At 40.2% G+C, this 65,265-nt stretch overlaps 1 protein-coding gene across 2 annotated transcripts; it reads left to right on the forward strand.

The window, feature by feature from the left end:
* Positions 1-734: 734 nt before the first annotated feature.
* LOC145439464 (krev interaction trapped protein 1-like) lies at positions 735-36,435 on the forward strand. 2 transcript variants are annotated; one of them, XM_080316951.1, is made up of 17 exons: positions 736-1,011; positions 2,159-2,270; positions 2,371-2,448; positions 3,553-3,649; positions 4,461-4,557; positions 5,168-5,284; positions 5,391-5,517; positions 8,910-9,025; positions 10,183-10,329; positions 11,470-11,626; positions 14,508-14,638; positions 15,803-15,936; positions 16,944-17,104; positions 18,163-18,329; positions 23,080-23,223; positions 28,649-28,805; positions 35,736-36,435. In XM_080316951.1, exons 1-17 carry the CDS (start codon positions 875-877, stop codon positions 35,901-35,903), a joined length of 2,247 nt encoding a protein of 748 aa, XP_080173077.1. In that variant the 5' UTR covers positions 736-874; the 3' UTR covers positions 35,904-36,435. The 2 variants fall into 2 exon arrangements, with proteins under 2 accessions (XP_080173078.1, XP_080173077.1); XM_080316952.1 differs by lacking the exons at positions 23,080-23,223; positions 28,649-28,805; positions 35,736-36,435 and adding an exon at positions 20,877-21,144 and having other exon boundaries at positions 735-1,011.
* Positions 36,436-65,265: the final 28,830 nt, after the last annotated feature.

The following is a 65,265-nucleotide window of genomic DNA, read 5'->3' on the forward strand; positions in this document are numbered from 1 at the left end:
TTCGATTGGCGCCGTCGGAGGTTGTTCTTGGATCGTTGTTCTTACAGCGACAAAAAAAATCCAAAAAAGACCCGAGAAAGAGAGCACGAAATACCCTCTAAAAAGGACCGACGAGAAAGTATAACACTGGCACTAGGTCAAGGTGGATGCCAGTTCAAGAGACTCCAACTGGTTGGTCGTTCCTCATATCACCTATCTGTTCATTACCTCGCATTCTGTGTCTTGTATATCACATTGTACATTGTGTGTGCGTCTTTGGCAGATGATAATATAATCTGATGACGATTGATTGACCTACAGTGTGAACATAGCATCTCAACTGCTATCCGACAGTCGACGAGCACATGTCCATATTCAAGTCGAAATTAAAACAATTTATACAGAATCAATACCAGTCAGACCGGACTACGACCTGACATATCGATCTTGTCTTCAGACACACGCCACCTCTTTCTGTCACATGTCCTTTTATACTATCTTCATTTAGTCTACTTTTTATTCAGTGTGCATGCCTCCTTTTTACATCACCTAGACCAGGTGGGTGACTGATTTCAAAGTTTACTCCAAGTCGTTTCGACGCCTTCATGTCTATTGATTGCATCGCAGTCAGTGCATCGAAATCATTAAATTTAATCCTTGATGAATAAATTTTTATCTCTCTATTTCTCTCTCTGAACGCATTGTTGCATAAATTGTATCAATACAGGGGAATACCCGTGTAGTGACGCCCACCTCTCGTTCGTTCTGTGCCTTCAATCTGAATCCGTGCTATTTTAGTATTTTTAGAAGCAATATCCAATACTGGGATACTTATCTTCCCAATATGTAGGCTCGCGAGGTTTTAGTCTTCACATTGAAAGTGCTGGAGAATACGATGTCGGAAAATACAGCAAACGTGTTCATAGCATTGCTGAGACCAGTTTCACTTACGAAACCGCAGACAAGGACATTCAAGTCAAAGGATTACGAAATATTTGTAATTAAAGGAGAGTACGCTGTTGGGAAAGACAGGTACGGTTATGGCCCTTGCTCACACATATTTCACGTAACACAGAGACGGTTTGTGTGATTTAGAGCACAATAAGTATGCGGTACAGTAGAGATATCAATAAGATCAGTTCACAGTTGCATGCTCAATAATCTCAGTCCACGTACAAAATCCAAGTTTTCATGTTGTTTTCTATCATCCATATCGTATCAAAATATTAATTGAATGTTTCAATATTGCAGCAAACAATACTATATTGAAGTTCTGTACTGGTAAAAACCTGTTCAACTGAATTTTTGAATATTTTACGGCACGATCCCAAGAGAGAAATCAGGATTGGAAGTCATCATATTTTTTCATCGAAACACAATACTGTAGCGCGCTAAAAATTGCCCAATTGCAAATAAGCTATGAAATGTTTGAGATAGCATCTGAGTGGGTGTCGGTTGTGAAAAATGAAAGGGTTTCAATCACCAAAATCCCCCTCTGGTTGCTTGACCCAGCATTCCATTGGATATAATTATGGACCCAAATATTTAAAATTGTGTGACACCTGATGATATCAACGACCGTGTCCAATACATGGATTAGGCCTACCTTTTTTCTAAGTATATAATACGAACTTGGAGTCTGTGTCTGATGATAAACTAGCCTGTTGCTATGACTACATTATTGTTATTTATTTATGTTTTTTTGCAATCCTACAATTGTAGAGTATCCACTGTTATATTCTTTAAATTACCGTTACCGTAATACACTGGTTCACTGTCGTGGAGGTGACGAGTGTCAAGACCTTTCCAAGTCATATCGTCACCTCCAGTCAAATTTTATCTTTGACAAAGCAATAAATGTCTGTCTATCTGTACAATTATTAAGCAGCCATCTATTGATTCCCAGACCTCGCCTACCGACTCATTTTCATCCAAACTACTTTCATGATACATTTTATTACATCTCATTCAGTGTGCATGCCACTTTTTAAATGTTCTAGGTCAAATTGTCTTATTATAAGACTACAGTATGGTACCTCAAGCCGTTTCGGCACCCTCCAATCTTTTCGTTATATCGCAATCTTGTGGTGCTTTGATCTGATAAAAAATTCAATAAAATGACTAACTAACTAACTAACATTCTGTATTTTCACTCACTGACAATTTCTGCATGTTTCAGCTCCAAAGATATAAAAGATGGAGGAAGAAGGTGGGGCTTGCCTCGAGTACACATTCCGCCAGTAACACAAAAACACAAAGTCACTCATGCCGTTACCGATCATATTTTCAAGGTAATTTGGTTTGAAGCGTAGTTCAAAAGCAACCCCTTTCCTAAAATTAGTGTTTGATCATCCATAACTATAGGTCACTTGATAAACGAATTATGTTCAGGTCACAAAAGAAGCGAGCCTTACTGGTTCTGGGATAAAGGTACGGAGAGTCGTTAAGGCCAAAAAACTCAAAGTCCAAGTGAGTATTTGAAACACGCAAACTTTTTTAGTCCATAACCTTGCATGTTTTCATATATAATTGTTACATTGATAAGGCACGAACGTATTATTTGCTGGTTCGACCTAGTAGGCTATTTGACTTTTAAAAATGATTGATATCGGCACTCTGCTATTATTATCATCGATTACTCCCCCATATTCTACTATGCCATATATGTAGGGTATATAATTATATTCATCTACCATTCATCAACACACTTATTCCTATGTGAGTTTGGACTAAAGGTTTTATAAACCACATCCTCAATCTGTTGATTTTTAAAAATTTCAACTGTCACATTTGTGCATTTCATATCTAGTAGGTTGTTTGAAGAAGCTAAACAACGTTGCACCATCCTTCACATTCGAAAATTGCTAAAGTTTCATGAACATATCTAACATACTTGTATGATTTCATTTACTTCGAGTTCATTACCTTCGAGTTTTCGTGAACACCAACGAATTCAGTTGCCACGCGAGGTTCAAGACGCGAATCGGCAGCATTATAATTAAGAACATATTGCTCGGAATTATTGTTTTCAAAACAATACCTATCCCGTTCTCAATATTTCTCCAAATGTGTGCTGTATGCACATTGAGTAGGCTATTGCTTTTACGACCACATTCATTGCAGTGAAGAATTTATCAACTCGAAGATTTTTGTGTGCCCCTTATCAAGAATTAACGGCACAATAACAAGCGCATAGAAATATATTCAAACGATAACCAAATTGGCAAAGTATGACATAACAATGCGATAATAATAGCTGTCTTTTTACCTAGTCTGCCTTTTTATTATTGCATTGTCACGTTATACTTTGCCAATTTGGTTTTCGTTTGAATCTCTTTCTATGTGCTTGTTATTGTGCAGTTGACTCTTGATAAGGGGCACACGAAAAGCCTTTGAGGTAATAAATCCTTTACTGCAATGAATGTGGTGTTGACAATACAATAGGCCTACTCAAGTTCAGTACCTCCAGCCATATATTCATGTATGCACAATGCACATTGTACAATGTAGCCTACATGTATATGTTAATTTTTAAGCACACTAAGTTTTTTGTATCGATTTTTGTTTTAATAGCTTGCTGGAAATACACACCAAGCGACACTCTATGTTGCTCCAACGAATGCAAAACATGATCCAATCCACGACATGGTCAATTTAACAGTTAGACCAGGTATGGCTCTTTTTTGAATATCAGACGAGCAATCATTTATGTCTAACATAATATGTATATAACGTATTATTTATATACCTACTTATAGTCACTGCATCTGTGTGGTAGCTGCCGTGATATCTGAAAGAAGAATGCAATCCACTGATGCTGCTTTTATCGAATGATTTCTGGCCATAACCACTTCCTTTCAAAAATGTTGTCTTCGGTGACATTCACTAGGCCTACCTAATGCTTGAATTTTTGAGAGATTTTTGGCATTGCATACAAAACTGGCGAATGTCAGGGACAATTCACAGCTGAAATTTTTCTACTTTGTCAAGGTTGTAAATTTGTTTTAGTGGTTCTTAACCGGTCCTAACCAGACGAACCTTTACTCTACAAGCCTTCGGCGAACCCTGCATTTTTGCCTAGTGACAAAAACACAATACACCATATTTCACATCCAATAAATTACCATTAAATACTGGTAAACAAAATGTGAGTGCATCAACAGCAGTGATAAAAGTACAAAACCATTGAAACTTGATTTTCACACGAAACAAAAATATTTTATTGAATATTTACTGCAAATTAGTATGACCTTTACGAGTGGATGTGTGTCTGATCCCTCCAGCGAACCTCAGCGAATCTTCTTTTGAAACCTAGCTACTTGCTGTTGTACTGGTATTTCAGCAACGCAAATTGTCTTGAACACATGCAATCCAGTCTGGGTGCATAGAAATTTGGATTTGCTGACAATCGTTCCCTTGTATATCAAACGGTTTGCATTTTGTTAGCCTGTAATATGATGATAAATGTTTGTATTTTCAAGATGGATTTCGCTGCTTGCACGACGTACAGAAGGAATGCAATGATCATCCGGTTCGGTATGAAGACAGTACGAGGCAAATTTTGGAGTCGTTAGACAGGTTTGTACTTTCTTTGCACCTAATATGGACATTGCCAAACTCCAAATGGTTTCATCAACGTTCGTCAATTAATATCACAACATTATAGCGTTTAATGCAATTTATTCGTGGATTTAGACACTTACCAATGATTGACACCATATGTTGTACAGCAACATTGCTGAATATTGTTGGTAGTTGGTACTTGAATTGTTTGATAGTGTGAGATTAGTCTTCATAAGAAACAACTCTTATATCATTGGTATATTCTCATTGGTTTTGGAAGAGAATAGGCATCAAAATCGTGACAAGAACCATAGTAACATTATCTATTGCAAACATGGCAATAATAACAATATTTTGGCACATGTAGAAAAAATTATTCCTATTACAACTTTGAAAGCGCTTGTATACCATGGGTTGAGAACAATCATGTGAGCACTTATCATTATATTTCTTTTCACTTTACCTTCAATCAAATCCCAGACATAATATTTACATCATATCCTTTACTGATGATGGATTAGGTCTGGCCCTAGTAATTAATTGGTCTGTATGTAACTGTAATCATTACTTATACCTCTTCAATGATTTTAATTTTGTGCTTGTGATGGCTAATCAATATTTACAGATGGGTGAAGCGGCAGCAATCAAGACCCATGGCTCTGCAAGCATTGTTTCGTCCCAGCGCACTCGACAGGATACAGGAGAACATAACAAATCCAGCTTATGTATCAGACGAATCTAAGTATGTAAAAGTGATTTTCAATGCAAATGTTCACACATGTTGTGGATAACATCTGTCATTCATATTCATTCTATAATGTTAAATGTCTTCTATGCATATCCAACAGGGATTGGAGACTTCTTGCCAACAAAATCACCCCCGAACAAGCAATGTTGCGCATGTTCCAGTTGAACAAGTGTGATGTTGTCGTGTTCAATCCTATGTTCGGATCAGACGTGAATCCCCATAATAAGGTAAGATAATCTTTGTACCATGGATTGCGATTTTTGACTATGGGCCGTAGGCTATGACAGAAATATTGCGAAAGCATCTGTGGTTGTATTTATTAGCCTTATTATTGAGATTATACAATACATATTAATTGCTGATAACAATATGTACACTGTACAGCAAGTAACATATGCTAATGGTAACGTGTAGGCTAAATTCGGCACTTGGTGAATTTGGAATTATAAATGTTTGAAGAGCTTCTTGGGGGTACAGAACTTTAATATACAATTGAATGGTATATTCATATTGAAATGAGCCCGAATATTTTCGTCTGACACTCGTCAGGGGTAATCGTCAGCAACTAATAGTCGAGAATTGGAAAGAGCATTGTATATCAACAATCTTGTCTCGAAATATGACGTCACCAGCATGAAATAAGATCTCAAATAAGACAGCGTTCAATGTACAATTTTAAGATGGTTCACGAACTCCTTTTGTTGACAAAGCTTGGCTAGTAACTCGGGATTTAATCTTTGACTAGAATTTACTCGGCCTTATCATTGTTCAAAGCAGAGGTCTCAAACACGCGGCCCGCGGGAGACCATTTTGTGCGGCCCGCGACGGCATTTTGGATTTCGAAGTATTCTACAATATTTTACTACCAATTTTTGAGAACTTAAAATTCGCTCTAAAAGTACTCCAGAAGCCTGAAACTACCCATCAAACTTCACTAATACATCAGTTTCCACTCAGTTATACAGTGGAAGATCAACTATTACGTGACATTACTTGTTTAATATGGTAAAACATGACCCATTGATAATTCGTGACTGAAAATTGTGATTTGGACTTGACCGCGACCCTCTGTTGAATTCCTCGTACTCGTCACGTCAAACGTTACAATCAGGGAAGGACTTTTGTGACTCGGAATGCCGTGACTTGGTACAACCACGGACGCAACAAACCATGGTGTCCTATATGGTGTGGACACGAACAAATCTCACGGCTTAGTGAAATTGGTGAACGTCACATTTTCCATTTGGTCAAAGGCAATTTGACGGTAATTTTTGTCCAGCTTGTCCTGCATTAGCCTAAATTTTATAAAACGGGTATCCATCGAAAGCTACCGCGGCACTGATTGCGAAAATATAAATTTATTCTGTTCGTGGTCCTGGAACTCCCCAAAAAGAGTTTGGTATTGTGATGCTGCAATAACGTCTGGGAGCAGGCGAGGAGCACTGCATGATGCAAGCGTATTGGCCATTGTTGCGCGGGCGATTGAGCACTCTCACTCTTGTGCGCATTTGCTCCTGAGCTGCTCAGACGGCATCGTTGCGTCACAATACCAAACTCACTTACAATATAACATTTGAGGCTTATTTTGGCGAGTTCCTGGGCCACGAACAGAATAAAATTGATATTTTCGCAATCAGTACCGTGGTAGCATTCCATTAATACCCGGTTTATCAAATTTAGGCTAATGCAGGACAAGCCGGTCAAAAATTACCGTCAAATTGCCTTTGACCAAATGGAAATTGTGACAATAAAGATCAATTTCACTGAGCGTGGTGGCCCTACGAACGAGGGGGGGGGGGACTGGGCGAGACTTACCGGGGGGCCCTATAACCATCTAACCCCAGACCCCCCCTTTGGCATATCTTATTGCATGTGTGCAAGGATAGACTACATCAAAACTAAGTAATTCTACCGCATGTAGAGACGTGATGATTATATCGGGATACGGGACTTTTCGAACAAATGCAGAGATTTGATGATGATTGACACACCTGTACCGAATCATATTCTTGCTTGGTACACGGATTTCCATGTTTATTCGTTATTATCCTTGAAAAAAGCACTTCATCCAAATAGGGGGGGGATTCGACCAGGGGGGGCGGGCGACCGCCCACCTCGCCCACCCCAAAAGCCACCACTGGGCCCGTGAGGTTTGCTTGTGTCCACACCATATAGGACACTATGAACAAACTATCAAACTGGTAGGAGAAATAGTAAAATATCAAAAAGCCGTAGCATGCGTTGCGTAGCATATTTAGATATCTAAGCATATAGGCAGGGTTGCCATACCGTCCTTATTTCTAAGATTTGTCCTCATTTTCAAGGGTCACGTCTTAGAAAACTCAACTGTCCTTATTTCTGAGAAATGTCCTTCTTTTCGACTTGCGTCCTTATTTTGTCTTATTTTCAATAACGACAGAAATTCGATTGTTTTCCTTTGATATCTGTGTTGCATAATAATCTAAAATTATGCTTTTGCGGCGATATTTTATGACATCATGAATGAAAGGAAATCCCGTGGCGTACACACCATAGGATTTGACTTCTAAGTGGTGAGATAGCTAGGGCAGTGATTAGTATAGTAGTTTCGGCTGTACCAAGCTATCGCAGCAGACGTGTTTTTAGTAGTAAAGCACCAGGTGTCTTCCGTCTGGTCAGCAGAATAAGCTGTGGGGAAGGCAGCATTTACTGCGTACTGGAGATGGGCGCAGTGCAGTCGACACTTGAGCTAAAAAGTAGTAAAGCTATTACCCATTGATAAATTTATCTGAATTATATTGCACTTTCAGCTGCTAATAAGGCTAAATCTGTTAAGTTAAAATGAGCAGGCGTAAAAAAGTTTTTCGTGATGATTGTGAGAGATATTTCAAAGGTATTAACGGAAGCTTGAAGGGCGAGTGTTCCGCACATTGCAACGTATGTAATGTGATATGCCACGGCTCGGATAAATACAAAGCATGTACAAAATCGCATTTAAATTTTTCGACTGTCCTTATTTTTGGGGCCATGTCGATGGTAACCCTGCATATAGGTATGGCAACCGACATTGGCATTATGTTGCCCCTTTGATATAGTTGGTTACATCCCGTGTAATCTTGGGTATCTATGTTATTGTCGCCAATTTAATGTGGCGAGTATTAACTAGTCGTAGCCTACGCTTCACAGCTGTAACGAACGGATTCTTCGGCGATTGCACATTTCTATTGTTATGGCACAGATCCATTATGTTCAAGTTGTTATTGATCTGTTCCAACATTCGAAGGTAAAATCAAACGCTGATTCTATTTGACTTCCGTAATGACATGATTAATATAGCCTAGTTATCAGGAGTAGACCTATGCTCGAAACCAGGAAATAAGGCCTACTTTGAAATACATTGAATTCCCCTATTATTGGTGGTGCGGCCCGCGGCGCCATCAAAAATAGGAAATTGGCCCGCGAGCACATTTGAGTTTGAGACCTCTGGCTCAAAGACTAGTCCATCAAACTGATTTGGTGCTAAAACTTGCTAAATAAATCTTTTTGACCTGCAACACCCCTTGAGAACACCGTAGTATGTATTAGGAAGTTTTTAACACAGCACTTTGGCGGCAAAATTACTTTCGAAATTACGTGGCAGGTCGACCTCCTTGTCAGCAACCCCTTCTTTGGACAAGAACCTCCGGATTACAGCAACATCAAAATACCTGATCGGGAAGACTGGTTCAAGGGAAAGGAATTAAATGAAGAAAACAGGTTGGAAGAGAATTTAAAAGGGGGATGTCGGACTAGGCCTAACGTATATGCTTATATCTTGCCATGTGTGACATCCACAAAGATATCGGTGGACGCAATGTTACTCACTTCATTAGTAGCATTGATCGTTGCAAACCCGTCACAAATCCTAATTGATGTACACAAGGGTCTAATACAGTTTATATCATGTTGCCATCTATTATGAATAACTGGAACTAGGTAGCTATTGACCCGCTAATATGACTGGACCCTTAAGTCTTACAGTAGATTCTAAGGTGTTCTTATACCAAATCATGAAATTCATACCGCTTCTCATTCTTCTTCAAGCTAAATTTTTAGATACAAGTTTGTCAGTGAATTGATTTTTGCCATATTTTACAAAGCGATCAGTAACTACAAAAGCAATTGTAATATAGTGAATATAGTCCACCAAAATCTGCAAGTAGACTACAGTATTACACAGAATGAATTGCAATCAGTTTTTACGGACCCACTCTGACTGTTCCAATTGATTTGAAAGGTGTAGATCTGTAGTGCTGTGATTCGGATGTGCTCTTCTGTCACAACGGCTGATATTAAGACTGCTGTAGCAGCTAAAACTACACGATCATCCATATGCGGGGAAATCAAGATTCAAGTTTATGAAATTTAATCAAGCTTCATTTTAGACAGTAGAAAACATTGTGCATTATACAGACCTGCCACTTTTAACTCAGCACGGTTGGGTGCAATGCGTCAAAAGTGATGTAAGAAAAAATTTATGACATAAAATATTATTTTAAACGCAGGCCAGTATAAAAATCCCAAGTCACTATATTGTGCTCAATTTGGCTTGGCAAATTACACCGGCGTACATCGCTAACCTTGATATACCCATCATTCGATCGCACCTTTTGCATCTATCAATCATTCTTTTAGCATATATCCATTTTTGTTGTCTCCATTCAATATTTTTAATAAGTACACACTCATCTTGAAACTTGAAAATACAGTGTTCACCTCTGTTAGTGAGAAACACCAACTACTAATGCTTGGCCCCACCATGATGCATACCGGTATGACATATTTTGTACCTCCATTTTTCCATGATCACAAACACCGATCCTGATATACACTTCGTTGCTTGTTCTTTATCGAAAGTCATTGCTTTGTCACAGAGAACTGAGCTGGGTCGACGAGTTTCCACTGCATCGTGCCGCAGCCGATGGCGATCTTCCCAGGATTCAGGAACTGATCAAATCCGACCCTTCCGCTGCCACAATTTGGGATCACGATGGATGGTCTCCGATACATTATGCATGCTGGTAATTGATTTTAAGCTGTGAAAAGTCTAGTAGCTATGATGCAGAGACAATCAAACCAGCGACTGATGCATTCCATGCCGTTGTTGAGATAACGTAAAAATATTCCCACTTTGGCACAACTGGAAATAGTGATTTTAATGACAGGCCAGAACTACATTGAGTAAAACTAAAGAATAAAAGGTGTGAAAAGCACTGGAGTAGGTAGCTTTGAACACACTGTTTGAGGCAATGTGCTCCTCACTTTATGGCTCACGTTCAAAATAGCAACTGCGAAAACCATGTGTGCCATAATGGCAAGGTATTTAAAATAGTGATTCATTCAAAACAGCGAATGTCATGATAACGAGACATTGAAAATAACCCAAAACCGAGCTATACTTAACCCGAGCCTTGCACGAACCCGAACACAAGCTAACACTTGTCACTAAATCTTATCCTTAACGTCCAGCTCCAACCTTGACTAGGGGCTGGCAAACGCAGAGTACCTGTGTGATTCAATTCTGAATCGAGAGCTAGGCTTGAGTCGAGTCGCGTATTCAAGTATCTCTCATTATGAAATCATAACAGCATCAATGATGTGGAAAGTTCAAATATCTACCTTCTACACTACCAATAAGAATACAATACCAGTTCTGTATCCAGTTAAAGATGCTCTACTATTTTTCGACCATACCTATTTCTTTTTACTTTGTGATAGTGGTGTGGGTTGATTACGAATTCACAGGTATGCCATTTCCACTAACGTAGCTAGCTTTGTACACATGTTTATCCCCAAGCCCAACTGTAACCCCTAATTCACTCGTTGTTTTGACACTCGCTATCAGTCTAAATGCCCATTGATACTTGTAAACCAACAAAATGGCAGGAAGGATCTCCTTCTTGACCCAAGAAGAATTGCTAAAGGTGATGGCAATGATGCAATTTTAATAATATATCAATTGGGCTGTATTGCTCAATGACTAAAACGATTTCTCTGTAAAACTGAGGCTAATCTATTCGATACTTCCTCTCACTTTACTTCAGAATCCAACTAGAAGTAGCCAAGCTGTTTGACTTACAAAGGAAAAGGAACAGTGGTAGTCCAGCACTACTTGTGCACATAGAAGGGTAGCTCTTACTTACTGATCACTACTTTTGCAGGTATGGGCGGATAGAAGCTTTCAAACTTTTGATGTTGAACGATAAATGCGATCCGAATCTGCGAAACAGGAATCAGACAAGCTTACTGCATCTGGCTGTTGGGTGCGGCCATCCCGATATTGTCAAAATCTTACTCGAACACCCATTCATCGATCGGGTATACCTTCTTGGCAGTATTTCTCCAATTACTAGGAATAAGGACACTTCAATTCAACTGTTGCCTCTTCAAGTCGTTTTATGTGACTCATTTTGCATAGATTAACATTCCCAATCAAAATTTATTGGTGGCCTTAGTAAATGTAGGACGAAATGGACTGCATAATCTAGAGCAGCATTTCTTAACCAGGGGTCCATAGAGCCCGTGGAGGTACGAGATACAGTGTGAAATTATTCACTATTTAAATCTCAAAATTATTTCGCAAATCATCATAAAGTATGAATAATTCGTTCAACTCGAAACTTCTCTTTGCGCTTCCCATCTGACGAAATAATAGTAGGATAATAATAAAAAATAAACATAAGTTACAGAAATGGGTCTATTTTTTCGCAACTATGAGAGAATGGTGGCATGAGACCTTTAGGATTCTTTAGTTTCCGATCAAGACGCTAACGTCTCTACTATTGAATATGATCACACTGGGTGACAGCGTATAAAAATCATTACCAGTAGCCTAAATGTAATTGCAAGTAATATTGTCAAAATATTTGTTATGTAACCATGTTTGTAAACAGTAATGATGAAATGAGGTGTATAAGACGAGGGTCTGGTAAGCGGGGCTTCTAAGAAGTTGTTTCGAAAACCCTACAATCAAAAAATAAAAAAGGTAATTTTCCTGAGATGGTGCTTGCTAAGCCGGTTTTGCGACTACTTTCCATTGAGTTGAATTTTTGTAAGAACGTTTTCGTGCCGTATGCAGAATACGGATAATTATGTGCATTTTTTGGCCATATTAATTAAATTTATCTATCTGAACGTTCCTTGTTTCTCAAAATCGCTCACATTGGGAACCGCTGGTCTAGACACTCTACATTTCGTACACATCGTTGTCGCCAAACTCAATATCTTCTAGTCTCGCCTAGAGAAATAGAGCGATTCTTGTGGTTGCCCTTAGTTCAATGATTTCAAAGATATCTCTGAGCCATAAACCATGAACGCTGATATTTTTATATGCAAAAGACATGCAATGTACCATGTCCTACACAAGACGCAATACAATGAATAGGTTGGAGGATGTCCAATATCGTCCTTGACCTACTAGTGGATAGAATAAATGTGCAGCATAACTGTCTCGTTGAAACTTTTCATGAAGACCGTTGGTACAGTCTTTCTTACAACCTGGGCTTTGGAGCCCTTGAGCCATGTACTTTCGATGGACCTCAAGCTCTACGTGAAATTCAAATTGAGCTGAAGCAGGAGCTGGAGCCTGTTGTTTGAAAAGTAGCCCCGGCTTCGATGTATTTCTTATCATGCGACGCTTCTACTACTGCCTGAATTTGCATAATTTTACAGCAACCCTCCACAAAATTAAGAATTGTTGCCTCTTTGAGCTGCTTTTTTTCAAGTAACCATGTTTGCTGAGGATTTGACAGCAAAGCAATTAGCACATGTTTATAGCTGCTACAGACCGTACTGACTGGCCCAGTTGATGGTTTTTATTCCTGTATTTTTTAATCATCAACTTCTCAAGTTTTGTGGTTAGGAATCCACGCATCCAACCAAAGAAAAATAGATTACTGATATATAAGGAGAGAGATATCGGTCTGGATCTATTCCTGCTGTCAGTGACCCTTAAATCTTCCCCTAAAGCTTGATTCAGAACAGACAAATGCCATGAATTTGGCCATTGGCACACATTTGTTGGATAATTCTGTTTCGAGAGCTTACTGACGGCACAGAACTTCAATATATACAATTGAATAGTGTATTCATATTGAAATGACCCCAATTATTTTCGGCTAACATTCGCCAGAGGTAATCATCAGTAAGTAGAGAATTGGAAAGAATATTGTGCTTCAACAATTGCAATTGTTTCCGTTTCTGCGAAAATTTATCGTGGTTACAGATTTCGCGTTTTCGAGAGAGGCCGTCCACACTTACATTTGCGTGCCTTGGAGTCGACTTTTATCAAATATTGCAACCAAGTTTATGTCAAAAGAAGGAGTTTGAGTGTCATCTAAAAATAGTTATTGGAGCTTAAGCGATCTCTTCGCCCCGATTATTCGAAATTTTATGCCGATGACGTCATATTTGGTGATATGATTGTTGATATACACCAGTGGTTCTTAACCTTTTTTCCTCCAGCGCCCCCTTTCAAAATTTCCTCCAGCGCCCCCCCCCCCCAACCTCATATTGTAAGGAATGTAATAAAGACAATGAGTAAGAGGGCGGGCCGTAACAGCACTTCGTCAACCCCCCTAAAAACGATTGCCTTGCGCACCCATAGCGTGATAAACCCAAGAACCCCATAGCGTGATTTCAATGGTCAGCAAAGTTTGTGTGGCCTGGTCGCCCTAGGTACCAAAATTTTCTATAATGCATGAATGGATAGGTGGTATTTACATATATAAGTCGCTATAAACTTTTTATCCTCTCAGTCCACGTAATCAGATTTACCAGTAGCGCTGAGTGAGCTGTTGTATAGGAAAATAAAGGACACGTAATTAATAATTAAACATATTCGGGCGTGCCCGTAGGTACAATTAATTCGCTACCAGGGCCGTAACAGCACTTCGTCAGCCCTCCCCCCAAACAAAAAACGTTGGTCTTGGGCCCCCCATCGGGTGATAAACCAAACTTCTGCGGGGCTTCGCCCCCAGACCCCCATTCGGCTTAGACGATTACCCCTGACGAGTGTCAGTTGAAAATATTCGGGTTCATTTCAATATAAATACACTATTCTGCTCTATGTTGAAGTTTAATACCTCCAAGACGCTCTTCAAGTAATATGGTTATAATAATTTGAAATCAGTAACAACATGTTATATACGGTACCTTTGAGAAACAATTACACATGCATCCAATTACAAATTTATTGCAGCACGCCAAAGACAAAGCTGGCCGGTCGGCGCAAGAATGCTGCGAGCAGATCCGTTCGCGAGACTGGCATAAGTGCTACCAATTACTGAAGGATAGCTTGAGCAAACCATACCAGAAACTAAAGATTTACAAGTGAGTTGTAATTGGTTTCGGTGGCATTCGTTTGAACTTTGTGCAGAGATCTTATAACCTAATTAGGAAATTAGCCTCCAGCAAGTAGATGCAATTTTACGAGTGAGTCTTTAATTAGTTGTGTTTTTCTTTAACCAACAAGCTCAAAGACCCACCATTGTCGTGAATATTTTGGTTAATGCGATGAAGTCGTATTAGGCGATATTGCGCAGTTTGCTGCTCATCGGTTTTGATGTGGACTTGTTTTATAATTGAATGGAAAATCAAATAAAAATCAATATGCGGTAAAATTCTTTGCTCTACGTTATCCACCATCCACAGTTAGACTACTAGAACAATTTCAGGTTTTCCAAATTAGATAGGAATTAGAACTATAGCTGCATTTCTTTTTCCAAATTAGATTAAAATTAGAATTGCTGATCACAAAAACTTGGATTTAATCCGAATTGAAAATCAATACAACAAAAATCGAAGTTCAGTTCATATCATAATGAGTTCATTCTCATTAGCATTAGCATTAGGCTTTCAAATCGTACTGTATACGATGGGTAGATCTATAATAAATAATGAAGGAATTGGCCACTGTAACTACAGATTTTTCCAAATCCAAAATTTTGTACTCCAATAACATAACTTCTACCACTTCTACCGGTTGGAATTGAGCCAAATCTGTTGTTTACCGTTTTTCAGACAACCCAACAATTTCATGGGGTAACCAGTAAAATTTGAAATAATTTTATATTTATTTTTATTAAATAAATCGAAGATTTACTTCTATAATAACTTCACTTCACCCGGTTGGAATTGAGCCAAAATTGGTGTGCGGCATTTTTTCAAGGTAACCCAACAATTTTATCAACTAGCCAGTAATATTTGAAAAAAAAGCTTTTCTCATTTTGCACTGCACAGTTCTCCTGTTGCATTTTCAGAAAAGGCAGAAATTATATTAGAGTTAGATTTCCCCGGCATCTGGCTTTATTTAGTCTAATTTGACACTTAGCATTATCTAATCTGCCACAATCCCTATTATAAAAAGATTTATTTCAAACCATTTCTGCTATTCTGACCATGCCAGGTTTATGCCGAATTTTACACAATTTCCAGGACTTTTTCTTGAAATATTTGTAATATAGTCAGAAATATTCCAATCCAATGCATTTCCAGAATGGACAACACAGAAAAAGTTCTCGAACTAAAGCATGGAAGCAACACTACTATGCAGGACGTTCTGGATGCAATGTCTCTACCTGACGATGTGCTGAAATGTTGTACGTTATGGATCGCTTCCAACACATTGCGTGAGTCAATTTTACCGCTCAAGCTAATGAACCGGTGCACTGCTAACAACATGTAATAATGTTCACATAATCTAGAAATGGCAGAATAAATATATTCCTATTATGTCACTTGGGTTGAATAAGTCGAAGAAATGTTGCCAAATATTACAATTTACAGGGGATACAAATGTAGCCTTTAAAAATAATTGGCCTGAAATAACAATATGGGACGGTACATGAAATATATATTCTTGGTTAATAACATGAAACAGCTTGAAATCCATTTTCAGTTTAAAAAATGTTTTACAATTTCATTACATCACACATAAATTGTGACCTAGCGAATAGCTATTATGACACTATAGTAAAATCAACATGCTGTTGTCGGGATAGGAATAGGACGTTGTTTATTTTTGTCCTTCATGTTTTGTGGCATACACACCGACTCATGATATACATACACACGACCTGTGCATATGCAATGCAAGCCAGGAGTACATGATGTGCAAATGTGAATGGTTATGAATGGCATGTTACCACAGAGGACTACCTAATAATACTGTGTAAAAGGGTAGGGTTTACCAATGCAGATAATTATATTTCATATTCAATATTTATGTATGAATCACACACAGATTTTATCAAGTACAGGTATTTAGTAACAACCCCAATCATGACAGATGCTGCTGAAACCAACGGCTAGCTCTTGGACACGTCTGTTCATCTAACACTCTCAGACGTTTAGTCTCAGTCTGAAATTTATTGGCAATAACACTGATAACTCAAAATATAATAGGCTCCACTGTATCACATAAAGAACTATTTGCTACACACTTAGGCCACTTACAGTTACTAGTCATATTCAGATTGAAGTCAAGATGAAGCCTGTGAATGACATCATTCCATAATGCCGATGGTGTTTCAGATGGCACAAAATCGACCTTTATACACACTTACAGGAGGCGATATCCCCTATTGCTGGATAGACGAACTTTCAGCAGCTATTTTACATCGTCTTTCGTTAACAGACTTACAACTGAAGCCTGAACATCATCCCTTAGTTGAATTGAAAAAATGGCCACTTGTGTTGCAAAGGCTGAGTGGCGTGAAGCCCACCGATTTGGCAAAGGAGATGCCGAAAATATACTTGAGACGGGATGCAAAACTGATGCCAAGTGTAGAAGAAAATGTAAGCATATTGGATAAGATGTACATGATGTGTATTGTGCATAAGTCGCTAGACAAGGAAGGTACAGATATAGCCTTGCAAGGCTTTCTGAGACTAGCACCAGCCCCCTCCCCCCATCCCGCCCAGGGCATGGATACCAGTGTTGCTAATCTTGTCTTTGGTTTGACCCGGACGGGGATCAAACCACTACCGACTAATCTAGAAGCCAGACGCTCCACGATTATGCTGTCTTGTCGGCATACTCATTGAAAATTAGTACTGCAAAGCTGAAAAGGGATGTATTTGGATCGTTCAATCCTGCGTCACTAGGCATCGCTTTCCAAGCTTGTCGGAAGTTGCTGCTTTGATCTCTTAAACAAGCCATTTGGGGTACAGAACTTCAGAATTACTCAAATAAATAATTTCATAATGTTCATTTATTCACTAAAAGCTTTTCGATCGTCTCTTGTCAGTAGAGAACATCAGCAATACCGTGAATCAAATTCGCAATGCAGGAAACAACAAATCTTTAATAGTAATTTTGGCGTTGCGGTCTACAGCTACACTTTACTAAACCATGGATCATGTTTATGAACTAGATGCCTTTTTAAATATTATTGTAATAACATTGTTTTTCAAAATCTTATTTGTCATTCGGCATTTCCTGTGTAAGAGTTGCCACAGCGGATCAGTGGCCTGCAATATAGTTTGCCTGTAGTTTCAAGATGGTTGCCTTACCTTCAAGATTAATGCAACCTTACCCGACTTTTTTGGGCTTGGGACAGTCACTGGAATAGATTTTACTCCTAAATGGCTAGCTCATAAGGTAATATAGCATCGCCGGCAATCTGATTTGATAACCAGACCTGTGCTGTAACCACTGAACGAGCTGTTTCGGCTGTCAAAACATGGTTTTGTTAAATCTAAATGTAGAAATAGAACTACTCAATTTTAAAATTCTATAACTAGAACTAGATAAACGATAATTAGTTGATGGTCAACTATCTAGATTGGTAATTAATACAAGACGGCCTTATTTTACATGGTAGGAAAGCAATTCTGTAAGCATCGTGTTTCAGGTGCGGGAACCGGCTGCTGTGTCACTCTTGTACGGCGAAGCCAAATTCCATTTCTCGCAAGGAATGTACCCGTGCAGTGACGAAGTTGCTGTCGCCATGGGTGCCATATCGTTGCGAATCATTTACGGGCCTTACGATGTCAAAAAGCACAAGATTTCTTTTTTAACGTAAGTGAAAATCACATTGCCTCATACTGGTCCGCAAGACTTGGTAAAATCGAGTTTCTGAGTGATTCTATTCCAAAAATAGTATTAGTCCACAAGTATTCGAGTATCATTCCTTATTACTATATAATTATAAGAGTATGGATGATATAAAAAGCTCAAATCAGTATCTGTTGTGCGACCAAAAAGAATTTGATGCGCATTCTACACCACGTAAGAATAATTTTATATTTATTCAACCACACATGCTTGATTGAACTGTATAGCAATACTGTGGTTTGATACCAGCTTTCGAGAAATGTAGTTTCTACTAACGTGAGAAGCTTCGTATGATGTGTTTTGGATGCTGTGATGCGACCATTTTAGGTTTCAAGGCTTCCACGTTTAGAAGAAAACTTTTAACGTATAAATCTCTGTGATAATATAACTCTTAGTGGAAAGGACTGTCTCTTACTACTACAAATTGTTGCTCAAAACAACAATATTTCTGTCACTAGAAAAATTGAAATACGGGTAGGACTTTTGAATGTGTTGCTATAGAAAAATATTCCTAATTCTGGTACTCATGTGAGCTGTCACTCGGTTTATGTAGTACACCCACACTGGTAGTACTTAGCAAAGTTCAAGCGATAAAATGTGTCGTGTTATGTCAATTTCATAAGTCATATATATGATGAATCATAAGAAAGAACTCATAGAAGCTAGCAATGAAATTCTTGTCTATGACACGTGCGAGCAAATGATTTAATTGTCAGCTCAGAACACTAGTCACTCTAACATGTTTTGAGTTTGGGACTTGACAAAGACGATCTTTAGTGGTCGTAAGTATGCAATCCCGAAGTTCTGACAAATGATTAGACTCGCCCGTTTAACGGCGGTTAATCATTTGTCAGATCGGTGTAAACAGAGTTGTCGACCGCCTTATGTGCTAAAACTGGTATGAATAGGATATCACCGAAATACGGACTTTACACTTCACACCTGACAAAATAAAAATAGGAATTCGTGCATGAATGAGTCTGTTGTCACTGAAATACTGATTTAGCTGAGAGTTACGGTTTGGGTAGGGGTTCATAACTAAGCAGGGGAATTCTTACGTTCATCTGCAAGCATTTGGGAACCCCCAATTTTCGCTGATTCATAAGACAAAAATCCGCCCCATTACACATCTAGCTACGGATCTAGTTATAGTATATCACTATAGATTACTGATGAACAAACTAAACTGTGCAGAACAAAACCAATAATATATGATTTTCATACAAAACAACACACATTCTAATGAATGTTTCTTGCAAATCAGTGCGTCTGCTGTTGCTCCCTTTCAGATATGAGTTCAGAAATTTGAGTCTTCACCTGGGAAAGTGTCATCATATTATTTGATCGAAACGCAACAATTACTGATTGCTCAATTGCAAATGAACTTATATATATTGGACATAGAATTGGCATTTCGTAAGGACGGGGATTCGGTTTTGAACCACAACCTCCCCTGCCGGCCACATAGACTGCAACCAATGGTGTCATCACCAGTCATGTGTATGAGTGTGTGTCTTGACCTCAATGGAGCACCCACGACTGGCTCATGGAATCTCTGGAGTGCCCGGGAAAACCAGCCAAGAGCCACTGAGCTGGGGGTATGATGTCAAACTAGCTTGTCTTAGGGTTAGCTTCGGCTATGGTTGGGTTAGGGGTAAGGATAAGGTTAGAGAAACGTAAAGTGACCATGGGTTAGTGAAATTGAAGTTTTGGATTATAATAATATATAATATTTTGTATTATGAAATCTCCCGCTAGGGCTCAACTTATCTTGCATGTTTCATTGTTCGTAACGATCACACCAACGTATTAGCTCAGGGGCGGGCAACTTCTCCGGTCGGCGGGCCGGATATAGGAAAATTAAGTACTTGGCGGGCCGGACTCCTGGATCGATACATTTTTCGCCCATTTATCCACATATACCAGGAATAAATCGTGTTTAATGAGTGTATTTTAACGACGGCAATGCCACTTCAAAGCCATTTCTCGCCGATAATGAGGAAGACAATGTGGATATGAGAATAGCATTGCCATACAGCAGTGGTCGGGAACCTATGGCTCGCGAGCCATATATAGCTCTTTTGTGTATAAGATATGGCTCTTTGCCAAATATTTATTTTTACACTGAATTGATCAATATTGCAGCGACTTGTTGGTAAATTTTCATCACGGCCAAAATAATTATTATCGTGGCAGTATTAAGACTATTAACATGTCTTTGAGAAGTAAAGACAATGCCTTCTTCGGGTTTAGGGGCTCGGACCCCCTCTCTTCAAAATAATAAAATTTAAGTTACTGTCCCATCGGCGGCCAATATCACTCGCGAATTCTTTGCGCCAGTATTGTTTGTGTTATACTGGAGCCGAATCTCGGCTCCTGTTAATTGACAGGCTATTGATTAGTTCTGTGATTGCGCCGTAGATTTAGTTGCCTTATATAACGACTACTCGTGCTGTTAGGATGTCTTTTCAGTACGAAACGTTTATCGTGTGTCGACATCGTTTCTTGCAGCAACAGGGAGTACAGGCTCCGTATCCTGGCGTGATGGCAGCGATGGGCTCGAACCCACGCCATCGAAGTGACCGGTGACTACCTCCTGGCGATGTATCCGAATCGAAATCTTGAATTGTGCGATACGTTGAATCAAAGAACATAGCACACATGGCGACGCTCATTTCAAAACGCTATTTTCAAATTCACATTGTCTTCCTGATCTACGGCGCGAAATGAGCTGTTGTGGATGTGACATTCACAATTACAAACTCGAATTACAAACAAAGCCATAGCTATCCACGTTCCACGTTCTGTGTAGTACCGGCGATAAAATATATGCGTGTAGCGCAACGATATGTTACCGCCGAATACTTGAGAATTGAGAAGTCGATAAGCATTTAGATTTTCGGATCAGTGTGACAGTCACATTAATAGCAGATCAGTTATAATAAATTCTAAGCTACTTACGATGAATTGCGTTATCATTGGTGAGGCTTGGCCCATATGCGTATTACGTCTCATTTCGAGCTTTATTTTCAAACAATAAATACCAGTTTTTACAGAAAAAATGTGGCGCACACGAGGAATCCCATGTAGAGAGTTCGAATTAGTGCTTCCATGACGTCACGAATTTCCAACTGTAACGTAACAGTTGATTGGAATGTATGGCTCTTTCGTAGTTGAGATGGAAAAAATAGGGCCAATATGGCTCTTCGGACAAAAAAGGTTCCCGACCATTGCCATACAGGCACCACCGTGTCTGCTTCTCTCTGATCAATCAACACGCGGTACAATCCTTAATTAAGATTTCAAGGCGTTCGATAAACCCGGTATGCCAAATTTACCAAGATATCAATTCATTAGGGTTGAGTAGGTGACGAGATAGCGTCGTTGTTCAACTGTGTGGACTAATTAATCTGGATATTGAATTCATGCGCCAGGCGTCCTCCATGAAATTTGAAAAGTGGTCCGCGACCCGTTTTGATTTGGTGTCCCCTAGCATGAGCGGTGTCTTGCAAAAGCCTAGAAGTGTGTCGTGCGACAAGTCGGCGGTTACGGAATCAAAAATAAGAAATATCAGCCTGGTGTAAATGACTATTGTAGTCGACAAACACCATGATTAGCACAAACGACATTAGGGTTCGGTACATCGTAAATGCCGATGATGCAAGTCTTCTCGCTTTGACGAAGTTACGCATAAGCTCCACTCTAGCACGCTGCGCAATGCGCATACACGTATATAATAGGCTTACCATATTTTGGAAATCTAAAAAGAGGACACTTTTTCAGAAATTTGAGACTTGCAAAACCGGAGAAGAATTCTCAAAAACCGGTGAATTTTTCCCGCTTTGTGATCGGTTGACTAAAAAAAAAAAGGTCATCTTTTCCGCTCAGATCTCAAAATACCGTTTTTCACTCCGAAATACCCCCCGGAGCGTCACCTATGTGCTAATTCAAGGCATATCACTCGCAATTTGCTCTAAATCTGACCTAAATTTTCAAAAAAGAGGACAAAATCTCAAGAAAGAGGACAAAAGGGCGTCCTCCGAGGACACTTTCAAAAATGTCAAAAAAGAGGACAAATCCTCTTAAAAGAGGACGTAGGGTAACCCTAGTATATAATAACATACAGTCACTATAATTTGACCTATAGTGGGGAATCTCGGTAGACTGGGGCCGCGGGTCACATTATCATGTAACACGGAAAACTGTCCGCGGGCCGGACAAAATCCCTTCGCGGGTGTAAATTATAGTTTCTATAGCAGTTCACTCTGGGGGAGCTATTTAGCGTCGATTGGCCGTATTGCAGCATAATAAACATGGAGTATATGTATATTGAAAATGGCAAAGATGTGAAGTCATCATCGACCCACAAACTGCAAAGAAATAGGCATGGTCGATAAAACGAATTTTCTGTGATATGATATAGAACTGGCATGTTATTTGTGGACTCATAACAGGCGCATATTTAAACTTCCCACATCTTTGATACTGTTACAGCGTCATGACGAGTCATACTCGAATCCTCGACTCGAACCCTAATAGGCCTACTCCATTCAGAATTGAATCTTTCATGTATCGATTTCGCCCAGCCTTAGTAATAATTCACATCTTGCTACTTCCACAATGGCTTGAGGTACGGTAAGTGCATTTGCGATCAGCTGCAGTGCAATTTTGCTTTTCCCCGTTTCCAAATCACGTGACCATGCTCCCATTGCAGGGAATCGATCATGGAGAAAGTGGTGTCGCCGATGAGATATCGCAATCGCCCGCAGACGTGGGCCTTCAAGATCCTGGCGCAACACAAGGAACTGACAGAGCAGGGGCCCGGGGAAATTCACGAGCTGCAACTTTTGTATTTAAGGTGGGCGCATGAGATTCGGCCGAGTTTTTCCCCATTATCACAATCACGAGTCAATATACAATTGAATGATAGATTCATGTTGAAGTACGCCCCGATATTTTCGGCTGACACTCGTCAGGGGTAATCGTCAACAACTAGTACCGAATCCAAAAGAACATTGTATCCCGCATCAACAATCATATCAAGAGTCACGACTGAATAATAAGTCTACGAGCCGTGGTCCCAAACCACTTTATGAAGTACTACCCAGTGTATTTTTGGATCCCGCATATTTTTAGCATTGAGTCGCGGTCGTTTACACTGGTTGTCTTACAAATTGCAAGATGCATCTTCGTGACTAATGCAAAATGACCAAAGACACTATAAAGAGGTAAATCATCGGAATATATATTCACTCACCGGGATACAGGGCCTACTTCACGCGCTTCTTATGACAATTTCACTCATAATGCGACACAAAATGATGCCGAATCTAATCTGTACTTTTGAAAATACGAGTTGTAAAAAGTAAGTATTTTCACTCAGAAACTTTTGAAGTAAAACGGGAACTAGCCGATCCACAATATGGTTACCATAAGTCCTTCAGGGGGATTTGTACTCCTCTTTCAACAAATCGAGAATCTCCAAGGAAGCACAAATGTCCTCCTTATTGACAATTCGTATTCTTATATAGCTTTGACAGCCAGACGATTGTGCGGGCAAGGATAACCGAAAAATGACTCTAATGCGGGTGTTCCGGTATTTGTATTTTTAGTCAACACTACAGTATTTCTAGTAAAACTTTTCAATTTCTCGTCCGATGTTATAAGTTTTGTCTTTTGTGATAAGTGTCATCTCTTCCGGTTCTCAAAATATGGTAACCCTAATCGATATATCCTCTTGAGTAAGCAGTGCAAGTATGCAAAACCCATATGAGCACTCCGAAACAATGGAAGTACTTAGCTGTCGACCACCTCCGGAAATCTATCACAGTTTCGATACTTTTTTTCGATTCAATATACATAATTGCATAACGCACTTCCTCACGCCAATACGACTACTTGTAATTGAGAATTGGACGCTAGGTGTCGCCGGAGCGCTTCTGCTGGATGTACCACAATGGCTATCTTAAAATTAGCAACTGAAAATTCGGCGCTTGGTGCATTTGGCGTTAGAAATGTAATAACTATTACTATCATGAATGTGATGCATCAATATTGTGTATTTTAAATTCGGGAATGAATGCTTCACTGAATAGTAATGTGAACCACTTGGTGTTTCTACACTAAGTACATTTGTTATGTGTAGGTTAGAATGAGGGTGGGATAGGGTATACTAGGCTAGGATCAGGGCCACCAAATGCCGAATTCACTGGTAATCGAATACTGAGATGATTTACTGAGCATAAAACATCGACTAGTACCTAGTTTGACTTTTGTGTTGACGTCACCACTAACTGTGACTCAACATGATCGGAAAATAGGTGCATTTATTATTTATACCATAGCGTTGGGTGTAGGCTACATTGTACACCCTTGGGATATACTGCCGTAAGAATTGGTGTATCTGACTCATTTCACCCATTGGTAGAGTGTGGAAGCAAAAGTTAGCACTTGCTTTATACCTGATTTATGCCCCCGCTATGGTGGAAATCTGATAAATACACTAATGAACATCGACATAATGCAAAATTTTCGTTTGCAGTCTAGTCTTCATTTGCGGTTAACTCTGTCAAGTTAGTTGTAGGAGTATCACCCGCTGTCGTACAATGGTGCATACCTTACTTCAGCACTTCAGTTGTTCATGCGAGAATCAACATTTGAGGTCGCAAACGCACCGTGAAACCGTAGTATCACTTTCAGTTGCGATTACGCTACATAGGTGGAACTCCCTGCGAACGGTAGTGTGTGTTACGAGTCGCCTCAAAAGTCAAAACACCCTGTCTATTGTGAGGTCGTCGTAGGTAGATTAAGATATTGGTCACGTCTTCGGGTTTTTTAACTGGTTCCATACTATTACCGAGAATGCCATTATTGAGATGGACATTACCGAGAATGGCATTACCGAGAATGCTTTTACCGAGAATTGACATTACCGAGAACGGACATTACCGAGAATGGACATTACCGAGAACGAACATTACCGAGAATGGACATTACCGAGAACGGACATTACCGAGAATGGCCAATGCCAAGAATCTAGCTTAATGTAACGGACGCTGTCGAGAAATTTATACCTGAGAATCGCTACCGAATGTGGCAACGCCGTGATCCACACTAGGGTGGAGTGAAAATGACTTTTTTTTCAAATCGAAAAAAGGGCTTCCTCAATCCTGACAAATGACCTAAAACTTCAATAAAAAGTGACTTCAGGGTATTACCCCCATTTTCCAGCCGGCAACCCCCCAATTTCTGCGCGTGGAGGGGGTAAAATGGCCCATCTCGGCAACCGCTGGTCGTAGAGTCATGATATATAGCTCAAAATCTGCGGAAACATCATGTTTCTATCTGTCTTAAGAAGAAAGTTTTCTCTATTGTGAACACAAAATGAGTTATAGCCAAAAAACAACATATACGCACATTTTTGTTGAAATTCAGCATTTATTCTGACGAATTGTGATCTGTCATCAGTTTTTTTGAAAAGAAAAGTAACACACTGACAATACCGAATATTGGGCATATAATACAAATATATTCACAACACAGTTCTTTTAAAATCGGTTCAAAACATCATAATGAAACATTCACATTTAACGACTTATTGAAAATGCATTTTTGTGTCAAATTTTTTCATCAATTTACGAGACCTAATTTTTTGGCAAATGAGGCCATCTCGTCTTTCAAATCCCGAAACTTGCGCTGATGCTTCTGTTACGAGCTTTACATGTCGTTCCACTGTTTAATTGTGGCATGGATGAAACAAAATCAGAGGCTTCTCGCGGCATTCTTCCAACTCTGCATCAGTTCAGTGCTCAATCGCTGGAGGAAGTTATTTAAAAGGTTCAATATCAATCAACTCGTGGTATCCACAGGCGAAAGCGTCACTCAACTTTTCATCAATAATAATTATAACTCGTGGTATGCCTTTGCTTCCAAGTTCAACTTTAGGACACAGAATAAACGAATAGGACCGCAGTTCAATTAGTTGGAACTGCTATGACTTACAATGTCCATAAGTGAATTTTGTTCAGCGGCATGTTTTCGAATCGCAAGCACCTTGATGGACCACACCCAATTGAAAAAAAAACTACATGGAAGTGTATCTTGTTGGCCAGTTACTCAATTCAAAAAGCTCTCGCCACCACTTTTGGCCTTCCAAAGCTCCCATCCGAAGTTCTGAATGACTTAATTACGGACCAGTTATATGCTCATAAAATGTGCTGGGCAATTATTTAAGGAAATGTTGATGATGATCTGGCTTATTTGTAGGTTGGACCAGTTGTGCATTCAAGATGGCTAACTTTGGGATGCAGAGATTTACGGTATTATGTGACAGTTGATTAACCGCCTTTGAACCCGGAGATTCTGGATCGTTTTTGCCTTGAAGTATATTTTCCGACTTGGTTTGAGATCAAGCTAAACAAATATATAACACATGGATCCAGAAACTTCTTCAACTTGATTCAACGGGTTTTAAATTTCTCTGACCAAAACGTTCGTAAAATTGATTTGAATGTGGTGATAAGAAACGTTTTTTTCGAACACCCCGAAAATATTATGATTGCAATGCTGGCAGATGATAATGAAGACATACGAAATAACGGTGTGACTAAGGTGCTTGCGATTCGAAATCATGCCGCTGAACAAAATTCATTTATGGATATTGAAAGTAATAGCAGTTCCAACCAATTGAACTGCGGTCCTATTCCTTTATTCTGTTTCCTAAAGTTGAACTTGGAAGCAAAGGCATACCACGAGTTGGTTGATATTGAAACTTATCAACAACTTCCTCCAGCGATTGAGCACTGCACTGATGCAGAGTTGGAAGAATGCCGCGAGAAGCCTCTGATTTTGTTTCATCCATGCCACAATCAACCTGTGGAACGACATGTAAAGCTCGTAGCAGAAGCATCAGCACAAGTTTCTGGATTTGAAAGACAAGATGGCCTCATTCGCCAAAAAATTAAGTCTCGTAAACTGATGAAAAAATGCATTTGTAATAAGTCGTTACATGTGAGTGTTTCATTATGATGTTTTGAACCGATTTTGAAAGGACTGTGTTGTGAATATATTTGTATTATGGGCCCAATGTTCGGTATTGTCCGTGTGTTACTTTTCTTTTCAAAAAAAACTAGTGACAGATCACAATTTGTCAGAATGAATGCTGAATTTCAACAAAAATGTGCGTATATATTGTTTTTTGGCTATACTCATTTTGTGTTCACAATAGAGAAAACTTTCTTTTTAGGACAGATAGAAACATGATGTTTCCGCAGATTTTGAGCTATATATCATGACTCTACGACCAGCGGTTGCCGAGATGGGCCATTTTACCCCCCCTCGCGCAGAAATTGGGGGGTTGCCGGCTGGAAAATTGGGGTAATACCCTGAAGTCACTTTTTATTGAAGTTTGAGGTCATTTGTCAGGATTGAGGAAGTTTGCACACACATGACCTGTTCATATGCATAACATGCCTGCATTGCATATATTGCATTCTCGGTAATGTCCATTCTCGGTGGTGTCCATCCTCGGTAATGTCCATTTCCGGTATTGTTCATTCTCGGTAATGTCCATTCTCGGTAATAGCATTCTCGGTATTGACTACGTTATCTGAAGTGATCATGATCACGCGCTAACGATTCACAATCGACATAAACGCCGTAAATTTAACGTACGTCTCGATACGGAACTTTGAATGTCACCTCTGTGTACGCAGGCATTTTGCAACCTCAGCTTCGATGCAATGCCCCGCGATACATGAAACTTTTGCCTACACTCTTAACGATAAGAATGTGTATTTACACCCGGTAGGTAGCGCAAGACAACAAACCTATCTCAGAATTTTACCGCGGTGTAAATCAACTTGATCAAGGACAACATTTGAATGCGAATGATGATTGAGGAATAAGAATAAGCGCAAATGGAGTACAAAGTAACGTAGGATTTATTACTAACCATAGAAGCAATCACAACTGTGTCGTCCGCAAAATAACCAAAGCAGCCAAGCAAGCGATGGAATATATACTGAGAAAGAAAAACGCTGATTGATAATGATGACTGGCTGAAAGCGTACAATGATTAAATTGAAACACACGTATAAGGGAATGCTGTGCAGTCGCTAACAAGCGCTGTAAGACATTCTGTTTTAGCGTGCCGTCTTTAGGGCGCAACGAATGCGTCCCGTAAACTCCAATCGAAGCGCATATTCTATATAACGGAATTGAGAATATCCGTTGACCAGTAAGGAACTTGCGTACTTTAAAACCGAGCCGTTGCCTCTGTTCAGATATTGTTGGACGCAGATTCCCGCGTACGGCTGCGCGTATTTCACGGGCTACGCGATGGCCACCCGCCAGCAAGGCCAAGACCGAGTCCAGAGAGTCGTGCCGCTCTACATCGGAGTCAATTACAGAGGGCTGTTCTTCATAAAAGTGGAAAACAGGGTAAGACACGTCACACGACCTCATTTTACTTCGCATCCAGTGTTGGACATCTGGAAATGCATATACACCAAGATAGGCTTTTCCGCACTATACAGTTACCCTGTGGCTTTTTCAGGTAAATCAGTAATTAGGCTATATTGGAATTAGATTACGTTCATTTCGCACTAATTAGTGCAATAACAAAACTATAATTATGTAGTTGTCCAAGTTTGATCGTATAAACAGTCTGCACACTCGCGTTTCGATGTGTAAAAATCGATAAAGCCAATATCTTTGAGTGCTTATGCTGTGTGGATTATATATCTCGACGTATCGGCCGGGTATATATCGCTTCTATAAGCAATCAAAATCGCTATCGTAGGGAAGCCATACTGCTCTTGCGCTCCTCGTAAATTTTGAACTCGTGGATTGTGACATCATCTGCGTTCGTTGCGTCACGCTATATGTATGAAGTCGCACTATCGTTAAAGATTTGTCGATCCCTCAATTTTCATCTACCTCTCTTAATTGTGTGTGTATAAGTCATAAGTGGTAACAGGCCACAGCAGTCAGTGACTAAATGTTTCTACTTTTTCAGATTACTACGATTTTAAATTCAAACTTTTCCGGTTTTTCGCCAAAGCTAGGCTTAAATTATTTACTTTTTCCTTATTTGGCAATCGCTCCTACTTGCAATTATACTTATAATTAAAATGGAAACTTACGACGTTACTAATATTTCTACTCCTTGAGTGCCATCGAAGAATAATTTGATTACGTCTGGTATAAATATGATGGCAGATCGGAAGGGTCATAAATCAACGGAATCGTGTCAGCATTTTAGGCTACCCGTGAAACCAATGATTCAAGCCAAATAGGCCACGATAGGTGATTGATGTCGCGGTAATAATTATGCATTCACACTTAGGCCCCAAACTTACGATAACGGCAAGTCGCGAGCATGATTTGTCGACTGTAGACCGCCGGTCGTATATCAAACAAATACATGATAAGCTGTAAATACTGTCAGTTTAAGAAATACGTTTCGATGGCATTGACCCGGGGAATGTTATGAATGAAAGTCAGGACCCTAACCTCTTCGGCTTGTCAACCCGATTCGCCTTGTAAAGTGTGAATCATTAATGCGCTGCGCAAATATGTCTATTTAGAATAAATAATTGTTGAGATTCGACCAAACGAATCTCGACCGTAAATCAGGAGCGCTGTGTCCGAAAAAGCGATTTCTCTTACTGAATTTACTGTGGTTTTTAAGATAATGCTTCTTCCTGCATTATACCATGGGAAATGTATGCCAGCAAGAAACAAGGGTTAACAAAAAATGAAGCTATCTGAAGCATCATCGTAAGGCACGAATTTCTCGCTTGGCAGGCAAATAATGCCTTAGATTAGTTTACATATATAGTTGGCTGACTCTCGGAAAAGTACCCAATGCAACATTTCAAAGTTTTCCAGCCATTGCGGGGGAACCCTTTGAAATCTTAGCTTCCCTGTCTAGTTGTTGAATGTAAATGATCACATTGCACAGTCATTACCGCCAATGATAGCAAAGGGAAGCCGAATATCCGTTTGTCTTGTCCGAAGGCTTTTTGGGAGAAATGTCGCGGGATGTTTCTGCTCGTGTTTCCCCGGTGGTTCTTTTGGTGATTAATTGTATTAGTCCAAGGCGTAACTAGATTGGGACGCTACGAAAACACACCAAGCGAGTATATGAATTATCTCTGTCAACCTCACGCCTCTGTCTCGTGCGGCGTGAAAGCAAACACCGAATCGCAACTGTTGGCTGGCGACCGCTCTCGGAATCTCTGCGATGAACGGGCAAATATAGACAGTCAAAATAGCCTTTCGGGTGACCCAATCCAACGGCGACTGCAAGGAAATAGTTAATTCATACACCAGATGTTATTATAAAAACATCAAGGTCAAAAATATATAACTTACTATTTCTATTACGAATTACGGGTAATACGGAAATACTGGTATTAAATGTAATGATTCGAGTTCAATGGTGAAGGCCGGGTATTTTCGAGTCATGAAATTATAGTTTCGATACTTTATTCCCACCGTGGAAGCCTTGAAGCTTCGCTCGGTCGTATCACAGCGTCCAAAAATGTACCACAAAGCCGCGTTCGCTAGTTGCTACGGCATTCATGTGAAGTATAGTGAGCCAGCAGTAGCATTTTATCACAGCGCGATAAAATTGGCATGGCCGAAAACATAGCAAACAATCTTTACTGCAGTGCAGAACTCGCATTATTTTCAAGGTCGCATACAAAGAACATATTTGAACCTTCCAAACCATCATGCTGATATGACTCCCAACGACATCCAAAACATGGTACGCGAAAGTAGAACCTATATCAGATTACAGAACCCCGTTCTCGTGGTGTCGACCAAATATTTGACGCCAGACTTTTTAGCGACTGAACAGCATTTTCCTTATTTGTGTGTTTCAATTTAATAATTGTCCTGTGTGAGCCAATCATAATTATAAATCGGCGTGTATAGTCAATCCCTTGCTCAGTTCTTTTAGTTGCTTTGTTAAAGAGACGGTTCCGATTGATGCGTGGTGTAAAGCAGTGGTTCTCAGCCCTTTTTTAACCTCGCGAACCGGTAAGACTTCAAAACAAATGGTGGGGACCGGCTATCCTTCGTAAACCAAAATTAACTCTGACTTTATTACAATGCAACTCGATTTAATATTGGAAACTTCATTTAATGCTGTCTTAATGTTGTCTATGTGGTTCTATTGAAGTTTCTGCAAGGCGCAGCTCGCGAAGTCCAGTTACTTACCACTTACTCGATTGTGATTTTTCGGTATGGTTTGAAAGAAATGCGACTTTTGTGTTTGCTATAGCCTCTATTATACTGCTAAGTGACGTTTAATTTGCACTGTCGGAAAGCTCGTTTAAAAGTCTTCGTAGCTTCCGCTTATGGCCTGCCTGAAACGAGTTGCTACTTTTAAAAAGTTTCGTACAACACCACATGCACCATTGCGACGCACCCCGAAAGTAGACTCTCTTGCGACACTTTGCGGTAAAATACGTTCCAAACTTCTAAATAAATTTATAATTTGTTGTTTCATTTCTCTAATTAATCGACAAGCTTACAACTTCATGCATTTTGGGATTGAGATATAGAGTTCTAATGTATTTGGCGTACCTGCAGTAAGCTTGCCACGGACCAGCACCGTTCCGCGGACCGGCGGTTGAGAACCACTGATGTCAACATTGTTACACATCGTACGTGTCTACGCGAATACCTTGCTACTCCCTACGTACTGCGTTTGAGCTTGTTTTAATTTGTCAAGCGTCATTTGGATTAATATGTTGCATTTGATTGATGACGGAATATAATTTTGAGGTATAGGTTATGTTTTCGTGTACCAGCTTTTAGGCGTCAATACACGCCCTTTTAGCTAAGAGTCCGATCGTGTAAGGTTGTCAAGCCTGCAAGTACGCCTGTAATTTACGGTCATACTTTACGACACCGTAGCCAAACTGCTTCGTTAAGTGCCTGTTCGTGCCGCGATACCTTCTATGGTGGCCGAGGAGCGTTACGTCTAACCAGCACTGTCTGCACACCGTGTAGTCATCTCCAAAGCCTAACTTTTCCCCGTGTATTTTTACGGCCGAGAGCATCGGCACGCTTCGTATACTGCGGCCGCACGCTGAAACGCTGCGCGGCAATGGTATTTCTCTTCAAATTTTCTCTCGTCGGTTTGCTGTACCTTGGGTCTGCAAATAAAGACATCTCGTAACGCCAAGATGATTATATAAGATGCACGTTTTTTGCAGAAAGGGTTGACATGGTAACGCGCATACCGTGAGGTAAATGCCTAGATGGTGCTGAATATTGCGGCAATTCGTTTTGGGTAGACCGAGACATTTAGATAATTGCTGTTGTCTATTAGACTGGTTATAGCGAATGCCGGTGATGTAATTATAATCTAATCTGTGAAATGTTTCAATTCTCCAATTTAAATTCTTATTTATTGAAAATGCTACAGGAGAACTGTATAGTGCCAATCAAACCTACCTGTAAGTACAACACACATTTGACGATTTTCTATGCATTACATCATTGCGACATCAGTAATTCTAATTCTAATCGAATTCGGAAAACCTAAAATATTCCCAGCTGTCCGACTGGGGTCTACGACACCCTAATTTATGGTAGGCCCCGGTCCGACTCTGTTCGTGGGACGCCTATTGCGTCATTCTCGAGATGAAACGGCGTTAGCAAATTATTGTTATTCGACTGCCTGCTCGCGGTTCCACGCACGCAATTTGTCGGAGACAGATCATAACAGGATGTGAAATTGTAAACCGCCCACCGTCCGGATTTTGTTTATCCGGATGTAAGCAATATTTTCTTCTGTGACGCAAGAAAAGCGATGCCGCATCATCGTTTCTGCGTTCGCGTTTTGAAGAAGACCTACGCCAGTACAGTGTACGCGTTCAGTTAATCGCTTGACCAACCACGTGACGCATCCTTGCATCCTGTGTAAGGGTATCGCTAAAACATCCCGAAAATCGTGCCAATCCACTGAACAAAAATGCAAACGTATACTGTTCCTATTATTAAATATAATCATAAGTAGAACCAGACCAACATAGGATTTATGAACGGACTACGATAAACCCAATAACTAACACCGTCACCGATAACACCGATATATTCAGTCGATATTCAAAATATGAGACATCTTGCTTATGGAGCATTTCCAAAACAGAGAATTTATTTGAACAGCTTTACGGTCATTGCTGTACTGTGGCATGAACTAGTAACTAGAAAGTCTGCCTCTGGACGCCTGTAAGCTATTTATCAATATTCCCAGTCATGCCGTCGCATATTATTGTTCGCTCTCGCTGACTCCTTATGTAACGTATTGTTACCGCAAGAAAATTGCCGATGTTTGTTTACCTCTAATGGCCGATACCGATATTTCATTCAAAGTGTAATAACGACTCGATATTTTGGGCGAACCAATATGTACTATTATATAATCGCAATCATAAGTGCCGAAATTTAGCTTACAATGTCGCCAAAATCGGAAGAGATAAGATTGTGTTATTACCCTGCAAGATGTGACCTCACGAAAAATGCGCCATTGCCGTTCTAAAAACGAATGATCGAGATTTAGGGCCACTAACCGTTACGTCATAGTGAGTTGCGGGGGTTACTACCTTGCATAGCAATTGCGTCGTACCCAAGCTCCGTATTGCGTTAGAATTTTGCCACGACGAAAGACGACTCGGCTAGAAACTCTGTCGGTAAATTTACGACTACGGTATATCCGTTAGGCGCATCAAGCATTACGTAATTCCATTAAGGCAAGTGAGGTCACACATATTTAAGTACCTCCTGCATTGACGATAATTGACATCGTTTAGGAAGCTGTGCTCTGCGCAGGCACGACGTAGTCAGTGCCAGCCAACTATTGGCTGGTTTGTAGGCGTGCTCGTCATACCATTCCAAAACCCTGGAATGTTTTCATGCTCCATGGACTATACTCGGAAAGCGATGTTTTTCCAACGCTACTCTTTGCTAAGCGTAATTTCGAACGATGCGCGAAAAACAGGTTCGACTCATTGTGACGCGGTTGCTTCGATTCGTCACCACCGATCTAGGAAATTGCGACCTTTGCCTGTCAAGGGAGATTCCACGAAATTACGGCTGTGTATTTGTAAACGATATGTCGTCTAGGTGCTTCCAATCGTAAATTGGCGCTAATGTAAACTGTACCTCTGGTCCGGCCATTGCCCTTCGCGGAACTTTAAAATGCGCCATTCGTTCGTTTCACGCTGTCTATGGTGAACTCCACCATGTCACATTTGCATGACGTAAGTTTGCGTCAGTTTTCATGGTGACCTGCGAATTCGGCACTTGACTGCCAAGAATCCTAATCCTAACACACACCCATCTCAACTCCTAACACTGACATGAACCCAAAATCCTAGCCCTAATATGAATAGGTACCTTCACCGATTGCCGTCTATAAAAATTCGCGTTGATATTCAGTGAAACTTCCATTTTACGAGTTTAATAATACAATATTGATGCATCGCTTTCATCATAATAATGATAATAATAAAAGTCATCACATATCTCATGGCAAATTCACCAATAGCCGAAGTCATAGGTAGCCGTTTGCACACGGTGTAGAGTAGACTGCAGTGCAGACTGGGTTGGTTTTTCCAGCATGTAATGGTTGCTGTGTCTCCGTGATACGAATCAGACGCGGGAAACATAACCCAAAAATGCTAAGGGCCTTTTCCGCCCGGGCCGGGAGTTGTTATTTCGTGATAGGTCCTGTCCGGCCTCTAAACTTACCCGAGCTCAAATTTCAGGCACCGCTCTCTACTGATAAGAGTCGAGTCCAATTTTAAACTTTCTCTGGATTACCTTTAAACTAGTGCAGTGCAGAGTGAGATACGCATCTGGCAGTTGAAAATGAGGTATTACGCGAATTCAGGCAGTGTTGATCCGTTCGAACTCCACAATCTTAAATACCCTGAGCCCGATCCATATCCGTACTTGATTCTACTTGACATCGTTGCTCTTAAACGACTTAAGTCATTCGAAATCCCACACAAATTCCAGCTAAAGCCGTAAGTAAAGATAAAATCAGCAGGGGATAACTGACTTTCATCCTTAAAGGAAGTAAGGACTACAAATGTAACGCTATGTTCGAGTTTTTACGCTCTTAGAAACTTGTTGGACTTGAGCTAAGCACGTAATTGCAACCCAATTGAAATTATAGTGAAGCTAATAGAGAAAACACTGCTTTTTCGAAATATATCATCGATCTTTTCACAATAAAGAGGTTACTCTCCACAATCGCATCATAGGGTTGTTATTGCCCGTAATCCGCAGCGCAAGACCTCATGATGGCGATCGAGAGCACTAATTTCCTATTATATTTTTCAGGCGTTGTTGGTGTATGTCCCGCATCATTCCATGCGCTGGGAGCTGTTTGAGGAAGAAAGAAAGTTCCAAATTCAAACACACAACGAAAAGATCAAAATGATCATCCACACGCCGCAGGCAGCTCTCGTGTGCAGTCTCATAGCCAAGCTGAGCTCCGGCGCAGGATGAACGCAAGATATCTTCCCCCGCAGCCTGAACTATTTGCGTCAGATTAAACTGCTTGTTACGTCTTCAACATGTCTCATTGTACCTACCGTTGGCTTATGTCAAGTGTCGTGTTTCGATTTTTTAGCCTCGTTAAAATATAAGCCTCTTCCAACTAAGAGTTATATCATCAATGGGCATTATAGTTATGATAGTTTCCTCTCATCGTGGTACCCGTGAATCCTCCCAACATCGAAAGCACAGTATAGAAACGGCATTTGTGTGAAGTGCACGTGGTTGACACAGTTCAATGCTCTGCTAATAGTTACTTGCGATTACCCTGATCGGATGCATTACTGTCGTATTTTCCTTGTGGTCGGAGAAGGAGAATATATTTTTACTTCGCGCATCATCCATAGCGGACGTCTAAATAAGTGTGATACTCGATTGTACCGACCCCTATAGTTGCTGTATCAGTTCTCCAGCCTGACGATTGCTCTTTTTACCTGCGTTTTCGAATATGCGTGTCTTTGAATAATAAAATATACCAAAACCAGATGGAGGGTTGTGTACTGTGGAGTGTGGAGTCACTGTTAAATTCGCCATCACAGAACGTAGCTTTACGAATATTCTTCGCGGTGTCTCGGAAAGGCCACTTTGCGGATAGCGTCGTTGCGGAATTCCGATAGCAAACGCTCTCGATGAGCAATCGCGCATCAAAACGCCGACAAAACTTCATACGATCGACAAGGCGTGCTAAATTAACGTCCTTTATTTTGACGTAACATCTCGCTTGTAAAATTACATGCGGCGTCTTTATTTACGAATGGCGATAATTCATCAATTCAAAGTCAGAATTCTATGACCAATGAGTGCAGGCGACGGCTGTAATGCCCGGGTGGTCACGGACGCTTTTGTGAGACGTTCCATACTAATGCCGAGAATGGACAATTGGGCATTACGGAGAAAGACACGATTGAGAATGGACATTACCGAGAACGAGGTCTACACCTGAGATTTGACACAAGATATAGGCCTACACACATAGGATTTCGGTGATCTCAGCATCGAGATCCAAATTTCTTAAATTTCAACTTACCGTCACTGGTTGAGTCACGGTGACAGTAGAAAATAAAGTTTAGGACAAAACTGAGATGGAGCTTGCGTCACAATAGTACTGACTTTAATTATTTTGACTTAAAGTATCAAGCTCTTCTGCTTGTGGATAATAATATGACTTCGTCCCGTCAGCGCCACGGGTTTGAACAGGAGACAGGCTGGATTTAGCTCCGCTGTCGTACGCTATGCGATAACAATCCGAATCGAGAAGAGTGCTTTGTCTATCTGGGAGAAGCAAACTGCTTTCTGCCTCGCTAATTACCGACATCGAGTTACGACAACACCCTCGTATCTTGCTCGTATCTTGCTCGTATCAACGAATGCGTGCGGATATAATAAGTCAGACATATTACAATATTGGTCCAGTGTCGTAGGCCTACGTAACTGTTTTACACCTCTATAATTAAGGATCGCGAGTTACGACGAAGTATACGAAAACAAGCAGGAGATGTCATCGACCTCATCTCTATGCCAGAGGCCACTAGTCAGAACCCGATTTCACGGATAAATAATCATATATCCAAGGCGGAATCTGTTATATCGTGATGAATTTTGAGATGATCCATAGTTCGCTTGGAAGAGTAACGTCTGCCCCGCTTTTTAATTTTTTTTTATTACTTATTGTCGTGCTCAAATATTCTGGCAAACGGATTAGGCTCCCATCATTCTAGCGTAATAAGGGCGCGGGGAAACAATACATTGACCTTGCGTCGCGTCTCGGGAGTAATCTGAACTTCGTCGTTTTAAATACCGTTGAATGTTTTTATTATTTTCTCGGTATTGGCCATTCTCGGTAGTGTCTTTCTCGATAATGTTCATTCTCGGTAATATACATTCTCGGTAATAGCATTCTCGTATCGGTATTGACAGGACGCTGTTGTGAAACAATAGGGGCACAACGACTCGCAACTCACGAGTCAAGAAGCCTATTATTTGCAATGAATTAAATCGAGCAGTAACAGTCCGATTTTTCGAGTACTGGAAGCAATACGTGCCTATGATGAAAAAGTATTTAATCAAGAATAATTATATCGTTTCGTTACCTTCTTCCTGCCATGGAAGCAGTGAAATGACTTCATTACTGCAGAGATCAGTGATTCTCGACCTTTTTGACTTCGCCGACTTCAAAGCAAATGTTGTATAGCCAATGAACTAAAATCACCCTAAATTTTTAATTGCGACACTAATGTCTGCCGCCTTAATGCAATATTGGAAACTTCATTTACTGATGCCTGATACGAGATATTTATATGTTGTTCCCGGTGATATCTAGATATCCCTGACACGATTGTGATCATTCAGTATCCTTGGATTTATCTGCTAAGATAAAAAGTCTCCGTACATAGCTTTCATATATTACTTGTACGAAACGAGTTGCATGCTACGTTTGAACAGCTTCTTATAACAGCTGCACCATTGCGACGAACGCGCAGAGTGGGCCATAAATTCTGTTACAACATCACGCAAAAATACGTTCAACACTTCTCAATAAATTTAAAATATCATGTTTTATTTCTCTGATTAATGGACAAGCGCCGAACCTCATGTAGTTTCGAATTGAGATATAGAATTCTAATATGTCTGGCGGACCGGCAAGAAACGCGCCGCGGACCGGTTGTTGAGAACCACTTGTATGGATGGCATGTGGCATGAGGCTCCGTATGTTAAATATTCATAATAACGTCAATTCTGTGTCATTAACATTATAATGAAGCACAAATGAAGGACAAATTTGCCGCTAAAATTCATTCTTACTATGTATGACGTCATGAGAAGAATACTCGGGAATCGACTCCACTCGAAGCTAGGGCTAGGCAAGATCGAGTACCTGAGTGATTCGATTCTGATTCACGTATTATGCTTCGAGTCAAGTCGAATATTCGAGTATCACTCATTATGACGTCATATCAAAATGTAATACGACAAAGGTCAAATTTGTATCTTTTATACCACCATAAAGAATATAATGCGTGTTATCCATCACATTGAAGATACTTTGCTATATTTTTCGACCATACCGATTTCATTCATTCATTGCACTTCGTGACCATGTTGTGGGATGATCACGACTTCGTAAATGGGTTATTTATAGTAAAGTTCGTAGCTTCTTACTATGTTTTGTATGCTACGATGCGACCAATCAAGGTTTCGCGGCTACCACAGTGGAAATGAGTATTGTAAATTTAATTCTCGTTGATAAATTAACTTTCAGTGATGAAGAGCGTATAATTTCAGTACTCGAAAAAATCGTTTTTTACTATTCGACTCGAATCATCAAAATTAATAATCGATTCACATTTGAGTACTCGAATCATTGTGCCCAGCCCTACTCGAAGCTTGATATTCCATTCATGTTCGGATCAATCTTATACTCGATTATGCCCAGCCCAAATAGTATCATAGATGTCCGTGATGTCACGCTGTAATGGTGACGTACTTGCTCAGCCTCAACCCCACATGGTTGAGTGGTACTATGTGTGCTGGTACTGTAAAGCCGTATGCAATGCATCAATCATCGCTGCTGAACCAGCCTTTGTTCCTTTCTGGTATGCCCCGCATATACAAATAAAATCTGTAAGCTTATCCAGATCATTCCCTTTACGTACTAAAACAGTGGGTAAGCATTTTGCCAAGGTTACTTCATTCATCATCTTGTCCGGGATCACGATACATTCACGGTTTTTGCCCAGCATTTCGATTATAGCCTTTTGCGTTGGCGCGGCTGTTTGCAGACGGACGAGGAACAGTAAGTTTGTTGTAAAAGGTTACAGTAGATCGCTGATCCGTAGCTCCGATACCTACACACGAATAGTTGAAATTCTTGGCGATTTGTTTAGATAGCGATTCGTGCGTGGAAATGCCGCCGCCGAGCACCGCAGCTAGGTTATGATCCGGTGTGAGCCGGCGGAACGCAGAACGTATACAAAGACTTATTGTTTCGTGCTGCGGTTGCACTGTAAAAAGCGGTGTTTAAAAATAGTATCTGACGACGGAACGACGCGCTTTGAAGCTGAAAATCTCCAAATGTTGTTGGGTAATAATGTCCGTTTTGCGGTGAACGTCCTATTCAACTACCGGTGTACCTGCAGCCCGCATGCGTGCCGAACGACTTTCATTCGAGTTCAGGCCAGGGAATGTCCTTTTGAACACATCACGACCGGTTCACGTGGATACTCACCTCGTTTGAGTTCAGCTGATGCACTATACTGCTCCAAACGGTCGAATCGCGGACCAATAACATTCACGTACTGCAATTCAAAAACTGATGACATTCGTGCACGTAAGGCATGAATTTTATAGCATCGGATACCTTCAACAGTTGAATGTGTGGATTGGAGCTCTAGCTCCAGTGGCTGAGATTTCGTAGGGAATGGATATTTTATGTTCATGAACTCACATCGACCGCAATATCGCCACATATTGACTACCCGTTTAGACCTTGCGGGATGTGAACCAACACTTGCAAACGTAAGTACAACACGAACACGTCTGCTTGATCAAGTGAAGAATAGGTAAATGTAACAAAGAGGGTAAATATTCAAAAAGCCCGCGGATTTGTTCCCCAGTTCTAACGTCAGCATTGTGATTATATCATCGATTATAATATTTATGAGCTGACTGTATTCAATAGGCCTAGTCATCAATCATACTATACGTGAGTTAGATAGTGGGCAGGACACCTACTTTCAATACTTTTATTCAGCAATCTGTAAATGGGGATTATCTTAGGTCGATTAACTCAATACCTATCAGCAACTTTCCGACATCAAAATTTGCCTTCGATAGGAGGGCAATCGTGAGCGTATTCTGCATAGCGTTTTTATAAGAAAGGTCGTGTCTGTATTCATGGCACGATTCGCCACTTGGGCACGACTGCTTTGTATATTATGCGGCTGTGGACATTGTGCCTGCTGTGGAAAAAAACTACTAACTCAACGAATGTTTTACAATTTGTTTTACAATGAGAAGCGAAATGTTTTTTATTCACAATATGCGAATATTCTAGACCATTTCTAATTTTGCCTTTTTCGCCCTTAAGCGATTGCTAATTGAGCAAGTTTTCTAATTTTAGCTTTGGTATATAAGCCGATACAAGCATGCGCATTTCATTTTGATGACTTTATTCTGTGGTAGTCGCTTGGCTACCACACCAGAATCGTGACCTTTCGCCGGCGCCGTGCGCATGCTACATTGTTCATGCCGGCTATCGTGCAGACTTGACGTGGTGCGTAAGACCAGACGGTTGGCACAATATCCATGCCGCATAATACCGACATTATGTATATTTCCCCTACTTTATACGCATATCTGGATACGAGTGATTCAGAATGGAACGCCATAATCGTAATTAGATTGTATTCACTCACCCCCTCTCCACCAACTTCGAATGCTGAAACTTATAGCTTATCGGAAAGGTCCAGTTACGAAAGTTTGAAATGCGCTTAGGTCCGTTATATGATAATTTACAATCACACAAATGTAGGACGATATAACTTAACACAAAATCTGGTACAGAGGCATTACCAAAAGCATATATATATAAAGCATATAGGGGAGAATTGGCATTTTTTTATTTCTCGTAAGTTATTTAAATTTAGATCTAAAGTTGTGAGAGCGAGTCACGGGCATTTGTTAATATTTTACTGGCCACATATAGATAGGAAATATATTCGTTATAAAGTTCATATTCGAAAACGCTGACTTGCAGCTTGTGAATCAGCGATAATTATCACACTAAAAAAGAAGTAACTCTATCTAAATCTATTGATCTATTGGACCTTTGAACGAAGAAAGAAATAGCTTACATGTAGATTTTAGCGATACTAGCCAAAACCCTCTATTCTGATACAGATAACAACAGCACTACAGCATATATATTAGTTAACTGAGCATCAGGTTTTCAAACCTATGTATGGGAGACCTGAACCAACAGCTCAACAATGGTGACCTAATACCAAATGGGATTTGCGTTAGCCTATTCATTAAGTAGTGCAGATCACCCCCCCCCCCCAATGGTCCCCTAAGGTCCCCAAGGAAAGTGACATTTTTGGAATCAGCGCTCCAAAATTAGTCAGAAACAAGTAAAAATTCCAAGAAAAACAGAAATGTAATCCGATTTTATGTAATTGATTTTGTTTCGTTAGAACAAGAAGGAAATGCTGAGACAGACAAGTCCCGGATTCGGTACTAAAAATGTCCCGACTCGGACCGCGGGCATCTAGTTGAGCAGAGCAGCCATGTGCTATACATTTACTCTTCATATTCTGTCCAGAGGTTGCAAATTTGCTTATAAAATAGCTGCCTTGGCCGCATCAAATTCGCTCATCCTGGGAACCGCATGGATCGGTGTAGTTGGTGCTTTCAAAGTAATGTTATATCAGTATCGGCAAGGCTTCTTAAACTTGGCTTAGCGAAGCTTCATTCGTTGCTACGCCATTGTCTTATAATCCATCTGCGCATATGGTGTTGGTGTAGCATTTATCGTAATAGCGATATTGCTATTCGATAGCCATTATAATTTAAGATTTACACGGCAGCAGCCACAATGGGTCATTGACACTATATCAAACGGTCACATAGAATCTCTCTGAAACGTTGACACTTTAAACGGTGGATATGAGAATGTGAAGGTGAAGGACAGTGGTTGGAGCATAGATTCTTGACATGTGTTCCCGAGAACCCTGGGGTTCGCCGAGCCAGTCTCATATGATTTGTGATGTAAGACCTTGATAGCTTTCACACTCTATTTAACGTCCACGTCCGTCTTGGCGATCATTCGTTGCAGGCAATTAGACGTTAAATCGTGACTGTTGTTGTGGTACGCCATGTCCAGTGCCGTACGCAGGCCGGTTGTGCTGCGAAATCGGAAGTCCGTTCTTCTGAAATGCCAATTCTATCCCACAAATTTATAGGCTCAATTGCAATTAAGCAATTGGTATCATGCAGTTGCGTTTTGACCGAACATTACGATGACACTTTCCGAGGCGACCCCCCCCCCCCCCCTTTCTGAACTGGTGTCTGAAAGTATGGTTACCATACGTCCTCTTTTAAGAAGATTTGACCTCTTTTTTACTTTTTTGAAAGTGTCCTCGGAGGACGTCCAAATGTCCACTTTTTTGAGATTTTGTCCTCTTTTTTGAGAATTCTGGTCAAATTTACAGCCAAATTCGACTCGGATGGCGTAAATCAGCACCGAGGTAACGCTCTGGTGGGTATTTCGGGCGCTGAGCCGGGAAGTTGACCTTTTTTTATTCAACCACCTGATAATGTGAAGGAACAACTGTATTTTGGGCACTGAGCGAGAAAATTGACCTTTTTTTAGTCAACCGACTACGAAGTGCGAAAAAGTTACCATTTTTTTCAGGATTTCCCCCCTGTTTTGAAAGCCTGAAAACCCTGAAAAAGTGTCCTCTTTTCAGATTTCCAAAATATGGTAAGCCAGGTCTGAAAGGGAACCGTAGACGTCATATTAATTTGCAGCAGATATTCATTATAATATTTTCGTTTTGTTTGAATATCATATTTTATTGATTTTGTTCCTTTAACACTCTGTTGATGCACGGTTCCTTTTGTGCAACGGTACTCTGTATGTGTAGTTAAAAGTGCGTTATGTTGCATTTTTGTTTTTATGACTCAGCGAAAAATTGTTGCTCATGAAGTATTGCAAATTAGCATAAGTGTTCCCCGGGTTAGTAAAGCTTACCAGCCTCTGGGAGTGTGCCAATCGGAATGCAAGTCTTGAGCAGCCGGCTACGCGGCTATACTAGATTGTTGTTGTGCTCACCGAGCGAGATAGTGTAATGGTTATGCGTCCGGCTTCTCGAGAGGTAGGTCGTGGGTTCGATCCCCGGCCGAGTCATACCAAAGACTCGAAAACTGGTATCCGCAGCTATCCTGCTAGGCGCTCAACAATCACGGATAGCATGGAGGAGAAAAAAAACGGGGGCGCAGACTAGATGACCTCATGGGGCCGTATCGCAACTCCGTCGTCAAAGCATCTCGATGGTGCAGGCGAAAAGGAATATCATATCTCTCTCTCTCTCAACTCGAAGTACCTTAGAATTGATCAGCCACGCAACATCACACCGAACGTCACTTACATCCAACCGTGAGTGAAATAGGTTACGCTGGGCTCTCGGGCATCAGGACACACTAGGCAGCAATGGACTACTACGTAATGAAAGATATAAATGAGCTCGTTCATCAAATTAATATATTATCACGTATTAATCTTTGCTACTTGGACTTAACGAGACAATGGAGGCATGTCAAGTGCATCTAATAAACCATCGATCAATCAAACGATTGAATGACTTCGGTCAGTCTGCAGACAGCGCCGCCTATAATGGCTAATCACGCTACAAGCATCTCGGCTCGGCCGCCTCCACAGGAATTGCATGAATGAGAGATTACATCATTCCACAGTCTTACAACATGTACCCGGGCATTGTAAAATGTACAATGTACAATGTCATTCCGTAAATACTTACCGGTCATTTTCTCCATGACTGGTCGATATTATCTCATCCTATTATTAATCTTATCAGTCACCGACAACTATCCATTTTCATCTTATCACCATTTCCGAGCGGCTGCGACGAGCCGATTGAAAAAGATAATCTGCTCACAAGCATGCATTCGACTGAGGATTATCGGCAGGAATGATGTGTAGCGTACATGTCTCATTGTGTTTATCTTGCGGTGTTTACTACGCACGAATCAGGACGATGCTGAATCCGAATTCTTTCATCAGCATTCTGCAGTCGTTCACACAGTAGGCTACTGTACAACCGAAACTGTGTGTATGTTATAGTTTTAAATAGAAATTTCAATAGTAACATTAAAACGATTCCTTTCTTGTGTATGTTTATAACTTGTTGGATTTTATTCGTCAGTACGAATATCGGGAGTAAGATTGCCGTCAAATTTCGCTATGGTGCATACTAGTCTCGTAAATTGTACTATTTGCACGTGAATTCCTTATTGCACAAATCTACAATGTTATTATTGCTATGTTTCCGGTAAGAGCGTCGGAATTCAGTAATGATATTAACGTGGTTTATAGGAAAGTATCAATACGAACATGAAATCGTGTGGATTTAAGATGACTTCTGGACCAACCAAAGTAGTCAAGGAAACGCATTTTGGAGTACATTGCGATATGAGGGGTTCGATAGTAACTTGTAACATGATATTGAGAGAAGTTACAATGTCAAGACTATGCTGCAGGATGGTGCCACTATGGAAAGATGATTAATTAAAGAGGCTCAACAAATCAGCAGCTGATGTAAATTATTGGTATCAAATTGGGTTCCGGCATAGCGAAATTACTCACAAACATTGCTGTATAAACACGAAAGATGTATCGTATCTCGACCATAAAAATATACAAAGCTATATCCCCGGGGAAATTCCGATGGGTATCTTACGAAAACTGCGTTCTGTGCTACGGCTGCAGCGATTCTTTGATACATGACGTATAGCACCAGAACAATAGGCATTTCTCTACTTCTTCGTTCTAGCGAAAAATTGTACTCTCCAAAATTTGTAATATAAATATTCTTCCTGCGCCTTGCCCCGAGGTAACAAGCTCTCATATAATCACAATCCGTTTTGATACCATACGAAATCAAGGTCACGATTTCCTACGTTATCTAGATGTATGTCATCCATCTTATTGCCGCATTCATAGGTAGCCTGTAGCGGATTGAAGAATAATGTTAACTAGAACGGTCAGCGTAATTCCCAGCCCATAAACGCATGGACGGCTCCTGTGCCTATGTGCCTTCGCGAAGTAGGCCTACCCGGCCACTGATTCTGAGTACTGATATGACGAATATGTCGACAATAGAACGCGGCACATTACCGTCATACTTTCACCTGACACACCGTCTTCGTAATGGAAAATTGTGTTACAACCTTGTTATGACTTTATTTAAGTGGGACCGAGATTTCGTTTCCATCTCGATAAGTTGCCAATAGTATCATGAAATAGTGTAAGCCGCACTCAACCCAAAACTTCCATGACAGAAACATCCTAGTATCTAGGGTTACCATATTTTGGAAATCTGGAAAGAGGGCACTTTTTTCAAAATTGTCAATTGCAATACCGGAGGAAAATCCTGAAAAATGGTAACTTATTTGCATTTCATCATCATCATCATCATCATCATTGGTTTATTAACAATTTTTATCAGTTCAATACACCACAAAATTGCGATTCAATGAAAAGACAGGAAGATGTCGAAGCGACTTGAAATAGTCTACGGAACCAGAAACTTCCTGGTCGGTTGATCACAAAAAAGGTCAACTTTCTTGCTCAGCTCCTAAAATACAGGTTTTCTTTCACATTATCAGTTGGTTGACTACCAAAAGGTAAACTTTCCGGCTCAGCTCCCGAAATAGCCGTCGGAGTGTTACTTCGGTGCTGATTTACTGCATCTAAGTCGAATTTTGACCTATATTTAACCAAAATTCTCAAAAAAAGAGGACAAAATCTCAAAATAAGGATATTTGGGCGTCCTTCGAGGACACTTTCAAATAAGTCAAAAAAGAGGACAAATCCTCTTAAAAGAGGACGTAACCCTACTAGTAACAGAGTGTAATTTTGATCATTTTGTAATTCTCGGGGTAACACATTTTTCACAGTTTTCACATCATTTTACAATATCCTGTTACCTATATGCGATCTCATAAGCGATGTAGATGGCCATTGGCCATGAGTTGCAACGAAATTTGTATCATGTTCGTTTTCTAACTGCAATTACGTAGTTGGCCGGCCGGCCGATACTGGTCGTTTTATTCGTGGGTGTTAATATTATTTCACCTATAAACTTCGCCCAATCGATTCCAGTCATATGTAACTATGTATTATGTTACAAAAAATTTCGAATACCAAATATACAAGTGTAACCGATGATTCATAACCGTAGGTAAGTGTTTGCAGATTAGTCTATGTGTCGGCTCTGGGTGGCGCGGATCTAAAGACTTTGTCATATCGAGCCTTCCGTCTACCTTGCATGTCGCATTGCACTGTTACATTTCTGTAGTGTGATGTTGATATGTAATGTAAACGAATAAAGATTCTCCCTCTCTCTCTCTCTCTCGTAAGAAATAATCTGCATGCTATGTTACGATTATTTTAAATTAGAAATAACTTCAGTGGCGGCTCGTGACAATATTGGGTGGTGGGGCAAGGGCTGCAAGCGACTTATCAAGATGACGTCACAATCGCGTTTTCCAACGTAAACAAGTAACTTAATGATGGTACGGTAACATGAATTTCCCGGCAACAGTGATTTTAACGTATGTGCCACGAGATTCGAGAGGTCCGCCGGTGAGCTGCGACTTGAAGTATGGTAACTGCGTAAACGGCGTATACGGAAAAAAGATTCAACACGGTTCATGTTCGCACTAGGCCTGACTAATTATCTGCAGAAATGGAAATGACTATAACTCGAGAGATAGCGTAAGCCTAATTGGAAAGGTCAACGAGTTCGGACAGATACGCAATTGTTATCTCATAGATTGGGCCTGTCATATTGAATCCAAAACATCATTCTGAAGAACTAAGAATAGCAGCCTCGGAAATTCGGTCTCGGTACAGCATAGAAGATTTTGGCCTTGAAACTGGAGACTGTAACACGACACATACGGCTTTATTACTGTCTATAGGTCTGCTGCGAAATCGCCTTTGGAATATATATATTACCGAATAAATACGTGGATGAAAGCCTTAAACTTAGTACACTGTTACATGACATCATCGAGAAGTGTCCTCATGGCCCTTTTCGGTATGGCACACTGTCAAAATTAATGCGAACAGACCAACACCGAATTTTGCGTAAAATTTACTGAGGAATAGGCTGATCAAGTGATCAGCTGTTAGCCGCCATCGAAAACTAAATAGCTATCGCGCTTGAGGGGGTTGTAAGCAAATGGCTTGACGGCCACAATTTCACGGTGAAATTGACATTGGAGGATATAATATCAACGTAAATATTTGAATGGAATCTGAGAATGATATCATCATCTCAGTTAACGTTACCGCAGATACAACGGCTTTTGCGTGATATCCGCAATGCGTTGAAGGCTAAAGTGTCAGATCGGAGCGCATCTCTACCATGCTCGACCTTGATAACGAAATTACTGCCCTAATCATTGAGTGTCAGCCTTGAGACTTGGCATAGCGTTCGATATTAAAATCAAGACATACTGTTCAAAAGCTTATGACGGATCTAGGTAAGGAGCATCGTTAAAATCAATAGAGACCAATACCGGCTTTGCGTATAATCTGTTAGCGATAAATGAGAGTCAGCTCTCACTCGAATTAGGAAACGAAATTACCACTAACACAGTTCAGTGACAAACTTTACACTTGGTACAGCGTTCGATACTAACGTTAAGACTTACCGTGCCAAATGTCATAACCGATCTCAGTATTGAACATCGTCAAAATCAATGGATTGGATACCAATACCAGCTTTTGAGTAAAATCTGTTTGCGATACATGAAGGATCAGCACACACTCAACTTCGGAAACGGAATTACTACCCTAAACTTTAAGTAAAAACCCTGAAACTTGGGGCAGTGTTAAATACCACCATCACGACATGACATACCAAGTTTCAAGAGTTTTCATGGTGTGAAACACCATCAAAATCGACCTATACCACCAAAGGTCGACTAAACGCATATGACGGTAACCGAGTTCAGCTATAGATACGATTGTTACATCACACCTTGAGGGCACAGAGCTAATTTGCCCCGGTTGCTCGGTCATTTTATGAATAGGAGAGAGTAAATTACCGTTTCTTTATTGTGCGCGGCTTTGAGAGAATAGACAGTGAAAGCTTGTTATGAGCGCTACCGGGGCATGCCCCGGCTAGGCATTCGCAAAGCAAAAACACAGAAGAGAATTCGATTTTCGTAGAGACTTCGCTATATATGGGCATTTACAAGCGAAAGGACAAGAAGAATACGATTTTCGCTGTGGTTTCGGTATATATAGATTGGTGTGCGTCTATAAATGGTAAAGAATTGTTATTGAAGAGAATTTTAGGTGGGGCAATGCCCCAGTTGCCCTATAGGACGAGCCGCCACTGAATAACTTCATATGACCCTTTCACGTAGAGGTGATAGGGAATCGCATCATCGGATCAAAGCATACCTATCATCGTTTGAATCGTCTAGATTTCACTTGAACTCTTGTAAAAACGTGCTACGCCGCGGTTCGCATTTTTTGAATTGTAAATCCTGCAGTCACCGTTGTAATGTTTTTGCGTTGCCAAGGCAATCGTGCGGTTTCAAATTCTTGAACATATTCTCCCACTAGTTATTTTAACCCGTTAAGCACAGCATCGAAGTATAGTAGCACTAGGCGAGTTTTGGGTCCCGGCATGAACACGAAATGCGGAATGATAATGCTTATCATTAGCGCTAGTAATGGGTAACTAAAAATCCAAGGAGTTTTTTTAAATGACATTCTGCACTGCAATAAGATAACATCAGGTGTAATAATATACTTCTGTGAAAGTAATTGCAGAGTGTGAGTGGAGCCTGCTACTATGTTCTTTAGTAGCTTGTTGTCTTCGTGACATGAGCACGGTATCATTGGCCTTCCCTGATAAGTGGCTTTTCCCGTTTATCTTAATCTGCGCTTTTGCTTCCACAACCTGGCGTATGATTTCCAAACCATTACAAAAGGTTTTCAACTCAACTCTTGACATTCGAATCGAGACCTTTGACTTGATCCAGATAAGGAGTGACAAATGATCCCGGGGAACGGCTGACCTTACATCGGGAAGGCCTCGCATTACGCATGGCTCGGCTTAACCGTTAAGCCATGCTGTCATTGTTGAAACTTCAAGCTCAATAGTTGTCTTTGTCAGCTATAAAACGCCGGCCCACCTGTCGATACGTTTTGTCATATTTGTAAATCTGTTAATAATTCTGCCATGCATACATCCAAAGGTTTAGTCAATATTGATGTACCGGGGCCGACGATATTCGTAGGCCCTATTATGTAACTTTCGCCATCGCAATCGCCGACCTATAGAATCATACTGGGTTGGCCATCACCTTAAAATCGGGTATGGACCCTGACGGTTTGAACTTTGAACAGTTTATTTTTCCTATGCATATATGATATTTCACGATATATGCCAACAATACTAATTATTAGGGATGGTGTGAACGTGAGGTTCTCGTTCGCGTTTTGTGTGTGTAGCTTCGGAGTTCGAAGGTTCGCGTTCACAACTAAACCTTCATAGGTTCTGCCATGTGAACCTTGTTCATGTAACCATGTTCAGTTTACACGTCAATATAATGTCTGTTTTTGAAATTTTGTAGATTTCAACGTCGAACTATACTCTCCTTAGGGCGCTGGCAACATGAAAAGTACTTCAGCACTAATCGAGCAACGAACATGCACCTTGCTAATTTCAAACAACAGTCCCTCGGAACCTGGCTCGGGATATTCAGCACGCCGTTTGTGAATATTTAGTGACTTTGTACTGTGAGCTTTGCCCGCAATCACACAACAACTAGAACGATTTGATCTCCTTATTGTACCATAAAAACCAAATCCGTCCTATTGGGGCGTTGGCTACTCTATAACTTGTTTTTGAGATAATATCTGCCGCAAGTATAGAATCCGGTGTTTCACTCTTAAAAGAATACATCTGTCCGGTCTAGCCGCGTCCTCGTCGAGAGTGTTGTAAAAGCGATTTTGTGAATTATTACAGGATTTGATCGCTCCATTTTATGCATTATGTGTTGGTAAAAAAATCATCATGTACTTTAGCATTGTGACATAATATGGCCAGAGTCGTTGCTGGTTATCATGTACATTAATGTACAACTTTACGGAAATGTACATGGTTGGAATTAACAATACGACGTCACGTGACGTCATAGGTTCACACAAAAAGGTTCGCGTTCGCACGAACCAGAACCTTTCAGGGTTTCGCACCACCCCTATTAATTATGCCAACGACGCGACACGAATGCCGCGCAGGACACTTAGTAATGGGCGCGATGTTGTAGCGATATCAGTCGAACCTTTACTCACATGGCGAACCTTTAAGCAAATCTGTAAGCCTTCGTCAAATCTCAAATTTTAGCAGAGTCATTAAATCAGAATTCCACCACATTACACATCTAATGTATTACTATTAAATACTGGTGCACAAACGAACTGTTGCAACAAACAATATGTTCATACTGCCATATTTATTACATTTCTCTATTTTCTATACTTCAATTATGGTTAACCGCATTTACTGAAGCTCGCTCCGGATGAGAGGTAATGGAAAAACTTCGAGTGGAATAAATTTGGCAATGTAAATATGTTGCTTGTGGCAATGTTGAAGTTCTGTACTTCTAAAGGCCTATTTAAAAATAACTATGCATCAACAACAGTGTTGAACGAAACCATTAAAACACGATTTTCTCACTAAACAAAAACATCTGCGACCAGTGTGACGTGTCGCATCAGTCTTGACCATCGGCGAGCCCATGAGGCTGGCTCACCGTACCCGAACTATCGTTATTGGAAATTGCGAAGTCTCAATCCGTGCTGTCTCTCGGATCAAATCCTTGCAAGTGCTGAGCAATCGCCACTCAGAGCAGTGGGTAGAAGCTATTGGCGGTTATGGCTCTGCGCCAGGGGCGGCAGGCTCAATGGGGTCGGCAAATGAGGCTGCCCAGTGCACACTGGACAGTGCACGCAGCCGGCTCTAAAAGCAGCTTATAATTGGTAGTCCTATAGCTGGCGACCCGAGAGCTCGAATTAAAATGTGAGCATGGCAATGGAACCACTCCGGCATTTTCAACGAAATCCATGGGCGGCGGCACATGCTGCTACGCCACTGACTCAGAGGCAATGTTGGGATGAAGCGAGTCACGTTTATCAATTAACTTGGCTTGACACATGTCAAAATTAGTAGTGACTCTAAATGACTTGCGTCAAAAGGTCAGGGACTTGATTCTAACACTGGTCAAAGGTATCTTTTGTACATATATGTGCGGCCACGCTGCGCTATGAATTGCAGTAATAAACCAAGCGTTTGTTGGTGTCAACTGTCAATATATGGAATTACTTACCGTCTGATCTCCATAATTTGGATTCTTGTAAGTTCAAAATGCAATATTTTAACTTTGTGCTCTCAAACTGACGCTAAATTGCATTTGCAATGAGCCTAATTTATTCTTTGAATTTAATTGATCCAAGATGCTGTGTGTTGTTTTTGTACTTCTCCTGCGCTTGAATCGTTTATTTGCTTCATTTTAATATTTTAGTTGATCTAGCGTTTTGAGGGTAATTTATTCTGTAATAAAATCCTCCTGGCCAGGGTGAATCAGATTTGATGGCATTTTTATATCGAACCGCTCGTCTATACCTTGCATATCTATATGTATCGCATTTCATCGAATAGTATTTTTGTAATGTAATGTGGTTTGCACGGTTGACAAATAAAGATTCTCTCTCTCTGTCATGACTATGTGACATATTCGTATGTACAAACATGAAGTTATGAATGAATGAATCAACGAACGACGGATTGACATTACCAATGGTGACATTTTGCGGAACGCACAGAAGCGTAGGCGGTTTGACATTTACGTGTGCGTGTTATTAAAATACCGTCGTAATGTTACCCAACAGTGTACCGTGTAGATGTCATAACAATGGTCGTCGTCCTCGTCAGAATACCATCATTCATTGCTGAACATGGCAACGCTCTTAATAATAACATCCTTGCTCCTTCATTCCGTACATCTCCAATACTACTAACCACAATTTGTATCTTGTAGGAGAAGACAGTGTCGAAAGGGAACTGATCGCAATTTATGGCATATGCGACCCGACGTTAATTTGGAAATGACAGAATTCATGCAAAGTGCATTAAGATCGAAAGGATCGACTCCCCAATCATGCTCTAAGTCGGTAATCTTGTTTTTACTCGTATTACTTAATCAAGCGATTATGAACCATTGCATATCACCACACAAACCTTTGGCAAATTACCACTTGTCTGTCATTAGTGACCGTGGAGTAGCACAGGGGGTGAAACACAATCAAACCGCCGCCAATATCAACATGATGGCTGCTGTTAACGGGCCAGATATTTCAGAGATGCAACATCATGTAAGCTGATACAAATATCACCATAACTCAGGGTTAAAGACCAACAATATTAACATTGAGCACCGTTGTATTGTCTGGACTGTGTAACATCTAGCTAGTGACCTAATGAGTAGGTCAAACTCACTATATATTAATTGCTAATTCGTAGTTGCTATGGTAAGACATGTGAGTGGGACATGCGCATTGTCACACTTGTCATTGTTGGAATCGAAGTTCTTTGAAGCGCGTCGGAGCTGGGCTCGGAAAGGACGTAGTTTACTTTTGTCCTTGATGTTTTTGCGGCGTATACACCGACTCATGATATACATACACACGATCTGTGCATATGCATACCATGACTGCATGATGTGCATATGCCGCTGGACAGTGTAGGTGCATATATAGCCTTGTACGGATTGCCAAGTCATGCACCACCCCTCCATGCTATCCCAATAATGCATGAGCGCCAAGCAGGGAAGTGACGGATACCAGTGTTATCAGGTCTTTGGTCTAACCATTACGCTATCTTGTCGGTATTGGAGTCCCTGTGTTTACCACATTTAATAGTAAAGCACCAATGCGTATGCAATGCAATTGCATCAATGAGGCTTCTTTTATTGTCTTTTGGAGCCTAATAGTGGGATTCGACGTTTTGTCTCGGAAAAGCAATTCTTGTGTCATTTTAGCATGTTAAGGGTTTCGTTTATTTGCCGAGGATGTTCGCGCCTACTCATGAGGAAGTATTTTACATTATAGCTGCACGAGGGCTGTTCAAAAAAACTTTTCCTTCAGAGTTCACTGGCTACTTGATAAAATTGTTGGGTTGGTTAGAAAATCGCTGCACACCAACTTTGGCTCCATTCCATCTTGTAGAAGCGAGATGCATGCAGTAGAAAGTTTTGAATTAATAATTAAAAAACAGAGAATTGAAATTTCAAAATTTTGCTGCCGACCCCATAAAATTGATACGCTGTCAGTAGACATGATGCACACCCAATTTGGCTCAATTCCAACCACCAGAAGCGAAGTTATTGCAGTAGAAAAATTTCTAATTCCATGATTTTATTATAAATAATTAAAGAGTTAGTCACTGTAAATACTATTTTATTCAAATCAAAATTTTTCTACTGAAATAAATCAGTGAGTGCACGTTCATATTTAAAATAGTAACCACCACGTGATGCGATCTTCGGTGTAATATAAACAAGGGATAATTTCGACTGTGCCAGGAAGAAACTATACATCTTCACGGCAAACATTTTCACTGCAACATGCCTGTGTCGTATTTGTTATTGTTGAGCATGTTAACTGTGAGGAATCGCAGAAAATTTTGGGAGAAGGAAATAAATATTTAACTAGTGCCTACGATATTCAATCGAACATAAACGTCTGCGAAGCTCTGATCTAACTGTACTCGGAACAGAGTATGTGATAGACCAAGTATTAAACCATTTTCAGTAGTGTAAATTTACGCTGTGCGTGTGCAGTGTGCAACCTACATACGCCATCGATTGGAAAGGATAAATAAAATCAGCCGATTGCCGGGAACGTATGGAATCTTACCTGTAATAATTCATTCACGTAATCATAACCGGGTGCTTTGTTGTGGCAAAAATAATCCACGGTGAAATCTCGTTACTTACTATGGAAAGTTATCGAACGTTATCAATTCAACGCCACAGCCACTACTCATAACATCCACGCTGCATGAAAACAGCTTTAGACCGGCGTAAGATGATTAAGCCTAAGAAAATCTGCGTAGGCTTAGCCTCTGAAAGCTTCGCGATACGCATTCCGATCATGCGTGAATCGGTTTTCTTCAGTTCCTTATGATGAGATTTTGACCTGAGGGAATTATTGTGAGCTATACATTACCTGTATCGTACGCACCGCTTTTGAAGTTTGATGCAGTACAATTTTTTAAAGAACTCGATGGAACATTCGAATTGGGGATTATATTCCAGTTTAACTAGCGCACTTTGTATACGTGAGAGGAGATGATACAACCCATAAAGTCACGAAGTAATGCTTATATATTTTGTACGTATTACCACCAACAAAAATGTATTTTAAACAGAATCGGACCATTCATATTCGCGCTTACATAATATGAACAACATCCTATAATCTAAGATTTATTTTATTACATTCACAATTACCGTGCGGGTAATGTAAATCTGTATTTAGTTGCGCAGGCCTACATGGAATACATGTTATATGTAAGATAGCATTATCCATATTGCTTCCGCAGCCTGAGGTATCACCAATGACAGGTAGGACTACATGGTCATTTGTGCCGGTACTCACATAGCTTTGCTTAGCTTTAGCACAACACACTTACCTTACATAAATTATAAGATCTATTTTCACAACGGAATAAAGAGAAATTATAAATCTGCCTTCTCTATCTGAAGTAGAATGATGCCATAATTTTGTTAGTTTTAACGCCGAATGTGTCAGGAATGTCAGCACTCAGCAATGATGAATAACCGTTATTAATTGCGATATAGCTATTTAGCTATAGCGGCGATATTCAAATATATAACATGCATTCTCGAATGTTATACAAGGTTCTGATGACATTTCAGGGATACCGAATTTCCCCCATACTCTTGATAGAACAGTGAATAGGGTTACGCGTTCGTTAAAGCATACATGGCATTCCCTCGCCAAATGTCAAAATTTTATCATTGCGGCGAATAGCGTGGGCGAATTCTGTTGCGTCGTATTCAAGTGCAAGAATGTAATGCAAGATTAATCTTATTTTTATTGTCTCGATTTAAAAAAGACTTAAGCGTACGACATACCTTTCCAGTTAGTGAACTAGCAGAATTAGTAATGTCCGCAGAATGCATGGCACCGGCATAAAGGCATTTGCGTACTTGAACTCAAGGGTTACGCCAGGGATTGCGGAATTCCCAGCGTTTCTACAATCCAGTTCTGATTTATTCAGACGCATCTGACATGTTCCTCGAATTGTTCACGCAAGTGACAATTTGCTGGGTGCTTTAATGAGCAGTGAACCAAAGTATGATGCCAATAATTATCTTCATGACGACGCTTCAATTTAATAAGCTCTCGTGGATCGAGTGCATAGTCCTGTTGATATCTATATGCTTGAAATAAGACGCTGAATGGTTTCAGTACGATCACTCCAGCAATCAAATCTCTTAATCAGGAGTCGGTTCGGTTCAACTGCATGATCGTCGATCGACCATTTATGTAACTGTGGACTTGGGCTTGAATTTGAATCAACAGACCGCAGCGAATTTAGATCTGGAATTTTGAACGTCTGTGTACTGCCATCAGAAGATGGGAGGGTGTGTGTCGTTTGATTTAATGTACAGATGTAGATGCATATGATAATATACTATAGAACACGTCAAATTTCCCGTCATGTCATTTCTAAACTACTAAGACTATAGTACGTCACGGCACTAAACAATATAAGACTATAATTCACTGCTACCGATGTTTATTGAAATGCCGCATCATAGCTGTATAACACAATGACGGCCTCATATGTGTAGAGGAGAAATAACGGATGAGCGTGTAGGTATATTATAGTTGTTGTTGCAGCTGTTTATTCCACAACCATATTTGTTGCTTTTCGCCTGTCGGCCTTTCGTACCAGGTGTTGGTAAAATTCGTTATCGAATTTCGTTGAAATGGCACCAATGGACCAATATTAGTTCATTTGAATTCAACTGAATGTTGACTATTTTGTGCGTTTTGTTTGGGTTGCATGTAACCCGGTCAGAGGCTGGAGCCGGCGTAGTGGCGAACCGGCTTCATTCCTCGCCGGTAACTGAATCGCGGCCTCTCTTCCCCGGTGTCGCTCGTTCTTACGGCGTCAAGAATCCCCGAGAAAGATCCAATGAAGGTGGGAAACAATGAATCGAATGAAAAACAGCAAGGAACAGCTGTCTAAAGAATGACAGACGCGAAAAGATCAAGATCGAACCAAGTCACATCGTGCACTGGGCTGAGGTACATGCCGCATTAAAAGACCGTAACTGGTCGCGTCGGCATCCTCCTATCTGTTCATTCCATTCCATTGCACCTTGTATATCGCAAAGTACATTGACTGTATTGAGCAAGTGAAAATATATGATCCGATGATTAGTACGATTATTATCTCCAAAACCCACGCGGCCTTCACTCCTAGCATGCATGCATGCATAATTTGCATTATAATGTACTCGATTTATGCCGCGGTATAAGTCTGAGATAGGTTCTGCTTTCGTATGCCATGGGTGTATACTGTATATTCACACCTGTCTAACAGGGGTGATACACGGGTGGAAATTCCCTTTCTTGTCGCTCAGAGTGTTGAGTGTGAATTCGAATGCAGCGAAGGACGTTTGAAGAAGACAGCAAAGTATATCGTTATTCTATTTGCAATCTTGTATCAGAAATGTGTGATATACATATATTCAGCTGCGCGGATCCTCACATAATTTCAAATTAACAATACTTATCGAATACGGACGGCGAGATAGCGCAGTGGCATAATCCACATCTGCAACACCAATGGGTTGCAGGTTGGAGTCCGACTGAGGTCGACTCCGAAATTGATACCTACGTGTTGAATGTTTATCTAAGGTTCCTCCTCGCTATCCCATTCGTCTAAGCCAGTGGTTCTTAACCTTTTTCATGTCGTTACCCCCAAGAAGAAAATGATGGGGCGCAATTACCCCTTTTCAAAAAATAACAAAATACCGCTTGCACTCAATTAATTGTAAAACAGCACAAAGATTACGTCATAATGTACCCTAAAAGGCCTGTTGAAAATATCAAGTCAATGGGAAGGCTGATGATAAACAGCATCTCACGTAATTGTCAATCACAAACATATTTCGTTTTGATAGATACCATTGCAGAAAATCCTACTTCACAGCAATAAGTTGAAGGAAATTTAATCAGAAAGTTCAATGCCATAATAACAAACATTGGTTATTCATTTTGAAGGAAAACCCAAAGGTTCCAAAATCTTACCCACGTTTCTTCGAAGGCATTTTGATGATTTCAGACTTAATTTTACTGACTAGACTAGACCATTACACTTTTCAATAGTAACAACTATATTTCTACTTTATTGTTACTTTATTATAAGTGTAAAGCTTAACTTTGACGCCCCTTGTTGTGTTTCAATTTGCCAGCATGCGCAACAATATATGATCCGCACTACAGCAAAATAAATTGGACTTACATAGCACTATACTAAACTGCATTCGGCCCTGTTATTTATATTCACTAATAGTTACTATGATATCACAGCAGGCATGGTGTGTTAAGTGAAACGAAATCTATACAAGCTCGCAAAAATATATGTCAGCCTACATTCATATTTAAGTTTGAAAATACTTCAGTGCAGCGTTAAAAGTATATAAAAACGTCACTTTGAATTACCCCCAAAAATGGCAAATTACCCCTTTGGGGGTAATTACCCCCAGGTTAAGAACCACTGGTCTAAGCGGTGTCTTATACGACATCGCATTTAAACGATAAAAATAAAATAAAAAGACAAACAAGATTTAATTTTGATTCGGATTGTTTAGGAATGGGTAACCTGTGAGGAATTGAATATCAAATGGGATTCCAATTTCACCCCGAGTCAATTCGGTTGTATTATTTGTAGAGGACATGAAAACACTTGGAAATTGAATATATCTGTGACTAAATCCATCTTAAAGCCCAACTCATTCCCAGACATGAAATTTCACCGAGGCTTTATTGGTCCTCTATATTTCACGTTAGTGTATTTTTGGTATACATAATTCACCGCAGATGAACCGACTTGTCGTGTGTAGGAAATATCCGGCGCGAAAGAATTTCAAGATTAATTTGCATTTCGCTTCAAGTCACACCGTTGGTTTACGCGTGTTCGTGAGAAAACAATTCCAATCAACGCTTTGCTTGAACGATTTTTGATATACGCTTTATATGCGCATTCTCGATTAGGAATGTATGAAGTGTGGCGTGAGTGCCATTCACGGCGCTCTTAAGACGATTTCCACTTGGAGTGGCCTATGGGCCCTCCAGCAGTTAGTTGTAAATTCAAGCAATGATCACAGATTCATGGATGATATCACGGAGTGTTGCTCATAAAAGCGCAACAAATACTCAACTTAGAAAGCGCTCGCGTTCTCAGATTGAGCACTTTCGCCTTGCCAGATTTAATTCACTTCATCCAACATGGTATCTACAGCGTCTGTCGTTGGTAGAATAGTCTAGTAATCATTCGTGCGCGTGTGCGTTCATGACAATATGCTTTTCGCATTGCTACATTTTCGCCCAGCATCGCTATTGCGATTAATATGCAAGGTATCTGCACAACCCACCGACACAAATTGGGGGGGGGGGGCGAAGTCTCCTGAACGAAATGATATTTTTTGACCACGGAATAAGTTGGATTTGTGTTGAAACTTCAAACTCTTAAACAACGGTAGTAATCGTATAGTTTTATTTTGATTCACACATCATAATTGCGTCGTACCATCCATACACTAATGCTGGATTTTATAAACTCGATACCATATATTGGACAGATCAGAAACCATATATGAATTAAAAATAACCATCTGTCTGCTGTTTCTTTTCACTCCCGTATCAGAAAGGATCAACCATCTATATGCCGAGCGCGTAGAAGGCACGAATTTATGGAGAAATTGTAGAAGATAACAAACTAACTATACATGCTACGTGCTGCCATTACGTATGAATTTGTTTGACGAAACATGCAATAACCTGAAGAAATTTTCGCTCTTCGCGCAATTCCCCTCCAAGTATTCGTTATTGTTCTCTGCAGTTCCAATTTTATATTTGGGAAGTCTCTCAACAGTTATAACCTTCCATGTTATGAAACTCTACGATTTTATTGCAAACACCCTAGGTGTTCTTTTTAAGGATTTTTGATTTCATGATAAGGGGACGGGAAATTATTTACTATCATCAAGGGGGCGTGTCACGAAATAGTGCTCTAATGCATCTTAAGTGATTTATCACCGTGTATAAAGGTCGACGTTAAAATTTGAAGCATAATTCTCGATATTCAGCTATATTCAGTCAGCAACTGCTGTATGATGTTACTTATTGTAGTAAGACTCGGTTTGGTAAACTACATAACCGGATATTCATCTCAAAACATCAGAAGACTCGAGCAGTGGCCAAATATCACCATGCAACGACTAGATGTGTCCGCATACCATTCAATTACGACCTTGGTAAAGCGATACGAAAGATAAACATAATAACACACGACCTATTTTGCAACTATGTCTTCGTTACCGCACTTCCGGCATATTCCACGATCTTGTCGTACGCGAAAAAGGCATCGCGTTTCGCTTGTGTGAAGTAGTTCACCGCACGCTTGTAACGAGAAAAAATAGCCGGCCGTAGGAATTCACTCAGAAATACGAAACGCGATAACAAATTGTGTCTTACAATTGAGTCATGCGCATTATCTGCTTTAATCTCTACCGCATTACAGCACATCGAAATTAGTTGCGGCGGTTTAACGAAGTGGAGGATGCAATTCATCACCTCACAGTGAAAGCTTCGAGACAGCCTCGTTTCGTATATCATTTCCTTGTCTGTTATGGAGCTTAGTTGCTAATTGTTTACGAGGTTATGTCACTTAGACTTCTTTTTCCTTACCTAGAGATGTCGCTTGATAACTACAGCCACATCTGAAAACGTAAGTTTCAGTTCACTGATCAATACTTAAGAGTTAAGACTCGACCATTGTCCACATAGGACCAACATTTTCCAAGTTCTTATTTGCAGAAATCGAACTGAAATCCCAATTAACGATTTCAAAAACTCGTCCGTGTCATTGCTCATATGCTCACGCACTTTTGTGTGATCCTCGAATGACTGGGTTTTAATGTTGTGACCAAACGTCTAAAGATAGATCGCTTAACGTTAGGAAATAGGTTCATTTCAACAAGACGAGTGGGCTACATCATTGGATCATCTATCACAGGTGAATACGTTAATGGTATAAAGTATAAAACACCCACAATTTCATAAGTCAGTCCTTCAGTCCGTTCGCTCTGCAATCTGCATGATATATATAGTTATTCAATAGTTCCTTATCAAATCACGAAAATTAGTCACATCGACATACCGGCACGTGACGATCGCTGAATTTTAGTATCATTCAAATTGGTTACACTATGCCAGTTATTTGTAATAGTGTGATTTTAGTACGTAGCGTTTATAAAAATAACATTCTTAGTCAATTATCGTATTCTTTGAATAACAATGGCTAGGAAAAACAGACACGCGGCAAAGTTTTCGGACAGCATACGTCATTTGGCCTCTAGATTTTAGGCCATACCATACCTACGAATCACTTATAACGGGGCGTCCAACCTTTTCAGGCAAAGGCCCACTAATTATTTTGCGAGCGACTTGAATGTTGATGAACTTTTAAAGCTAGTTACCAGATGGCTTTTAGTCATCAGGTCATCGACATCCTAAATTTTGAGGTCACGCTAATCAAAATGTAGCTCTGGCTAGAGACGTCAACATCTTTTGTCCGCGTTCACAATCAGTAATGTAAGCGATCAATCTGATAATATGAATAATATCAACAATGACCGCCACCCGTGACTTGACACAAATGTTATTACTAGAGCAAGTTTTTGCAACTTTTGCAACATTTTTCACAGCTTCCGGCCGCTTCATAAATACTCAGAAGTTATCTAGTATGGTGTTTTAAGCTGTTTGGAGGATTCCCATATTGCAACTTTTTGCAACTTTTCTCCATTTTTTCATGCAACGTTATGTACCATTTTTGATTTTTCATGAAACTTTGTGCAACTTTTTTCGATTTTTCATGTAAATTTTTGCAATCTTTTTTCGATTCTTCATGCAACTAACTTTTTACTGGAAATATTAGGCACTATATGTAAACAGATAGCTTCATTATTTCACTGTCGTTTAAATTTGAGGTCCTTTCTGATTTGACGTACATTCAGGCTAGAGAACTAATTTTCACTGGTTCAATTTTTTCATGCTATTGATTTCTTTGAAGTCGCCAACACTGAGATTTGCTACACTGCCTTCGTTACGGATCGATACGAGTATCTCATACCCTAATAATTTCAAGGAACTTATCCACAAATGCAACCCTTAGTGCAACTTTGCGAACGAAATGAAGGCAACTTTTTACTGCAACTTCTATAAAAAATAAATGCAACTTTCCACGGATTTGACTACAACAAAAACTTGCCCAAGTTATTACTAACAATATCAAGTACTCACAAGTATTTAAAAGTAGTGGAAAGGATTTAGAGGAATGCCTTTTACACGAATAAATTACAGCATAACCGAGCGCATTACACATATTTTAGATCTGCATGTAGCTCATGTTATTGTAAAATTGTCCAAACATTCGCTTACAGAAAATAAGTCCCCACGCACACCGCTATGCAATGCCGCGCAATGAAGTTGTGTCGGTATCACGTGGAGTAAATAGAAGCTTATGTGCTATACTTACAGCCGTAAAGAATGTGTGACACATTCTGCCGAAATAGTATACAATATTTTGCCGGTACGCTTACGATACGATACAATACGATATTGCCTGTAAGTGTTTCCGGCTTTGATTGTCACAAATCCGCGCAATCTCGCGGCTATATGTTTTTACAAACGATATCAAGCCTCAAGGCGCCGAGTGTTTTGAGGCGATATTAAATAATTATCATTCACTGTACGAATTGTCCAGTGTGCTCTTCCCAATTTCGCGTTCATAATATGGTCAACAGCGAAACTTTGTGATTGTACTACACTGCATAGAGTAATGTTTATGATCTACTGCCGCAATGTACTGATTTATAACCGGAACCCGCGTCACGGCTTATAATCGTTTGCCGTGTTCACTTGCGAATGACCCAAATTGGAGATAATTTATCGCGGCGTTTTTCGGTCACAATGCGAACTATGCAGGTGTTCTACTACGGAAAATGTTGTGACTGTATATTTGGCCGCAGGGAATCGTGACAGAATGTCTATTACCATTAATTTTCATTTGAAGTGAAGGCAATGGCTACCTTGTCCGGTACATAGTAGCTATCATTTCCAGAAATTGGATCATAGTAAAATCGGAATGATGAGTTCGTATGTTGTGTTTTTGTGCGGTAGTATTGTCTGGAAATTATGACCAGACTGCCGGCGACAGCAGACGTTACGTAGAATGTATTTTTTGCAAACCTGGAAGACACAAGGTCTTATTTATAGGACGAAAACAATATCATATAATTATCGTTGTGTTTTCGCCGAAATGTACTCTGTTAAAATCGTTTATACGAAGATGAATCGGTATTTCACATTAAAAAATGAGTGGCCCACGCACGTATAACGAAGCATCGTTCTCGGCCTTATTGTGATCATTCGTATACGTGGTCTACTTTCGACTGTTTATAGTACAAGCAATAACCGATTATACGTGATTTTGTATAATGCAGAGTATATATGAGCTAGTATTAAATCTGGCTGTTCATTAGATACGGTATATGCCATCCTCAATGGATATATATTACTCGCCCAATTTCGTTTGAAATTCCCAAGGAAGCCCTGATATGATGAAACGCATTTTATATTGTGTCGCGGTCCTTTTATAAAACAATTCACGTATTGAAAATCGATGCATATTCGTCGGCCGAAACAGTCGAGATATATATTTGAACTATATAATAATGTCTGTAGGTTATCATGTATATTTTGTTTACAAGTTATACAATGATTATATCTTCGAGATATTAGGTAATGGCAAGTAATGATAATAGAGTAGCACATCACACATAAGTGACTGAACGGAATCGAGGTTTCTCAATTTTTCACCCGTGAAAAGTATGTCAACGGCATCATACCATTTTGTCAACCGAGAAATGTTGTCTTCCAATTGGTTAGTTCATGAATCAGTCGGATCTGGTATTAATTCAATTCAATATCCAGGCACGACGATAATATCCGACTGCCTTTACCGTGTAGTTTATAGGACCGAGTCCAAAACGAAGTGTAAGGTTGAAATGTGAACTTTGGGTGAGTTATTTAACCTATGCGAACCTAGCACACACATCAATTCACCAGTATATATTGTAGGGTTTGCTAGTGGAAGAAAATATTTGTCTCAACTTATTCTCGACAGCTTAATAGTTCAGTGGTTCCCGACCGGAGGTCCGCGAAGCGTTTTCGGGGGTCCGCGAAACCGCTATTTGAGAATAACTTCGAGATGAGTTGCTAGATAGAAATTGGTAGGCTGGACGTTATATTGGTCCATGTATGTTGCGATCATAGCCAAAGGTGTCGTCGGAAGCGTTACGAGTTATTATTACATTCGCCGCCACCTACACTTGTGGATTTTCTGCGCTCGTTCTTATCATATCGGCGGCGCGGAATGTCAAGAAACGGCCCCCTGTTTCAAGAAATGCAGCTACAGAATTCGCTTTGAAATAATAAAAAGTCTTCCCGATTTCTACAGAAATAGTACGATGTTGTTTTCAAGAAAGGTCATTTTGACGTTTTTATCACTAGCCTACAGTTAATATTTGAACTAGACATATGGAGGTTGCATGATAAAAAGGTCAATTTGAACTAAGACTTGCCTGCGAAGACAAAAAGGATGAGAACCACTGGCTTATTGGATTTACTATGTCGAAATTGCAGCTTCAATTGTGAATCCAAAATTTGTTACATGCCATGAAGTAGATTGAGAAGATCCTAATTCACATACGCTTCCGAGGAAAATCCAAGCAATACATATTAGTTCAATATTAGAACATCCTATATGAATCGCAGTGTCGTGGATCGCTGTTTCGTGAACATTGTGAATCTTTGTTTCCGCCAAAGTCCGTAAACCAGGTTTACCGTGTCCAAAACCAAGATTATTGAACAGATAACTCATCTTTTGTCAGTATACTTGGACGTGTGAGGCAAATCACATTATTCACTTACCACTGGGCTACAAACTGGTAAAAAACTGGGACTGTGTTGTGATTTTTAATGATTTGCGGGATCAATGCAATACTGTCGACCAACTGGCCATTGCTCAGTTATATGACTTAACCAGATCTTTGTTCATCATGTCACTTTGGCGTCTTCGAGTCAATACGTGATTGGTGTGTATTT

This window comes from Botryllus schlosseri, chromosome 5 (genome assembly GCF_051294905.1).
Source record: "Botryllus schlosseri isolate E-star chromosome 5, Bs_hap1, whole genome shotgun sequence".
NCBI classification, from domain to species: Eukaryota; Metazoa; Chordata; class Ascidiacea; order Stolidobranchia; family Styelidae; genus Botryllus; species Botryllus schlosseri.

Coding starts and splice junctions, on each gene's coding strand:
- LOC145439464 (XM_080316951.1), top strand. CDS start 875: ATGTCGGAAAATACAGCAAACGTGTTCATAGCATTGCTGAGACCAGTT. Junction 2,449..3,552: donor CCAAAAAACTCAAAGTCCAA/GTGAGTATTTGA, acceptor TTGTTTTAATAG/CTTGCTGGAAATACACACCA. Junction 23,224..28,648: donor CTGCAACTTTTGTATTTAAG/GTGGGCGCATGA, acceptor GCCTCTGTTCAG/ATATTGTTGGACGCAGATTC.